The 62,145-nt window shown below is 44.3% G+C and overlaps 3 protein-coding genes across 3 annotated transcripts; all 3 read left to right on the forward strand.

The window, feature by feature from the left end:
* Positions 1-2,356: 2,356 nt before the first annotated feature.
* On the forward strand, positions 2,357-12,681 carry rbm19 (RNA binding motif protein 19). The gene is made up of 22 exons (XM_039013586.1): positions 2,357-2,484; positions 3,361-3,543; positions 3,925-4,020; positions 4,260-4,298; positions 4,453-4,648; positions 4,734-4,984; positions 5,207-5,266; positions 5,397-5,547; positions 5,631-5,837; positions 5,918-6,048; positions 6,144-6,268; positions 6,413-6,509; positions 6,624-6,734; positions 6,860-7,060; positions 7,191-7,397; positions 7,507-7,567; positions 7,985-8,064; positions 8,173-8,228; positions 11,574-11,687; positions 11,801-11,912; positions 12,027-12,147; positions 12,234-12,681. The coding sequence occupies exons 1-22, from the start codon at positions 2,449-2,451 to the stop codon at positions 12,314-12,316; spliced, it is 2,718 nt and encodes a 905-aa protein (XP_038869514.1). The 5' UTR covers positions 2,357-2,448; the 3' UTR covers positions 12,317-12,681.
* A 113-nt stretch (positions 12,682-12,794) lies between these two features.
* LOC120063298 (putative phospholipase B-like 2) lies at positions 12,795-28,787 on the forward strand. Its single transcript, XM_039013587.1, has 12 exons — positions 12,795-13,011; positions 14,371-14,464; positions 14,557-14,715; positions 14,895-14,995; positions 15,189-15,403; positions 15,608-15,702; positions 15,780-15,940; positions 19,140-19,235; positions 19,347-19,418; positions 19,587-19,739; positions 27,722-27,884; positions 28,016-28,787. The coding sequence occupies exons 1-12, from the start codon at positions 12,806-12,808 to the stop codon at positions 28,184-28,186; spliced, it is 1,686 nt and encodes a 561-aa protein (XP_038869515.1). The 5' UTR covers positions 12,795-12,805; the 3' UTR covers positions 28,187-28,787.
* A 5,902-nt stretch (positions 28,788-34,689) lies between these two features.
* Positions 34,690-59,607, forward strand: LOC120063299 (ATPase MORC2-like). The gene is made up of 27 exons (XM_039013588.1): positions 34,690-34,833; positions 35,548-35,720; positions 37,496-37,549; positions 37,846-37,880; positions 39,049-39,117; positions 39,267-39,357; positions 39,551-39,659; positions 39,898-40,057; positions 40,141-40,252; positions 41,353-41,478; positions 44,965-45,044; positions 45,239-45,321; positions 45,436-45,521; positions 45,620-45,760; positions 45,860-46,014; positions 50,016-50,144; positions 51,098-51,203; positions 51,286-51,505; positions 54,723-54,989; positions 55,121-55,372; positions 55,767-55,892; positions 57,085-57,142; positions 57,346-57,484; positions 57,711-57,884; positions 58,001-58,094; positions 58,263-58,451; positions 58,544-59,607. The coding sequence occupies exons 2-27, from the start codon at positions 35,653-35,655 to the stop codon at positions 58,610-58,612; spliced, it is 3,192 nt and encodes a 1,063-aa protein (XP_038869516.1). The 5' UTR covers positions 34,690-34,833; positions 35,548-35,652; the 3' UTR covers positions 58,613-59,607.
* The last annotated feature ends 2,538 nt before the right edge of the window (positions 59,608-62,145 follow it).

Genomic DNA, 62,145 nt, shown 5'->3' on the forward strand with positions numbered 1-62,145 from the left:
TTAATTATCCTTACTTTTCAATACAGGTTGCGCCAAGCGAAGCTACATCTAACAAAATGGCGGCATAAGCGATTAACATTTTTCGACAGAAACACGATTTATCATAATAAATTGTTCTTACTTTGAGCTGTTCTTCCATCAGAATCTTGGGCAAAGAATCCTTTCTTGGGTCTAATCGTCTTTTGGTCGAAAGCTGTCCTCTTGCCATGTGGAAATGCCCACTGCGTTCGGCATGAACTGGAAACGTGCCCAGAGGTTCAAAGTGTCTCAGAAAGCAATGCCTCAAAATCGCACTAAACGGATATAAATTGCTATAAAACGGTTTAAATTAACTACCTTATGATGTTTTTAACACCTATAACGAGCAAAAACATGACCGGAGAAATATTACTGGCTAAACTAAAGCTTGGAAAAAGAGCAGGTCCGTGTCCACCTTGCATCAGGCGCAGCTGGAAAAGGGACACTACCTACACGTTGTGTTGTTTTATAGAGGCTCTGATTGCGCAATCGACTCCATTCAAAGCGTCACCACGTAATGACATCCAGGGGAAGACGTAAGCAGTGTTTGTATCCTCATAGCATTCACAGGGACCTTTAAACTGACTCCAGATCAGGGGCCAAGATGTCTGAAATCTGACTCCATGTCAGGGAAAGTGCTGTAGAATGAGTTCTGTTCCACTCAGAGACAAAATTTCAACGGCTATAGAAACTAGAGAGTGTTTTCTATCCAATAATAACAATAATATGCATATTGTACGAGCAAGAATTGAGTACGAGGCCGTTTGAAATGGGCACCTATTATCTGGCTACTCAATACTGCCCCTGCAGCCATAAAAAGTTAATTGCTATATTGTAATTACTTCGCCACCATGGCCTATTTATTGCCTTACCTCTCTTATCTTACCTCATTTGCAAACACTGTATATAGACTTTTTCTACTGTATTATTGACTGTATGTTTGTTTATTCCATGTGTAACTCTGTTGTTGTATGTGTCAAACTGCTTTGCTTTATCTTGGCCAGGTCGCAGTTGTAAATGAGAACTTGTTCTCAACTAGCCTACATGGTTAAATAAAGGTGAAATAAAAAAAATTAAAAAATGAAAGTTGGACAGATGATCTCAGTCTCTGCGCAAGAAACACTTGGACAAACTTAAAAAAACAAATGTTAGGCTAAACTTTGCCATGGTTTGCTTAGCTAGATACAAGTAGCCTATAGCCCCTGATAGGTCTACGTCTAATTTCAGGTAGGCTAGGCAAGATGTAGGTAAGATGTAGACTGAACGATTTCGCAACTTGCTTATTTCAAATTTACGGACTAATTTATTCAACATTAATAGCAAAGCTATTTCGAGGTAAGATGCGCTTGTGTTGCCAAATAGCCTGCTCGAATAGGCTACTGAGGATGGGTCATAATTTAAATCAATCAAATATTAATCATATGGATATGAACTGAATGTGATTGTCAACAACACAGTGTTTATTTTTTTTACCTGTAGCCAAATATAACTGATTGTTACATCAATCTAATGCATTCTAACAGCTGATCGGCAATTAGGATAGAGCTCCAGCTGTGACCATGATCTCAAATGATAACTTTAAATTTAATTAGCCATGGCCTTTAATAATTGCATAATAACACAAGGCTATAACAACAAACTGGTTATAACAAAATATAGGTTATTCATTAAATCCGTTTGCAAGCTCCTCTGGGTAGGCTACAAAAGTGGCACAAATGGATTTGCAAGGACTAGTCATATCTTCATTTCAACATTTATTGTATCAAATGTTAGGCTAGAGTAGCCTACAATTGCATAGAATAGGCTACTTGATGGCCAACAGATGCAAATGTATAATTTTCCACATTTACTGTCAGTTTCATTGTGGACCTTTCCACATAACAGAAGTATGTGAGGGAGTTCCATAACTTCCATTTCAAATTTCCACTCGCGCAGCGCCCGAGACCCAAAAACTGACACATCCCGCGACCAATACTTTTTCAAAGTAGCCTAAAACTACTGACATGACAACCCGGTCATGGTTGTTCTCGGTCAAACAGGAAATATCCTTTCAACACGCGCCCAGATGGCGCTGGCGCCACCTGTCGGTAGAGCTAAAGACTTTGAATCTGAGGGTCCAGGGTTCAAATAAATTATGTATTTTGTTGTGGTATATTGACTGGAAAATAGGTAATGTAGCCCATTGTTGCCCACGGACAGCCAGTGATGTGAATTCAAACTATTAATGCCAATGTACAGCACACATCTTTCGGTAAGGACTTTTATTTTGAAGACTGAAGATTCTTTGTAATTGACACGGATGTGATTCCACATGATTCTGCAAAATGTTTCCAGGTTACCAATGACCACCAAGACAGATGTCCACGCGTGTTTGTTGACATATATATTTCGCGTTATTTCAGTGTTTAGACGGGATTTAGGTTTCCAAAAATGTCGAGATTAATCGTCAAAAATCTTCCAAACGGGGCAAGTTATGTTAGAATGTGTTGTTGAATGGAGGATGGAGTTTGAACCAGTATCTGGGCTTGAGAAGACGAATATGACGAGATCTTTTCTGACGCCCAGGATCCTTTAATTCAAAGTCCCAATAATAAGCTCTGCAAACTTGATAATGTTCAAATACGTTCGGTCATCGTCATTACTGCCGTTATGTACTTCTAAAAAATGTATTATTTAAATATCAATGATTTTTCGGGTTACTGTGCTGCTGCTGGATCAGCCGACCTGCGTGGCAGTAATGAGTAATTTGCCCACTTGGTCAAAAACAATACTTTTTATACATACATTTTGTTGATGTACATATACCGTGCGTAATAGCGAAAGTCAATGTTTTGATTACCGAACGTATTTTGTCATTGTTACGTTTGCAGATCAGGTTAATGGGATATTGAATTTATGGTACTGGTTCAGATGGAGTGGAGCTACAAATCTAAGCTAAACGTAAAGGGCTAAAACTACACAGCAAATAATTGTATCTACAATTTCGTTCTTGAATTACAGGGGCTAATGTGTGGTTAACTGGAGATGAGTTTGGCTTACGTTTGTGACTGAATTTACTAAACCTAAGTTTAGTTAATGATCGAGTTTATGTTTACCCTTAGTTCAAAATGAACTTCTAGTCCCTACCCTCTTAGGCACTTGGGTATCTGAAAGGATATAATAATGTATGTAACTATGAAGTGGTAGCTCCATCTTGCCTGCTGATAGGCCAAGTGGAGTTACCAATCCTCTTAGATGTTTTCTCCACAAGTGCCGATGGAGTAGTGGCTAGGTCTGGGTTGATTTGTTATTCAGGGTTTTTTAAACTGAGTTTAGGTTACTAATGACGAGCTTTGCCTGCAGATGAAGGAGGAGCGGTTCAAGGAGATGTTTGCCGCCTTCGGAACATTGACAGACTGCGGCCTGAAGTTCACCAAGGAGGGCAAGTTCCGCAAGTTTGGATTTGTGGGCTTCAAGACTGAGGAGGATGCGGACAAGGCGCTGAAGCATTTCAATAAAAGCTTTGTGGACACGTCCAGAGTAACGGTGAGACAGTTAGCCACCCATACTCCTGAGTAGTGGTGAGATGGACAGTTAGCCACCCATACTCCTGAGTAGTGGTGAGATGGACAGCTAGCCACCCATACTCCTGAGTAGTGGTGAGATGGACAGCTAGCCACCCATACTCCTGAGTAGTGGTGAGATGGACAGCTAGCCACCCATACTCCTGAGTAGTGGTGAGATGGACAGTTAGCCACCCATACTCCTGAGTAGTGGTGAGATGGACAGCTAGCCACCCATACTCCTGAGTAGTGGTGAGATGGACAGCTAGCCAATCACAGATTGTATGCCAAATTGGATTCGCTAGCCTGGTTGACAGATAATGCCATCGTCTTCTCTGATAGTGTGTGTTGTGCTTTTGCCCAGGTGGAGATGTGCAAGTCGTTTGGGGACCCCACTAAGGCCAGAGCCTGGAGTAAACACTCCCGTGGTCCAGCCACAGCCCCCAGGGAGAATAACAAGGTACAGTATAAGGATAGGGCTGCAGTCAAGTGGTTAATGTTTTTGAATGCTTCACACCATGAGATGTTCCCTTCATCTTCTGGTCATATCTACACACAGGGTCCTGGGTAACATTGGGGAGTTATTATATTGGGTGTTGATGTACCATAATAACAGGGTATATACTATGATGTATTTTGTGCTGAATTGTTGTGAGATATCTATTCTTAAATTTTTCTCTTGTGTGTTTTTTCCACCAGGAGAAGAAGAAAAAGGAATCCCCCAGTATTCTAGGCAAAGTAAGTCCATGTCTGCCTGGCAGAGGAAATACACTATGGATGGCATGTAAGATATCGCAAATGCCTGAAGTGTTGACAATTATTGTCTTCCTTGACATTCTGGTGATCTGTTTAATATTGTTTCTGTTTAAACTCGTGTGTCTGTGTGTGTCAGCTGGAGGATGACGAGGGTTTCCAGGAGTTTGTGTCAGTGCATCAGAACCGCAACCAGGCGTCTACCTGGGCCAACGACACTCTGCCCCAATCAGCAGCCCCCGAGACCGGACAGGGGAGGAGTCAGGAGAACAAGCCTGCCTCCGATGATTACCTTAACTTTGACGAGTCAGATGAGGAGGAGGAGGAAGACCAGGGTAGGTACACATGCCTACATAGACCCTTTGTCTGACAGATGCCGGTAAGGATCTGTGTGTGTAAACGGTGTGTTTTCACTGTCAGGTGCTGATAAGGAGGCTCTGAAGTCTGGCCTGTCTGATATGGAGTACCTGCGCTCCAAAGTGGCACATACAGAGGGTGCTGCTGTGGAGGAGAACAATGACGATGAGGATGAAGATGCGGAAGACGAGCCTGCCGCTGTGCAGCAGACAGATGGTGCCTATGAGAGTAGGGACAGAGACTGTATCCAAAGGGCCACAGCACCAGCCTCTTCACTGGATCAAAGCCAGGGCAAGCCTGGCAAACAGCAGGAGGTAGGGCAGACTCCTAACCTTTAACCCCTAGCACCACTGACCCTCAAATCTTGGGATTGTATATTTGACCTCAAATCCAACCTTAATCGAACTGATGGAGGTTAGCAGTTAAAACAGCATAATGGTGTAACATTCTGACAGTGCAATTAAGGTTGAGGGTTTTCATTGCCTTATTCCCTTTGGTAAAATATGTGTGTGTGTCTATCTCTCTGTGTTCCACAGACTGAGCCCACCACTGAGTTCACAGTGAAGCTGAGAGGATGTCCCTTCAATGTCAAAGAGGTAAGTGTGTGGGTGTTTGGGCATGGGGTGTGATGAGTTCAGATGAGTGGGAAAAGGGAGATGTGTCCTTCTATTATGATGCAGTTGTTTATGTATGACTTCTTGGGTTGTTAATGTGTGAAATCAACAGCAACAAGTACGAGAGTTCATGACTCCTCTGAAGCCTGCAGCCATTCGAATTATCAAGAACGCCACTGGCAACAAAACCGGGTATATATATGTGGACATGCGGTCAGAAGAAGAGGTTGAAAAGGCTCTGAAGAAGAACAAAGATTACATGGGTGAGAATCAGACTGTTGTGGGTGTGCATGTTGGTTTCCTCACTGAGAATATAGAGACATGTATTGTGTTTGTTTGTCCTAAGGGGGGCGCTATATTGAGGTTTTTCGGACAAGTGTGAGGGGTGAGGGGCGCGCGGCGAGGCGGGAGAAAGGGAGCGAGAGGAGCTTCACCAGGGAGCTTAAGGATGATGAGGAAGAGGAAGATGTTGCAGAGTCAGGAAGACTCTTCATAAGGAACCTGCCCTACACTTGTACAGAAGAGGAGCTCCAAGACCTATTCTCCAAGCACGGTGCGCACACACACACATACTGTGTACCTGCACTGAACAGGAGTTCACACACACCCCTGACCCCTCAGCCTGTGTTACAGGTCCTCTGGCTGAAGTGGTTTTCCCCATCGACAATCTGACCAAGAAGCCTAAAGGATATGCCTTCGTCTCTTACATGATCCCTGAGAATGCAGTGACGGCACTGGCTCAGCTAGATGGACACATATTCCAGGTACTAATCTCACACCCTTACCCATCGTGTGTTTCTGACCTTTAACCTGTAACATCTAACCTCTCATCTTCTATACCCCCATCTCTTTCTCTCAGGGCAGGATACTGCACCTGCTTCCATCCACTCTGAAGAAGGAAAAGGCTGATTCCGCCCACTCTGGCCCAGGCTCCTCCTCCTACAAACGTCAGAAAGACGCCAAGAACAAAGCCAGTAGTACCAGGTCAGTTACAGTCTAAAGACATCTCTCCTTAGTTTAAAATATCTCTAAATTGTCCAAGTTTGTTTACAAACCAGTACTGGAATTGTCCAGTAATCTTATTGCCTTTTTGTGTTTGTTCACATTGTGATGTTTGTCCCTCTACAGCTCCCATAACTGGAACACCCTGTTTCTGGGCACCAGTGCTGTTGCAGATGCTATCGCTGAAAAATACAACACCACCAAGAGCCAAGTCCTGGACCATGTGAGTTCTACTCTCCTGTCTCCTCGGCCCCTTTTACCCGTCTCCCCTTACCACCGAATACACCTTTCCCCCACCCTCTACCCAATCATCTTTAATGATGTGATTCTCTCTCAGGAGTCTAAGGGAAGTGTAGCAGTGAGGATGGCTTTAGGAGAGACTCAAATTGTCCAGGAGACTCGACAGTTCCTGTTGGACAACCACGTTTGTCTGGACTCCTTCAGTCAGGTATGTTGTAAAACACTCTCGAGGATGTGCTAACCGTGCATAAAGAACATAACATTATATAAAGTTTAGAACATTATTTAAAGTTATAATTTTGGATTCCGGGTTATTTGTGTCTGTGTGTTTAGGCGGCGGGGCCTCGTAGCATGTCTGTGTTCCTGGTGAAGAATCTTCCAGCGGGAGTGACGGTGGAGAACCTGGAGGAACTGTTCTCGCCGCATGGCACCCTGGGTAGAGTGCTGCTGCCGCCTGCAGGCTTGACTGCCGTCATAGAATACCTGGAACCCACTGAGGCCAAACAAGCCTTCACTAGACTGGCATACAGCAAGGTGTGTGTGTGCGTGTGTGTTCGTTCCATACAAATGTGGCCTATATAATGTAAAAATAGAACGCTGTCTGAGGAAGACCATGGTCCCGTTCAGGGGAGTATACTGTAACATATACTGCCTCACTCTCTAGTTCCAGCATGTCCCCCTATATTTGGAGTGGGCGCCTACAGGAGTATTCTCAGCAGCCATGCCTAGCAAGATACTTACACCAGATCCGGAGCCCACCACCAAAACCTCAGCACAGGAGGAAGAGGAGGAGGAGGAGGAGGAAGCACTGGGATCCACCCTCTTCATCAAGAACCTCAACTTCACCACAACAGAGGAGACATTGCGTGAGGTAGGGTTAGCGTTAGTGATGAGGAATAGAGGATGAGTGAGTCAGAGGATGCAGTTAGGTCGGAAGTTTTGTTGAATGATTCATGTTTTTGGTTTGTGTCTTTCTATAGACCTTCTCCAAATGTGGCACATTGAAAACCTGCACCATCTCCAAGAAAAAAGACAAGACCGGTACTGAACATGACATTTTAAAGGCGCTGCGTGGTCAATCCCACGTCTGCATTGGCCGTGCAGCATTTATGGTTATACGGCCTCTGCAGAAGTCAGGGCGTTGATACTTCTTGCAATTTGCAGAGCAGCGCAGAGCTGTTGTGAGGGAAGTTGTCACGGGCGTGAGTTTGTGTTTATACAGGACCTCTCGCCCCCACCTACTGTCAATCAAATCATTTCAATGCGGAGCTATACAAAGCCCTCTGCATTGTTACATACATTTGGGAGGTGCACAGCAATGTGGAACGGCGCTCAATTTGGCCTCTGTGTGCCTCCGGAGGCTCAGCAATTGCGTCAGTCTCCGACCACATTTTCGGATCAAGCATAAATTGAACATTTGTGAGGTTCAGTGATGTCTGTGCTGTTTTGTCCCTGTAGGTCAGCTGTTGTCCATGGGGTATGGCTTTGTCACCTATCGGACACAGAAGGCAGCAGAGAAGGCCATAAGGCAGCTTCAGGTATTGACCCTAGCGCTGATCCTTAACCTTAAACCTCTACACCTATAGATACTGACCTCACACCTCTTTCTGTCTCTCTCATCCCCCCATCTCTCTTCTTTCTCTAAGCATTGCAGTGTGGATGACCACCAGTTGGAGTTGAAAGTGTCTGAGAGAGCCACCAAGTGAGTCACTCCATCATACTAATATCATACATGGTTACATTAATTAACAACAAACTGATAGGAGTAATTACAGTGCATTCGAAAAGTATTCAAACCCCATGACTTTTTCCACATTTGGTTACGGTATAGCCTTTTTCTGAATTGAATGGGAGAAAAAAATTCCCTCTACAGGGAATAGAGTGTTGGACTAGTAACCAAAAGGTTGCAAGATCGAATTCCTGAGCTGACAAGGTAAAAATGTGGCATTCTGCCCCGTCATTGAAAATAAGAATTTGTTCTTAACCACTTCTTAGGGATCAAATCTCGTTAACGGGATCGATTTGACAACATCTTGTGAAATGGCAGAGCGCCAAATTCAAATTAAATTATTAGAAATATTTAACTTTCATACAATCACAAGTGCAATACACCAAATTAAAGCTTTACTTCTTGTTAATCCAGCCACCGTGTCAGATTTCAAAAAGGCTTTACGGCGAAAGCAAACCATGCTATTATCTGAGGACAGCATCCCAAACAAACACAGACAATCATATTTCATCCCGCCAAGCGTGACACAAAACTCAGAAATAATGATATAATTCATGCCTTACCTTTGAAGAGCTTCTTCTGTTGGCACTCCAATATGTCCCATAAACATCACAAATGGTCCTTTTGTTCGATTTATTCCGTCGTTATATCTCCAAAATGTCCATTTATTTGGCGCGTTTGATCCAGAAAAACACTGGTTCCAACTCGCGCAACATGACTACAAAATATCTAAGTTACCTGTAATCTTTGTCCAAACATTTCAAACAACTTTCCTAATACAACTTTAGGTATGTTTTAACGTAAATAATCAATACAATTTAAGACGGGATAAACTGCGTTCAATAGCAGATAATAACAAAGTGGAGTGAGCTTTCAGGTCGTGCGCCCCAACCACAACAGTACACTAGACTCGACCCTCGGTCTGAACAGCCCTACTTCTTCATTACACAAAAAAAACATCAACCAATTTCTAAAGACTGACATCCAGTGGAAGCGATAGGAACTGCAAGCAAGTGCCTTAGAAATCTAGATCCACATAGAAAACCCATTGAAAACACTGTCACCTCAAAATAAATGTTTCCTGGATGGTTTGTCCTCGGGGTTTCGCCTGCCAAATAAGTTCTGTTATACTCACAGACATCATTCAAACAGTTTTAGAAACTTCAGAGTTTTCTATCCAAATCTACTAATAATATGCATATCCTAGCTTCTGGGCCTGAGTAGCAGGCAGTTTACTTTGGGCACGCTTTTCATCCGGACGTGAAAATACCGCCCCCTAGCCTAGAGAGGTTATTAACGTACTTGCCTAGTTAAATAAAAGAAATAAAAAAATACCCCATAATGACAAAGCAAAAACAGGTTTAGACATTTTGGCAAATGTATTAAAAATGTAATACTGGAAATGTAACATTTACATAAGTATTCAGACCCTTTACTCAGTACTGTGTTTTAGCACCTTTGGCAGCGATTACAGCCTCGAGTCCTCTTGGGTATGATGCTACAAGCTTGGCACACCTGTATTTTCAGAGTTCCTCCCATTCTTCTCTGCAGATCCTCAAGTTCTGTCCGGTTGAATGGGGATTGTTGCTGCACAGCTATTTTCAGGTCTTTCCAGAGATGTTTGAGCGGGTTCAAGTCCGGACTCTGGCTGGGCCACTTAAGGACATTCAGAGACTTGTCCAGAAGCCACTCCTGCGTTGCCTTGGCTGTGTGCTTAGGGTCTTTGTCCAGTCGGAAGGTGAACCTTTGCCCAAGTCTGAGGTCCTGAGTGCTCTGGAGCAGGTTTTCATCAAGAATCTCTCTGTACTTTGCTCCGTTCATCATTCCCTGGATCCTGACTAGACTCCCAGTCTCTGCTGCTGAAAAACATCCCCACAGCATGATGCTGCCACCACCATGCTTCACCGTAGGTATGGTGCCAGGTTTCCTTCAGATGTGATGCTTGGCATTCAGGCCAAAGAGTACAATCTTGGTTTCATCAGACCAGAGAATCTTGTTTCTCATGGTCTGAGAGTACTTCCGTCTGGCCACTCTACCATAAAGACCTGATAGGTGGAGTGCTGCAGAGATGATTGTCCTTCTGGAATGTTCTCCCATCTCCACAGAGGAACTCTGGAGTTTTATCAGAGTGACCATCGGGTTCTTGGTCACCTCCCTGACCAAGGCCCTTCTACCCCGATTGTTCAGTTTGACCTGGCGGCCAGCTCTAGAAAAATTGTGGTTCCAAACGTATTCCATTTAAGAATGATGGAGGCCACTGTGTTCTTGGGGACATTCAATGCTGCAAAAATGTTTTGATACCCTTCCCCAGATGTGTGCGTCAACACAATCCTGTCTCTGAGCTCTACGGACAATTCCTTCGACCTCATGGCTTGGTTTTTGCTCTGACATGCACTGTTAACTGTGGTGCCTTTCCAAATCATGTCCAATCAATTGAATTTACCACAGGTGGACTCCAATCAAGTTGTAGAAACATCTCAAGGATGGTCCATGTTAACAGGATGCACCTGAGCTCAATGTCGAGTCTCATCGCAAAGGGTCTAAATACTTATGTAATTAAGGTATCTGTCTTTTATTTTTAATAAATTAGCAAAAATGTCTAAACCGGTTTTTGCTTTGACATTATGGGGTATTGTGTGTAGATTGATGAGGGATAATGTTCTACTTTATACATTTTAGAATAAGGCTGTAACGTAACAAATTGTGGAAAAGGGGAAGGGGTCTGAATACTTTCCGAATGGTCTGTATAAGCACTTATGATGACACAATGCAGCATTTATCCTTTGTGGCAGACCAGGGGGTTTGGTCAAGACGTTTACACAGATCGGACAGAGTATGATTAGCTCAGTTTCAAGGGTGTTTATTTAAATAATAAATCAAAAAGAAAAGGATAGGTCTCCCCCATGAGACCCTCTCCGGGATACCGTCTTCTGGGCTCCGGGTCTTGCTGTATCCTGTCGGGCACAAAAACTGATCTCCCTGCACATACCTCTGCAACCGTCCTCAACTATACGGGAGTCCTTTCTTCCCCCACTCTCCTTTGTGTGCTGCCCTTCTGGCAGCTTTATGGGCCTTGCACAGCTGGTGAGCAATCAGCCCTTGATTACTCACCAGCTCCCAATCAGTTCCAATTAGTCCTGGCCGGAGAGCCCGTCGAGACCTGGCACGTCCAGCAGATGGAGCCATCGCCTCGTGATGTATACTCCGTCTGTCACCAGGCCTCGACGAGTCTCCCCCTGGTGGCTGACCTGCTGTATGCCACACCTTATAGATATGTTAGTATTTTGTATTTTTTTTGTATTTGTTTATTTTGTATAGGTCTGCAGTAGTGTCTCGTAAGAAGCAGGCAGAGAGGAAACAGACCAGCTCTAAGATCCTTGTACGCAATGTCCCCTTCCAGGCCACAGTCAGGGAGATACGAGAGCTTTTCTGGTAATATATATATATATATACGCACACACATACACACATCCTCAGAGCTTTCTCACTGAGACATTGCATTTTTCATCACTCACTTATGATGATAATATGTATATCCCCTCCAGCACGTTTGGGGAGCTGAAGACTGTTCGTCTGCCAAAGAAAGCGTCCGGTACTGGCACGGGGGCTCACCGCGGGTTTGGCTTTGTAGACTTCCTCACCAAACAGGATGCAAAGGTGAGTGAGGATGAATGAGCACGGTGTGTGTTATTTCTTGTTTCCCCTTTAAAATGTGTATCGTTGCTGTACAGTAGTGTTGACCGGTGTTGTTATTTCTTGTGTCCCCTGTAGAAAGCATTCTCAGCACTGTGCCACAGCACCCATCTGTATGGGCGGCGGCTGGTTCTAGAGTGGGCCGACGCTGAAGACACTGTGGAGATGCTACGCAGGAAAACAGCAGAGCATTTCCATGGTAACACCCAGCGTACAGATACAGTAATACATTTCAGATTGATGTTTTGAGAAACCTGTTCTCTGATGTCTCTCTCTTTCTCTTAGACATTCCTAAGAAGAAGCGGAAGGCTGAGGTGATGGAGGGTATTATGGAGACGATGGAGGTCGGGGGGACAGAGGATGACTGACCTCTCAACCACACACCCTAACCCCAACCCAGCCCCAATTGTTGCTCTGTCGACCCATGTGGGTAGGAGTGACTGCGTAATCTGGACCTGAGTGACAGGAGAAGAAAGAATCAGATAGACCAGAACTCAACAGAATCCAATTATTTTGTCAGTGATTCTGCGCAAAGCCTTGACAAGCAAATCCTCTCAAACACACTGAGGGACTTTGACAGAGCGTTGTTGTTACGAGGAACGGGTGTGGGTGTGAGGAGAAAGCGGGACAGAGAATGTCTGTGAGAGAGCTCTGATGATGCATGGGACTCTGATGACATGATTGATAGGATTATTTGTACACAACAATTAAATGTTACCCATCTGCTACTGTGGCTTTAAGTTTTTATTGAATTGTATTTTATCAGAAAATTTAACATATAATCTATCTACGTTAGAGGGTTGGACTTTTATTTTGAAATTCCTTCATCTTTGGTCACATGAACTACATTGATATAGATGGCTGACAGGGGCACACAGATGTCAGTAACAACAGAGAAGATGTTTATGTTTTTATGTGTTTTTTATTTATCATGGACGTCTGTTCGGGCCGAGATTTATTCTGCAGTTCTCGATAAACAAACTGGCCAGCTGTCCTTGGAGGAGGGGTTCCGAGACGACTATGTAGCCTGGGCGAACTTTACCGACGACATCAAGAACTCGGGGTAAATTCAGTCATCTGATGTAGCTGTATCTCTGGGCTAGGGCATTACCGAGTTCCTCGGCTAACGCGCACCAACTCCCTGGACCAGAGCTAATCTAGGTTCATAGACGATGTAGGAATAAAAATATGCGTTTGGGTAAACAGCGAGTTACCACAACCATTTTAGCAGAATATGACTTCTGAATAAGTCTAGACAATAACGTTGGATTGATAATTGGGCTATGGCGGGCTATGTTGTCCCCATGTTGCGGAATAAAGAGATTTGAAAGTGTAGGTTTGAAATAAAATTTAACCAATTACTGTTCCAAATTCCAATATGAACACAACAATTTTAAAACCACAAGGGCCTCATTTATAAACGGTGCCTAAATTTCACACGAGATTTAAGTGCACCATTTCTGAAAAGACTGCGCATGTGCAGAAATACTGAGATGTATTAATTTGGCGCACGCCATACATACGCATCAGACCTGTCATAAAAATATATGCATACGTGAACGAGGATTAACGCTGTCTGAAAAACGCCCTACATTCACTTGTAATGCTTATAATAACACCCTTTATTTGCGGTATAGTTTGGTACGATTCATGCCAAAGACGAGTTGTTCGATATTTACTTATCAATATATTATTGGGTTTCTATGTCCTGCCTTGGAGCCTGGACTCATAGACTAGACGTAACATAGTAAATGTAAATCCGGTACACTGAAATTAACTATATGTTACATTTGGTGTGGTTCCATAAATCAGATGGTTACTTAAGGCAAAAACGAAAGTAGGGTGGATGAGTGGGCGTATAACGTGAACGTCTAGCTACCAAAAGGTTGCGAGTTACTACTTTTTACCTACTTTGCAACTACTTAGCATGTTAGCTAACTCTTCCCCTAACCTTAACACTTTTCGCTAACCCTTCTGGGAAGAAGGCCTATGCTCCAGTTTTTGGGAAATTCGCTCAGCAATCCAGTCAAATTGGCCACGCTCCACTCCGCTCACATACTCTGGTTGGCAGGATGTTTAATCTTTAGCAGTAATTTATGCTGTATCTGGAAAAGGACTGTCAATTTCTGAAATAAAAAACATGGCAAGTTGTTGTGGACCTGTCAGCATAACGTTTTTTGCATCGACTTTTCCCCCAACCTAAATGTGATGGACTGCAAGGGAATTCTGAAACGTAGAGCAGGCTACAAAAAAATATGCAGTAAAAGTAGCTTACTAAGGCCTACTTCAATGTAAAAATGTGACTGTATACCGGTATTATAAACCACACTGCCTATGACAGTCCAAAACAACCATTCGGAGTTGAACTCCTCACCCAAACAAATTTGATCATGATGTATTTACTAAGTGTTTTCTCCCTCAGCTGGACATATCTGGAAGTGACCACTAGCGGACACTATAATGATAGCATCCAGGCGTATGCTGCCGGGGCCGTTGAGGCTGCAGTTACCTCCCAGGTAAGGTAGAGACCGTCTGCCCTAACCTAAAACCATATCCGGCTGGGGCAGTGGATTCAATCTATAGCTGATTGTGTGTGTGTTTGTCTCAGCTGATCTATAAGCACTGGATGAACACTCTTATGGGGTACTGCGGTCCGTTTACCTTCGAGTCGGGATTCTGCCAGAGACTGAAGGATTACATCACTTCCAACCTGCAGTGGGTCAGACAGCAGATAGAGGAGCATCCACACTGTCCCTACTGGCACCAGGTACTGGCTGGGTCTGGGTCTGGGTCAGCCAGCGTGCTAAATTATGAAGTGTCTGCTCCTTTTCTCTATGTGTCAAAACAGTAAATAATTCTTGCTAGAGTGTCTCATTCAGTACACATTTGGGATCTAAGAAGAACATCTTAGTAGAGAATATTTTTCATTTAGACTTTCTCTCTCAGGTGCGGTTGGCGTTGCTGCAGCTGAAAGGTCTGGAGGACGGCTACAATGATATGCTGTCATTTCCCAGAGGCCCTTTCACTCTCAACCCCTTCGGCTTCCTGTAAGTGTGGTCTGTGATCTCTGTGATTGGTGGGTTTGAGTTCACCCCATTAGTGACAGTCTCTGTAAGCGCCCTTGATTTAACGTGGAGTACCCATCTCCGGAGCAATGTAAATGGTGAGCTAAATGAAGTGTGGCCAACCATGCCTTGCATCACAGCTCTGACAACCCTCAATTTTTATGTGGCTATTCAGACTTTTCCAGATGGGAGGAGACCTAGAGGATCTTGAGGGGGCCCTAAACAAATCCAGCCATTCACGGACTCTGGGCTCTGGCTCCTGCTCCGCCCTCATCAAGCTGTTGCCTGGCAACAAGGATCTACTGGTGTCTCATGATACCTGGAACATCTACCAGGCCATGCTGCGCATCCTAAAGAAGTACCAGTTTGCCTACCGTGTCTCTCCTACAGGTAACCCTAACCCCTAAACCTCTCATAAGGATAACTTAACTCTGCCTACAGCGTCTCAACGTCCCCCCTTTCCCCCTAACATATACACTCTTCATGAAACACTCATTGAAACTCTGCATGTGAACACTGGGAAAGTCCAAACATGAGTTATGTGGTTCAGAGTTCTATATTTTGAGTTTGATTTCTGTGTTCTGTTGTTCTCAGACAGTGATATGATCCCTGGTGGAACCCAGGCGTTCTCTTCCTACCCAGGCTCCATCTTCTCTGGAGATGACTTCTACATCCTTAGCACTGGGCTGGTGAGAGCTGTGTGTAATATGTGTGGACATAGCATATACAGTGTGTGTAGTCTTTTTATTTTAAAGATGTCCCTCAGGTTACTCTGGAGACCACCATCGGCAACAGTAACCCCGCCCTCTGGAAGTTTGTTCAACCAACCGGAGCAGTGATGGAGTGGCTGAGGAACATCGTAGCCAATCGGCTGGCTACAACTGGCAAGGCGTGGGCAGAGATTTTCAGCAAACACAACAGCGGAACGTAAGTCTCTGTGGTCCCTCTGGTTGACATTTTCCCATTCTTCCTGTAGATGTCCACCATGTTGGTTATCTCTCCGGTTCGGTCAGGCTGGAGCTCTGTAAACCAACTCTTGTACAGGCTTTTGAACTATCCATTTAAAGGAAGCTAGGAGAGGAAGAGTGAAGGGAACTATAATTTTAAGGAATGAAGGGAAGTGAAACTATAATAGAGTTGATAAAACATCACATTAAATATCATAAGTGGGGGGAGGACAGAGTTAAGTCAGCTGATAAAATAGTGTCTCTAAAGTGCTGAGTCGTCTTTTATGACACACACACACACACTTCAGGCAGGCCTGGGAAAGCAGGGCTGGGACTTATCAGTAATGCCCACTCAGGCCAAAGTCCCCTGAGATGTGACGCACTCATGTTGTTTTGTATGGTTACATTTATCTGTCATCTGTCTTCTGCGGCTTATTTGTTTATTTCTCTAGCCTATCTCTATCAGTGGAAGCTAGTGGGAGGAGCTATAGACTTTGTAATGGCTGGAATAAAATGGAGTCCAACATGTGGTTTCCATATGTTTGATACTGTTCCATTTATTCCATTCCCGGCATTACAATGAACCCGTCCTCCTATAGCTCCTCGCACCAGCCTTCTCTGATCTCTAGAATATCTACACAGTGTCGTATCAGCCTCAGTTACTAAGCACAGTGGAACCTGAGACTGACTAGTGTATCATCGTCATTAATTACTCAGCCTCTAAACAGACCCACATACCACGTAGAGTGTCTACCTTTAAAGTTAATGTATTCCCTCGCTTGTATGTATAATATGTACAGTATATCACAAAAGTGAGTACACCCCTCACATTTTTGTAAATATTTGAGTATATCTTTTCATGTGACAACACTGAAGAAATGACACTTTGCTACAATGTAAAGTAGTGAGTGTACAGCTTGTATAACAGTGTAAATTTGCTGTCCCCTCAAAATAACTCAACACACAGCCATTAATGTCTAAACCGCTGGCAACAAAAGTGAGTACACCCCTAAGTGCAAGTAGGTACACTATGCTAGGTAAAGCGCCGCCTTATCTCAGTTCACTGGTCACGATGGCAACACCCACCCGTAGCACGCGCTCCAGCAGGTGTATCTCACTGATCATCCCTAAAGCCAAAACCTCATTTGGCCGCCTTTCCTTCCAGTTCTCTGCTGCCTGCCACTGGAACGATTTGCAAAAATCTCTGAAGTTGGAGACTTTTATCTCCCTCAACAACTTTAAACATCTGCTATCTGAGCAGCTAACCGATCGCTGCAGCTGTACATAGTCCATCGGTATATAGCCCACCCAATTTACTTACCTCATCCCCATACTGTTTTTATTTATTTACTTTTCTGCTCTTTTGCACACCAGTATCTCTATTTGCACATGATCATCTGATGATTTATCACCCCAGTGTTAATCTGCTAAATTGTAATTATTCGCTCCTATGGCCTATTTATTGCCTACCTCCTCATGCCTTTTGCACACATTGTATATAGATTCTCTTCTTTTTTTCCCCCCCTACTATGTTATTGACTTGTTTATTGTTTACTCCATGTGTAACTCTGTGTTGTTGTCTGTTCACACTGCTATGCTTTATCTTGGCCAGGTCGCAGTTGCAAATGAGAACTTGTTCTCAACTAGCCTACGTGGTGAAATTATTATTTATTTTTTTTTAAAGTGAAAATGTCCAAATTGGGCCCAAAGTGTCAATATTTTGTGTGGCCACCATCATTTTCCAGCACTGCCTTAACCCTCTTGGGCATGGAGTTCACCAGAGCTTCACAGGTTGCCACTGGAGTCCTCTTCCACTCCTCCATGACGACATCACGGAGCTGGTGGATGTTAGAGACCTTGCACTCCTCCACCTTCCGTTTGAGGATGCCCCACAGATGCTCAATAGGGTTTAGGTCTGGAGACATGCTTGGCCAGTCCATCACCTTTACCCTCAGCTTCTTTAGCAAGGCAGTGGTCGTCTTGGAGGTGTGTTTGGGGTCGTTATCATGTTGGAATACTGCCCTGCGGCCCAGTCTCCGAAGGGAGGGGATCATGCTCTGCTTCAGTATGTCACAGTACATGTTGGCATTCATGGTTCCCTCAATGAACTGTAGCTCCCCAGTGCCGGCAGCACTCATGCAGCCCCAGACCATGACACTCCCACCACCATGCTTGACTGTAGGCAAGACACACTTGTCTTTGTACTCCTCACCTGGTTGCCGCCACACACGCTTGACACCATCTGAACCAAATAAGTTTATCTTGGTCTCATCAGACCACAGGACATGGTTCCAGTAATCCATGTCCTTAGTCTGCTTGTCTTCAGCAAACTGTTTGCGGCCTTTCTTGTGCATCATCTTTAGAAGAGGCTTCCTTCTGGGACGACAGCCATGCAGACCAATTTGATGCAGTGTACGGCGTATGGTCTGAGCACTGACAGGCTGACCCCCCACCCCTTCAACCTCTGCAGCAATGCTGGCAGCACTCATACGTCTATTTCCCAAAGACAACCTCTGGATATGACGCTGAGCACGTGCACTCAACTTCTTTGGTCGACCATGGCGAGGCCTGTTCTGAGTGGAACCTGTCCAGTTAAACCGCTGTATGGTCTTGGCCACCGTGCTGCAGCTCAGTTTCAGGGTCTTGGCAATCTTCTTATAGCCCAGGCCATCTTTATGTAGAGCAACAATTCTTTTTTTCAGATCCTCAGAGTTCTTTGCCATGAGGTGCCATGTTGAACTTCCAGTGACCAGTCAGTATGAGGGAGTGTGAGAGCGATGACACCAAATTTAACACACCTGCTCCCCATTCACACCTGAGACCTTGTAACACTAACGAGTCACATGACACCGGGGAGGGAAAATGGCTAATTGGGCCCAATTTGGACATTTTCACTTAGGGGTGTACTTACTTTTGTTGCCAGCGGTTTAGACATTAATGGCTGTCTGTTGAGTTATTTTGAGGGGACAGCAAATTTACACTGTTATACAAGCTGTACACTCACTACTTTACATTGTAGCAAAGTGTCATTTCTTCAGTGTTGTCACATGAAAAGATATACTCAAATATTTACAAAAATGTGAGGGGTGTACTCACTTTTGAGATATACTGTGTGTGTGTGTGTGTGTGTGTGTGTGTGTGTGTGTGTCTGTGTGTGTGTGTGTGTGTGTGTGTGTTAGGTATAATAACCAGTGGATGATAGTGGACTACAGGCATTTCACTCCAGGGATGACAGAGACTAAGGAGCAGCTGTTTACTGTACTGGAGCAGATCCCGTAAGACAGGCAACACACACACACAACAACCTCTCAACACATATACATTTTGAGAAATGGGCTGGTTATTTATCAGTAACAATAATAGGTGTGTGTGGTTCTGTTCTGTAGTGGGCTAGTTGTTCACTCTGATAAAACCCAGGAATTGCTGCAGAAAGGCTACTGGTCTAGTTACAACATCCCGTAAGTACCAATAACATTTATAACTACCACACACTAGTAATAACTATATTATTAATAAAAAGAGCAGTTGACTGTGTCGGTCTTGCAGGTGTTGGAGATGGTGGTTATAATTTGTTCAGCTTTAACGTGTAAATGTGTGACGCACACTCTCGCTTTGTGTTTGTGTAGGTACTATGAGGAGGTGTTTAATGCCAGCGGCTGTAGAGAACTGGTAGAGCAGTTTGGTCCATGGTTTTCTCTGGACATGAATCCTCGAGCCCAGATCTTCAGAAGGAACCAATCACACGTCACAGACATGGACTCCATGGTCCACCTCATGAGGTACACGCCTCCATTCAGAGGCCTCAATCCAAATGTGTCACAGGAGGGAGATGGACAGACCTGCTTTTATACACGGTCATTTCCATGTAACAGGACCCATGAGCACCAATGTGAAGTTTATAGGAGCATGTCAAAAGTGATTTTTTAAATGTTTACTTAAGGCATACATTTGGAATAAGCAAAGGCTTTGATAAGTGGTCAAACAGATGGACAATGGGTCCAAATCAAAGTTTATTTGTCACATGCGCTGAATACAACAGGTGTAGGTAGACCTTACAGTGAAATGCTTACTTACAGGCTCTAACCAATAGTGCAAAAAGGTATTAGGTGAACAATAGGTAGGTAAAGAAATAAAACAACAGTAAAAAGACAGTAGCGAGGCTACATACAGACACCGGTTAGTCAGGCTGATTGAGGTAGTATGTACATGTAGATACGGTTAAAGTGACTATGCATATATGATGAACAGAGAGTAGCAGTAGCGTAAAAGAGGGGGTGGTGGGTGGGACACAATGCAGATAGCCCGGTTAGCCAATGTGCGGGAACACTGGTTGGTCGGCCCAATTGAGGTAGAATGTTCATGAATGTATAGTTAAAGTGACTATGCATATGTGATAAACAGAGAGTAGCAGCAGCTTAAAAAAAGGGGTTGGGAGGGGCATACAATGCAAATAGTTCGGGTAGCCATTTGGTTACCTGTTCAGGAGTCTTATGGCTTGGGGGTAAAAACTGTTGAGAAGCCTTTTTGTCCTAGACTTGGCACTCTGGTACCACTTGCCATGCGGTAGTAGAGAGAACAGTCTATGACTGGGGTGGCTGGGGTCTTTGACAATTTTTAGGGCCTTCCTCTGACACCGCCTGGTGTAGAGGTCCTGAATGTCAGGCAGCTTAGCCCCAGTGATGTACTGGGCCGTACGCACTACCCTCTGTAGTGCCTTGCGATCAGAGGCCGAGCAATTGCAGTACTAGGCAGTGATGCAACCAGTCAGGATGCTCACGATGTTGCAGCTGTAGAACCTTTTGAGGATCTCAGGACCCATACCAAATCTTTTTAGTCTCCTGAGGGGGAATAGGTTTTGTCGTGCCCTCTTCACGACTGTGTTGGTGTGTTTGGACAATGACAGTTTGTTGTCCAGTGGCGGAACTAGAGTTTTATACATGGGGTGGCCAAGGCTACTTCAGGGGGTCCATAGACCATGACAGAAAATTTGTGTGTAACCCTAACCTGGCATCTAAGGAGCATGAATGAATCCTATGATTGCTGATTAGAGGTAAAGTGATAATTCACTTAACCCAGAGTTCTTCAATGTGGCAGATAGTCTGGTCCAAAAGGGTTACTTACTGGAATTCTTTAACATACTATGAGTGTCACTACCTCGGAACTGCAGCTCAATTTCTTTCTCTCTCTCTCACACACACACTGTACTCGCATACTGGAGAGACTTGGGTCACTCCGTTTTCGTGTGTATATGTATATGTACACACACACACACACACACAAACACAGTTGAAGTCGGAAGTTTACATACACTTAGGTTGGAGTCATTAAAACATTAACTTGTTTTTCAACCACTCCACAAATTTCTTGTTAACAAACTATAGTTTTGGCAAGTCGGTTAGGACATCTACTTTGTGCATGACACAAGTAATTTTTCCAACAATTGTTTACAGACAGATTATTTCACTTACAGTTCACTGAATCACAATTCCAGTGGGTCAGAAGTTTACATACACTAAGTTGACTGTGCCTTTTAAACAGCTTGGAAAATTCCAGAAAATGATGTCATGGCTTCAGAAGCTTCTGATAGGCTAATTGACATAATTTTAGTCAATTGGAGGTGTACCTGTGTGTGGATGTATTTCAAGGCCTACCTTCAAACTCAGTGCCTCTTTGCTTGATATCATGGGAAAATCAAAAGAAATCAGCCAAGACCTCAGAAAAAAATTGTAGACCTCCACAAGTCTGGTTCATCCTTGTGAGCAATTTCCAAACGCCTCAAGGTACCACTTTCATCTGTACAAACAATAGTATGAAAGTATAAACACCATGGGACCACGCAGCCGTCATACCGCTCAGGAAGAAGATGCCTTCTGTCTCCTAGATATGGATGTACTTTGGTGCGAAAAGTGCAAATCAATCCCAGAACAACAGCAAAGGACCTTGTGAAGATGCTGGAGGAAACAGGTACAAAAGTATCTATATCCACAGTAAAACGAGTCCTATATCGACATAACCTGAAAGGCCGCTCAGCAAGGAAGAAGCCACTGCTCCACAACCGCCATAAAAAAGCCAGACTACGGTTTGCAACTGCACACGGGGACAAAGATCGTACTTTTTGGAGAAATGTCCTCTGGTCTGATGAAACAAAAATAGAACTGTTTGGCCATATGACCATTATGTTAGGATGAAAAAGGGGGGGGCTTGCAAGCCGAAGAACACCATCCCAACCGTGAAGCACGGGGGTGGCAGCATCATGTTGTGGGGGTGCTTTGCTGCAGGAGGGACTGGTGCACTTCACAAAATAGATGGCATCATGAAGAATTGAAAATTATGTGGATATCTCCTATCAAGAAGCCACTTGGTTTGATGAACCTCATGTTTGAGGTCCTCTAAATCTGACTCAAAGGTCTGAGCAAAAGCAAACAGGCTCCTCATTCAAGAATGTTGTGCTCTTTGGGTTGAGAGACTGGACCCCTTGCATTCTCGCAAATCATCTTTGAAAAACGATTCTGCAGCTCAGCTGTGAGACTGTCAAGCACCTGATAAAAGATAGGTCTTTGGAAGCTCTCACCATCACTTTGGTCACTATTTTTCTCCTACAGTGCTCATCATCAATGAGTTGTGAAATCTTAAGCTTGTTTTAGGCTGTTTGTACACTTATTTTGCAGTGCTCTGCAATCTCTTCAACTTCTTTCCATAGTTCTCCAAAGTAACCCTCACTTCTGTAGTCCTGTAATGTGTCTGTAAGGGAGCCTACTAGATCCACAGCCCTTGCTAGGTCAAGAGAGCTTGATTGGAGCATGTCAGAAAGACATTTGGCATCACCAACCACATTACAAAAGGTAACCAAAAGCTCTATGAAATGTAAATCTATCTGAGAAAGAAGGCCCCCTGCCTCTACTGAACTATCACCACTATTATCAAGTGTGATACCCTGTAGCACTCTCAGAACTGCTGGAATCCTGTCCCTCAGATTACGGCATGCCATGTAACTGCAAGTCCACCTTACATCCCTAAGTCTCTGTAGTTCCCTGGGCTGCTGCGGATACAGTTCTTTCTGAACTGCAAGCCACTTGAGATGAACGTACGAGCCATAGACCCCTCCTGCTTCTGCAGGAGAGCAAGAAAATTAACTGCCTCAGGCACGGATTTTACAGCATTGACAAGAACCAAATTCAAACAATGTGCATTACAGTGCACATAAAATGCAAATCTTGCACTGTTTTTAATCCGTGCAGACACACCAGAATGCTTTCCGCTCATGATGGATGCACCGTCATAGCCTTTCCCCACAAGATCATTTCTGTAGTCCAGACCATGTTTTTCAAGGCAATCAATTATAATTTTTGTGAGACCTGCTGCATCTAAGCTTTCAGCTGACTGAAAGTGTAAAAAGCTTTCGTGGATGGCCCTGTTGTAATAGTACATCACAACGAAATACATTTGTTATTTTTTCTTTAAAACTTTGGTTTCATCTGCAATTACACTAAAAACGTCACTTTCTTTTACTTCTCTTATTATTTCACTTTATACCATCTCAGGTCAGCCCTCAAGAACTTCCTTCTGGATTTAGTGGTTTGTGTACTTAGCATTGCCACATGCATTCATCCTTTTCTCTACGAGAGGGTCATGCTTTGCTATTTCTTCTAAGATTGTCAAGAAATTACCCTTGTTGTGAGAGTCATCAGACTCTCTGTCATCTGCGCTATATTTTGAGTGGCAGTTAATAGGAGCATATCTGCAATTGTTTTAATGTAAGTACTGATGTTGAAAGCCCTTTTCCTAGTACCATGTTGAGTTCTGTGAAATGTTTTCAAACACGGCTATACAGGACCCTCTTCTCTGGATCTTGAAATATTCTGAAATACATATTCTGAAATATAAATTAAATAATGTGTCATATCTCTATGGAAATGTATAATTAAGGGATCCACAAGATTAGATACTAACAGCTGCTAACTAAAATGTGTAGTTTAAAGTATAGGCCTGGCCTACCATTGGGTCCTTTTGGAACAGCATATCTGGTGCTTGATGCAGTAGGGAGGGTCTCGATGACATCTCCTGGCAGCTCTGGCCCACTGTCTTGCTCAGAGCCAGAGGTCTCTGTGTCATCCCTTGATACATATATTACATTAAAATAACACAAGAACCATTAGCGTATAACCACAATAAAAATGCCACAGCCATAAAAATAAGAACACCCATGAATCAACAACCAACATTTTAAAGTGAGGCTTCATCTGACAAAATCATATATTACAAGCTGAAGCTAAACTTAAATTCTGAACTGACCTGGTGGTAGACTGGGTCCTTGGGAAATCTGACCACTCTGAGTAGCCTCGGTTAGGGAGCTGCTCTGGGGTCCGGTGGTGATGCAAAGGGCTGGGGTCTGTTTGCACCTGATCTGCCTGTTGGTGCTTCTTTATCTCCCTTTCTTTTCATGTTTAATTGACCCTATGCAAAAATTAGACCGTCTGGTTACATCTAAGCATCCAATTACCCACATATTAGTCCAATCTTAATTACAAATCCCCATTATCATAACTGTACCTTAAAATCAACTACCAGCCTAAAGTTATTAGTTAGATCATGGCTAGCCCTACGCTGCAGTAAGTAACTTAGCTAGCTATAATTTCTGACACCTTTACGATAGCAAACAGGCTATCTGCAAATTGTGGTAATCTTTTGAGTAACGTTAACAGATTGATAATGACAATTGTTCGTTTTGAGTTCAAGTACAAAAATCTGAGTTAATGGATTTCAAATTGCTGAATGTTAACTTGCTGAACACTGACAGCTGTAGCCTACTAGTTACCCCACATTAGCTAAACATTCGTATACTGTAACTTATGACACTACACTGTATATGCGTGTATTACCAGCACAGATGTAAACATAATGTTGGGAACCAATCTCTCTTATCTGATTAACTGTCTGTTCAATCAATCAAATTGATGTATAACGCTCTTTTTACGTCAGACGATGTCACAAAGTGCTATACAGAAACCCAGCCTAAAACCCCAAACAGCAAGCAATGCAGATGTAGAAGCACGGTGGCTAGGAAGAACTCCCTAGAAAGACTAGAACTTAGGGATGAATCAGGCTATGATGGGTGGCCAGTCCTCTTCTGGCTGTGCCAGGTGGAGATTATAACCGTACATGGCCAAGATGTTCAAATGTTCATAGATGACCAGCAGGGTCAAATAATAATAATCACAGTGGTTGTAGAGGGTGCATCAGGAGTAAATGTCAGTTGGCTTTTCATAGCCGATCATTCAGAGTATTTACCTCTCCTGCTGTCTCTAGAGAGTTGAAAACAGCAGGTCTGGGACAGGTAGCACATCTGGTGAACAGGTCAGGGTTCCATAGCTGCAGGCAGAACAGTTGAAACTGGAGCAGCAGCACGGCCAGGTGTACTGGGAACAGAAATGAGTCATCAGGCCAGGTAGTCCTGAGGCATTGTCCTAGGGCTCAGGTCCTCCGAGAGAGAATTAGAGAGAGCATACTTAAATTCACACAGGACACCGGATAAGACAGGAGAAATACTCCAGATATAACAGATTAACCCTAGCCCCCCGACACATAAACTACTGCAGCATAAATACTGGAGGCTGAGACAGGAGGGGTCGGGAGACACTGTGGCCCTGCCCGACGATACCCCCGGACAGGACCAAACAGGCAGAATATGTCCATTGCTCGTGTTTCCAAGCAAGTCTGGAGCTAGGGGAGTTAGAGCCCTGTCTAGTGTCGTGGTAATTTCCTGTATTACTAAATGAGGAGAGTTTACAAACCACACACAAGTCAGTTATACTTAAATTTAATCTTTAATTCATATGAGCTTCAACATAGCCCTTTGACTCTCAGATCAATTCAGTGTCTATAAATGAATTCTGAGAGTCCTTACAAAAGAATTCTAGTATCTTTTATAGCCAAGATACACCCCTCTCAACTCGCATGACGAACCACAGATCTCAGAAACTTCACAAAGGGCCTTTTACTTGAGAGAGGAGTATCCCATAGCCAGATAGCATTAGCTATAAATTATCGTTCAGTTTGGTCTCTAAGACGAGGTTCTACGTCTCGTTCTTGGTACTTCATAGTACCAAAACATTACCTCATCCAATGGCATATATCAATTGTCAATTCTAGATACTCCCATCTCAAATACACCCCCTCTTCTCCCCCTCCTGGACAAGCTCACTGGGGGGAGTGACTTCTAGGTCATATACTATCTCAAGATTAGTGCAACATCAGAGGGGTAATACAATGGTTCCAGACACTGCCATACTCCTCCTCCCAATGGGAAAAGGAGGGTGACTGGCGTACAGACATTGTGGAGCCCTTCACATGGTTTAACAGATACATTCACATATGAAGACAATGTTCAATTCTGACTTCTCCCTTTCTGATATTCTGCATATTACCAGACATGTAAAAGACAAGCCTGACCTCTCCCCTCTCTGGGCCCCAAGTGACTTTTCCCTAGAGAAGAAAGGCAAATTAAACTGCCAACAGTATAGTCCAAAAGAAGACATTCTAATGACAAGTATCTCACATAAGCATATTATGATGTAACAATAAAACATCTTATTTATCTATGTTACCCAACTAATTCTGATTCAGCTACGACACTAGGCAGGATATAACCCCAGCCACTTTGCCAAAGCACAGCCCCCACACCACTAGAGGGATATCTTCAACCACAAACTCACAACCCTGAGACAAGGGTAAGTATACATGGAGCCAAAGGTGTAACGTTAACTTACACAGCGACTCAACTTTCGTAAAAATTGTTCAGGAAACCTAAACTCAATTCTGAACCTTAAAACTTACTTCAAATATGATGCTTTCGCCAATCGCAAAAAGAGCTTGTGGAGCTGTGGTAATATTCTCTCTTCTTCTGTCTGTTATTCTTATTCTTCTGTATCTCACAACCAACGTTAATATTCTCTCTTCCCTGTCCTCGATTTGAAACCGTCAAAATAAATGCTTCTTTCAATGAGGTGAAATGAGATGTCAATCAGCATCAAACTGCCACTAGCAAATTCAATTTTGGTAGATGTGTGTTGTTCTGTACATTGATGTCCAAACTTGTGAAATGTAGACGTCTATGATTGGTTCAGATTTGGTCTGGACCAACTGAATTTTGTCTTGTTTGGGGCAGAGCTCATTAAAATAATAGCCACTGTGTAGAATAATACCCAAATATGCAAACAAGGATATTGCATATTTATACCTTTTTGTACCTATTTAGAAAGCATCACCATGAAGAGAAATACATTCATAGTTATGCATTTCTTTGTAGTACACATCAGGAACCCATGATTCCGTTACTGCAATTCCGTTACCGGGTGTAAATCCACTTCACTTACTGTAGTTCAATATCCAAGAGATTTTTTCAATGTGTCATGTCATAGCTGACACCCCATTCGTTCTGCAGACATTGTTGAATCTTAATTCAGAGCAGGTATTTAAGAGTTTTTGGAAAATGTGGACACACAAACTGAGGAAGATGTTACCAAACTTTGCATCTGTACAGTTCTTGCAGTAAATGTTTTTTAAAATGTTCAGTGTAAATTGTTAAAAGTAGTCCTTGTGCAGAGTTGTATGTTTTGTTTGGCATACCTTTTTTAAGTGAAAAATCGGAGTCTCAGCGCAATTCCGTTACTGTGGAATTGTCCACACCTGACCTGTATACGAGTACCCCTACTGACATTTTAGCCTATGTATAAAAATATCCCTTCCCGTTCTCTCTGTGTAGGTATAATAACTTTAAGGAGGACCCATTGTCACGGTGCGAGGGCTGCGACCCGCCTGCTAACGGGGAGAACACCATCTCGGCCCGCTCCGACCTGAACCAGGCTAACGGGACATATCCCTTTGGAGCGCTGAAGCAGAGACCACATGGTGGAACGGATATGAAGGTAAGGCTGTCCTCCCTCTACTTTTGTCTTGCTCATCCTCTCTCTCCTCCATCTATCTAAGTATGAGTTAGGTGAGCTGTAATGTCATGCCTCCTGTAATTGGCTCTGTGCGTACCTTTGCGTGTGTGTAGGTGACGTCTTATGGGCTGTGGCGTGAGTTTGGATTCTTGGCAGCGAGTGGACCCACGTGGGACCAGGTACCTGCTTTCCAGTGGAGTTCCTCTCCCTACTCAGACCTGATGCACATGGGACACCCCGACACCTGGGCTTTCACACCTATACATGTCACCTGGTCTACCTAACCCGTAACCTTTAAATTAACCCTACACGCACACATCCATCAGTGTAAGAAAATAAACTGAGGGGTGCTGGATTTCATTTGAAAAGGGGAAATGATTACAAATGTAATGCAAATGGATATACACTACAACAGTAAGCTCAGGGTTAGCATGTGTATACTGTTTACTGCACTGCTGTTTGAGATAAGGGAATGTGTTTTAACAGTTTAAAAAACAAAATCATGTTTTGCTCATACTGGCTGTCTCATATTGAATGTAATGTGAGATGGTATAACTGTTTGAAATGAGACTTCCACTATTGACAATATTGAGGTAGGAAATTGTACCTCTTAGACGCACAAAAAATACTTTGTTTGGGCAATAGAGAATGATTTTGTTTTCCATTTTTTAAATCTATTTTCAATTTGAATCCTAAAGTATTCTACCATTTGATTCATGCTGCTAAGGCTACTGGTCAATTCATTTAATTCATATCAACGCTATTAAGACCGTAATCAGATCAAAATATGTATTACATTTCTCATTTGACAGATAAAGGCTTGAATGTGTCCAGTTTTTTTTATTCAATGGTCAATGGTTGTCATTAAATGAGTTTTGAACTTCAGTTGTGTACTGTAGCTTATTCATAAATACAAAGCTGGCATACTGTCTTTTGTTGTCTGACACTTCTATCAGATGGCACAGATTTTCTGAAGCCTACTTGAAAGCAAAAGAGAAACATTATTTTCTCACCACTTCGATACGGGAGTGACTTTTTCGTAGCAGGTTAGAAGACTGAGGTTGTTAGGAAAAGGGTTCTAGTTAGAGTTAGCGAAAATGCTCTCCTAACCTGCTACGAAAATCACTTTGTATCAAAGTGCCGTGAAAAGTGTGTCCTGAAAGCAAAACAATTCTGACTGAAAAAAGGGATATACGGTCATCACACCTTTTTAGATCCAATGACAATGCAGGTGGCTATGCTTTCCATCAATCAACCGTTTATCTGAGTTCGATCTTTCCGATTCCTCTGCCTTTCAAATCAATGGTCATAAATATTCCTGCATAAACTGAGTTTGAAATGTAACTACCAGTAACTGTTACTAGTACTAGCTAGTTTTCTCATGTGAACTGCTTACTTCAGATGTAGCTAGTTTAGAGATGGATGGTCATGATTTAGTTTGCAGTTGTATCAAAGCCTGCTTGCTAGCTGGTTGACTTCGGATCCGAGTTAGCTAGAGAGCTAGATAGTATGGGGCTGTATGGCTAGCTAGGTGCTGCACTTTTGATATCAAGAAAAGCAGATACGGAAGTTGTACTTGACTGGTAAATTCTGTTGTCTGTCTTAACCTTGACAACATGGCAAGCAATGTACGGTAGTATTGGAGAGAACAGCTCGAGGCTTGATGTTGGACTAAGGCTACGTCATCCCTGTGGACCTGTCTAAATCAGGTGGTGAATGCAATGCTCTTGTGGTTTATTTGTCTGAATCCTGTATAGCTGTCAGTTTTTATAGCAGCAATCTGTTGTGATACAGGTGTGTGATGGGTTCCTGGCAGTCTGTCTGCTCAATGCATCTTGGGCATGCAGGTCAAAACATTCCCTCTTGGTAGCAGACTGCAGACTACTGTAGATTAACAGGAAAATGGAAATGCATATTTTCTTTCAAAGGACTGGAACCACTTCCTGGCCTCATTGGCCCACCTCAAGTTCTGTGCGAGAGCCAATGTCACAGTAATGGAGATGGTTTCCTCTCCTCCATTCAGGCTGGAGGAAGTAGGTAGAACAGCATTTCCTAACTTCACCCAGAGCCCTCAAGCCATCACCCATTTTGTTCCTGTGGGTGTCGCTGGCTGTAAAGGAGAGCTCAGACATCCAATCCCTGAGCGACCTCCACCTCCATGCAATGGTATTGGCAAGTCTAACAGCTAATGTTGCACATTTCATGTTATTGTTAATTGGTTTTATATGAAACCATTCTTTATAATACATAAATGAGATGTCCAGTTTTGTCAAGCTGAAATAACTAGCAGCAATAAAAGTTGACAATTTCCTTAGGTAAAGAGGCTGAAATGTGACGCAGGTGTTCTCTCCATCTGTGTGGGGCAACTTGCACACTTGGCTTACTGTCAGCGCACCTACACAAATTCTACTTCCGATACTGTGAGTCATACACACATACTTAGTCTTACATACACTGACTCATTCACCTGTTGCATACAACTCTGTAGAATGCCTGGATAGCACTTCTGCCTTCTCTCCTCTGGTGTGTCTGTGCGTAGTCTACCTTCTCTAAAACGTGTATGTCTATGTATGTCCAGACTGCCACCTGTGTGCCCTGCCAATGAAGGGGACATCCTCCCGTCAGAGCGGTTGCATAGGAGAGAAGCAGCCAAAATCCCTGTGTTACAGTCTACAGTACACACCTGATCTGATCCTACACTCACCATCATGCTAACGCAGGTACACATACACACGACGGTCATGACCCCTCGCTCTCAGCCTTGCTCTCAAAGCTCCATTGACACACCCACAAGTCACAACCTACTCACCGCCGTGCATAGCGAGAGGGATAACTGGGCCCAAAATCTGTCTTCTCCAGCAAGTGGTGTTTTTTTTCCGCTCACCAAGCAAGGAGTTTTTGGAGGTCAATGAGTGTCGAAATTGGTCAACAAAAATGTTATGGCTTATTTGATTGAATAGAAGTTTTGTAATGCTTAGGTTGTTACGAGTGAACAGATTTAAGTAGGACGTGACATCCTGGCAACTTTGAGAAAAACACTTTATATCGGAGATGTGCCTGTTGTTCACGCATATCTACCCTCTCATTGGCTAGAATGGTCCCACCTGATCTTGCCTCCTGACTGCCTTCCATTTTTGAAGACATTTATTTTCATTGTTAGAGCAGCCATTTGAGCATCTGGTCAATATAATGGATACTCTGTTAGTACCCAGCAGAGAAGGAAGGAAGAAAATAGAGAGGATGGTTGGGCTGAAGGACTCTTTCCGAGTCTGCTGCTTCTGTTGTTGATCAGTTTAATGGAGTGTCTCATATTAAACTGCTTGCCTGCTATTATTAATCTTAACCCTTGCCCTGTCCACAAACAGTGCCCTCTGATAGACTTTCTACACTTCTCTGACAGGTGATCTGATGGGTGATATAAATATTTCCATTTTACAACTTGGTACATCTAAGGTCTATTATGCCTCTAGGCACTTCCATCGATCTGAGCCGCCTGCAGCTGTTCATCCCAGTCCAGCTCCTCTCAGCAGCCACCACAGTGGTGGATCATCTTTCCCACCACCGTCAAGAAAAGTGGAGTCGCTGCCCATCTTCTGCCACAGGCTGAAAATCCATCTCGTCATGCTGCACCTTGGCTCCCGTACTGCCTTCCCTAGCTTATCACTTCTCCTACAAAGATCACTTGTGGTGGGCACTAAACCCACACAATGACAGATAAAACTTGTGTTGAATCTTGCACAGTTTATTCAGCGTGCCGCTGCTAAATGCATGTAGGTGTAACAGTATAACTTTAGTCTGTCCCCTCGCCCCGACCCGGGCGCAAACCAGGGACCCTCTGCACACATCAACAACTGACACCCACGAAGCATCGTTACCCATCGCTCCACAAAAGCTGCGGCCCTTGCAGAGCAAGGGGAACCACTACTTCATGTCTCAGAGCAAGTGACGTCACCGACTGAAAGTCTGCTAGCGCGCACCACCGCTATCTAGCTAGCCATTTCACATCGGTTACATAGGGAAAACATTGCCTGGGGCAAGTGAACTGAGCAGTCACACAAGTTGAGCCTGCTCCGAGGTTGGCGACTTGTTATTTATTTTTTAAGTGAAAACAACCAAACTGCAATGAATTCCAGTAGACTAAAACTGATATTTATGGTTCCTCTCCATTGTTTAAGTGAAAGACAGACAATTTATGGCATTTATTGCAGTCGTGGAAGTTGAGCCTGCTCTGAGAATTGTTTAACTGATAAAAAAACACATTACTGATCTTTTACATTCCTCCCCTATGTGTAGGTGAAAGGCAGACAAAGTATGGCCCTACTGATGGTTATGTTAATCCCTGGAGGTGAACCATTCTTTTCACCGTAGCTCTTCAAATGGTAGTCACATAACAAAGGACCGTTGGAATTAAATGTTGGGAGTTGACATTTTAACAAAGAACCGTTGGAATTAAATGTTGGGAGTTGAGAATTAACATTTTCCAGTAGCCTACTTAAAATAGACAGTTGTGCAAAGATACAGGTGTAATGCTCACCTCAAAAAAGTAAAAATTACAAGCACACATGGTTAAACTAATTATTGTATCAAGCAAGGACACAGGCAGCCATTTCAGAATTTGCCTGAGTGACAATCAACATGGCTGTCTAGTAATGAACAACACACACACTGACAAAACACACAGCTAAAAACACTTCATTTCACCTAGGTCCTAAATGAACAAGCAAAAGGATTCAAACAAAGTAATATTATTGAAACAAGTTAAAGCCTGTTCCATTATTAGCAAAATTTCAGGGAATTCTTTACTGGTGTATAAACCGTTAGCTAACAGTTGCTAGTGCAACAAACTTACCATGGGAAAAATAGAGAAAAGGCCAAACTTCCAAACGAAAGATAAACGTTTAGTTTTGGCTAAAAACAGAGTTGAAATTGAGAGCTAGCCTAGGACTATGGGCTCCCTGAATTCCTCAGCTACGTAGCATGCTTCATTATGCATATTAAAATAGTAATATTCAACAATACAACTATTATTTACCCCCTTTTTCTCCCCAATTTCGATATTGTCTTATCGCTTCAACTCCCCAACGGGCTCGGGAGGCAAAGGTTGAGTCATGCGTCCTCCGAAACATGACCCGCCAAACCGCGCTTCTTAACACCCGCCCGCTTAACCTGGAAGCCAGCCTCACTAATGTGTCGGAGGAAACACCGTTCACCTGATAACCAAGGTCAGCCTGCAGGCGCCCGGACCGCCACAAGGAGTCGCTAAGGCGCGATGAGCCAAGTAAAGCCCCCCCGGCCAAACTCTCCCTAACCCAGACGACGCTGGGCCAATTGTGCGCCGCCCGATGGGACTCCCGATCACGGCCGGTTGTGATATAGCCCGGGATCGAATCCGGGTCTGTAGAGACTATAGCTACTAGCACACAGCTTGGACACCCATGAATACCCCACAAGACATGCCACCAAAGGTCTCTTCACAGTCCCCGAGTCCAGAAGAGACTATGGGAGACGCACAGTACTACATAGAGCAATGACTACATGGAACTCTATTCCACATCAGGTAACAGATGCAGTAGAATCAGAATTAAAAAACAGCTAAAAATACACCTTATGGAACAGCGGGGACTGTGAAGAGACACACACAAAAGGTACAGACATAAGCTAGCACATGCACTCTACACACATGTACAATCTAATATTCTAATATACATTTTGTATTGTAGATATCTAGTGGTGTAATAATGTTATATGATGTACTTTTTTATATTTAGTTTTATATGTAATGTAAGTGCCTTAAATGTGTTTGGACCCTAGGAAGAGTAGCTGCTGCCAATGAGGATCCCTAATAAATACAAATATTGACGTCGGTCCTAGTTCGCTCATTAATGTCTTCATCGAAATATTGCCTCTTATCCGCTCGTCGTCCCCTTATGCCATAGTTTGTACATCTCAATTGTCAGTAGAAACCATATTTGTTTAAGCTAGTATTAGCCATATCAGCTGTTTTTTTTAAGGCAGTAAATGAGGCTGAATTAACTGTTTTGCTGCTAGGCAAGGCTCTGCTAATAGCCAGGTGCAGCAGTGGTAAGGATTCACTGAAAAGAAAGCTCCGGTTTTGGGACAACTTTATATAGGCCCTAACAGTTTGTGGGCATCGTTTGTCACCGTTATGGGACAATTAATGTTTTGTTTAGTGTTGTGTAGTGGCTTTGCTGGCATGAATGTACATTTTTTTTGAGTTTGCCCCACCAAGAAATGCATGCTAAAATCGCCACTGCACGCTGCTTGGTTGTCACACCAGATACTGACTGGTTTTCTGATCCACGGGGGCTACCTTTTCTTCTAAGGTATCTGTGACCAGTCAGTATCAATTTATGTATTTCCTTATATGAACTGTGACTCGGCAAAATCTTTGAAATTGTTGCATGTTGCGTTTATATTTTTGTTTACTATAGTTATGATTTGTACAAAAACGTTTACCTGACCGGTAGTTTAGAGGGTAGAGTAGGAAACTATGGAACATTCAGGTAATTGACGAGTAATGAACAGTTTTTCGGCACAATTTGTTGAAAGCGCCAATGCCTTCTGAAAGCCTCGTTTTCCAACCCGTTTTCCCATCAATACTAAAAACCGGAAACAATAATCCCCGCAATTTGACCCCTGTGCAAGGAGCACGAAGATTGACAAATCGGAGTAATGTAAATAAATCAGATATGTTCCTATTGGTGTTCTGATGCATGGGTAGAGGCGGGCGTACTCGTCGGACCCTCCTTTCCGCTGTGCGCAGGACCGCGAGGGAGGGGAGAAAGGCGAGGAGGTTTTCGCGGCCTGCGGTGTGGTTCTATTCGGAAATCAGTAGTTATCGCTTCATTCTGAACCGACGGATGTTTTACACGGACCTAAATTCAATTTGAAGCGGCGGGTGCTCTAAACGGTTTGCATATTGGATAAATATAAATGCTATTATGTTCTTTACATGTGTTTACCCAACTAGCTAGCTACATGGGGATGGGTAACGTTACCAGAGATTGTGGATGTGAGACAGCCAGGATAGGTTACTAGCTACTGTAGTAACTAGCTTGGTCAGTAGACTAACCATTTGTTAAAGCATTACTGGACATTGCAACTCACCATCACTGACAATGACCTTGTCTCTTTAATCATCAATACTCGATAATAAAATGACGTCAAGATTTAGCCTATATGAGTCTTCTGGAATTATCCAAATAAGACTCACGTGGGAGGCCTGTTTGTGCTGTTATCTTGGCGGCTGGTTTGAATGGAGGGTTACCTGGCTCATGGTTTATTGTAGAGTGGGAGCAGACAGAGGGGGGCATGTGTGTAGATAGATTGTGTGATGATCGTAATAAGTGATAACATGTCTTACCCTCCTAGAAAACCCCCTCCTAACCAATCATGTATTCCCAGAGGTTGTCAATCACCACAAGACTTATTCTCAAGTTTGAATACTCATACTGTTCAACAGGACTTATTCCCTATATTCAGATATCTAGATACTTTTCCTTCAGTGGTATTTGTGCTTCTTTGCTCTTTATGTAAGCTCATTATATTCCAGGCACCATCATAATGTCTTTGACACCATTCATATTGTTGACCAGTGGCACTGACTGCTGCTGTGATTCTGTAGGTGCATGAAGCTCTTGAATAAAGCTCTTGAAAAGCCTCACCGGACTGAAGGGAAGTCAGAAAGAAGACCAGGAAGAGAACAGGAAATAGCTTTTAGCAAGTGGAGATGGCCTACTCTAACTACAGCACACTGAACAGGGCTCAGCTCACCTTCGAGTATCTGCACACCAACTCGTAAGTACCGCCTGGGGTAAATGCATAACATAGCTACACACTCCACAAAATCACACTCATGCTACACATCACATGGAGGTCAAAAATTGCCATTGGGCAGCGCTCAACTCACAGTGGGAATTCTGTTTTGGGGTGAAAAAATTCATCACATGAAAGTGTTTATCCAATGTGCACATTGTAAAGAGGAGAGAAATGCTGTTGTGCCTGGCAAGTGATAATGATCTACAGATTGGCCACACTATGGAGCAGGACATTTCATGCCTTGGACACTGACTGTCAAAAACATGAGTGACTAAAATTGTGCATTCAGATGTTTCACAAAAGATGGTTGAATAGACTACATAAAAATAAACTATGCTAAAAAGCCTTTTTAGAGCAAAATATTGCTGCATCATATGGTTGAAAGACCTTCGTGATCAAAACACAGAGGAGTAGAAAGTCAAATGGTTGCTAATGGTACCTACATAACCAAGTCATTGATGAATCCAGCTGATGCAGAACAGCTGTCCAGTGTGTCTGAACTTTTGTTACTTCCCTGAAAACACTGCATGAACAACTACTGTTGGGACAGTTAAGGGCTTAGAAGGCCAGTGGTATGAGTGATATCTGGACAGGAGAGATGTGCTTTGGACTAGGGCCAAGATGAGCTGAGAAAGCGAGACTAACACCATCAAATAGCACAACATAATTAGCTGCTGCAACTTGTAGATCAACACACTCCCCCCTCAAGTCGTGAAGTTATGTCACTGGAGGCTTGAACATATAAAGCCCTGTTGGCATAAAATGGCTATCAATCATACTGCCTGACTATGTAGGACTTATGACATCACCAGAGAATAAGTGTTCATGTTTGATGATGATGCAGGCAATGAGAGAATTTAATTTGAGGAAGCGTAACAACCCTGCCCCTCAACACACATACTGTACTTCTTCATGTGCTGTCGAACTCTGGCAACACATAATCAACACCACATTCATGGGTTGTCAGAGCAAGCAATAATATCCCCACGTGTATTTTATTTATGTTCTCACGTTTGCAGAGGATAGAGATTATAACCGGTATAGCAGGTATAACGAGGTTAGCCTCCTAAAGCCTCTTATACATTATGCCCATGGTTATACATCCTTGACTCTACCCTCGCCTATGGCAATTCCTCTCAAACAACAAAATGAAAGGATGTGATACCTTCACTGGAATATATTAATGGAACAGGCGAAAGATAAAGGATACAAACTGCATTCAAACCTGAATTGTCCATCCCTGTTGGCCGACTGAGTCAAAGCCTTGGCATTATTTCTGGGAGCTAGCATGTGTCTTCAGGTCTCAAGCAAGGTTACTCAGTTTATCAGAACACCATTGCTACACAAGCACATTAACATGAGACTCCAGTAGAGAATCTCAAACAAAAACCCAAATCCACGGAAAAGTATAAACGGTATCCGTGGGACGTCCCAACTCTGTCACCCCATTGAAGTTAAAATTTTAAAAGGTTTAGGGTAGGGATGTTCCAAGGATCCCGGATAGCACTAACCATTATGCCACCCGTCAACTTTGACCAATGATTCGGCCACACCCCATAACTCACACGATGTTACCCAACCCCCGGCCTGATGATCTCACAGGGACCAAACCCCATGTTAAACACACTGATGTTTACACTGACTTGCAATTGTGCTTGCTCACATGCACTCTCCTTACCTCAGCAAAGCATTTTGGAAATTTAACTTTTTAAGGACCAGAACTGTAGGTTGATTGGTTGGTTATTTGTTTCCAGGACAACCCATGAGTTCCTGTTTGGAGCTCTGGCTGAGCTGGTGGACAACTCCAGGTACCAACGATGCATTTCTCTCTGTTGTTATCCACAATTCTCTGCTTTTCTTTCTCTACCCATCCAAAATGTTTGTATGTCTGTTGGACATCATCCGTAGGTGTTAGTAAATCACAAGGGGTCAATTGCAGCGAAACAATAGTGAATTGATCCAGGATTAAACCTGTGGGATTTGTATAAGTGTTATTATTCACTGTATTCTGAAATAAAAGGTAAAAGCCTAGGAACCACATCTAACCACACTGGGTTTTATCTGTCTTCCGATTGGTCTGTCACCTGCCAATCATCTCCTACAGGGATGCCAATGCCACCCGGATTGACATCTACACAGGTACACACATGCATACACACAAATATATTGGTTCTCATACACAGGTACATAGACACAAATCTACATACACTGAACAAAAATAAAAGCGCAACATGTAAAGTGTTGGTCCCATGTTTCATGAGCTGAAATAAAAGATCCCAGAAATGTTCCATATGCACAAAAAGCTTGTTTCTCTCAAATTTTGTGCACACATTTGTTTACATTCCTGTTAGTGAGTATTTCTCCTTTGCCAAGATAATCTAGCCACCTGACAGGTGTGGCATATCAAGAAGCTGATTAAACAGCATGATCATTACATAGGTATTGGGGACAATAAAATGCCACTCTAAAATGTACAGTTTTGGCACACAACACAATGCCACAGATGTCTACAGTTTGGAGGGAGTGTGCGATTAACATGCTGACTGCAGGAATCTTCACCAGAGCTGTTGCCAGAGAATTGAATGTTAATTTCTCTACCATAAGCCGCCTCCAACTTCATTTTAGAAAATTTGGCAGTATGTCCAACCGGCCTTTAAACCGCAGAGCCCATGTATGGCGTTGTGTGGGCGAGTGGTTTGCTGATGTCAATGTTTTGAACAGACTGCCCCATAGTGGCGTTATGGTATGAGCAGACATAAGCTACGGACAACAAACACAACTGCATTTTATCGATGGCAATTTGAATGTACAGAAGTACCGTGACGAGATCCTGAGGCCCATTTCTTTTAAGGTACAGTATCTGTTACTAACAGATGCATATCTGTAATTCCCAGTCATGGGAAATCCATAGATTAGGGCCTAATGAATTTATTTAAATTGACTTGTTTCATCATATGAAATGTAACTCAGATAATCTTGGAAATTGTTGCATGTTGCCTTTATAATTTTTGTTCAGTGTTTATATACGGAAACATTACATTCCTCACCTATACATACCACACTCTGCCTATCAACAATCTAGAATACCTGGAGTGCCAATGATTACCTGCGGATTTTAAATATAAGCTACACCCAGACTTTGACTAGTTCTGATAGTTTCCTCTGGAAAAAGCCATTATGTCAGGACTAGTTCTGTGTGTTAGGCTCTCCCCCTCCCCCTATTGTATCTAACCTGTGCGTGGCTTTCGATGTCATCCACCTCCTATTCTAACCTGTGTCTCAACTCGCTTCCCCTCGTGGCCAACAGAGAAGAAACAAGACTTGCGTGGAGGCTACATGCTATGTTTCTTAGACGACGGCACAGGAATGGACCCCAGTGAGTTCCACTCAAAATATAATGACTAGAGTAGACATGTACAGTAATCGAGTTGATCCATATATCTATATATAAGCTATAGTAAATAGCATAGTAAGCAACAGTCAACCATATATGATGGTTATATTTCCCTCTTATCTCTCTCTCAGACGAGGCGACCCATGTGATCCAATTTGGGAAGTCCAGTAAGCGTACACCAGATTCCACTCACATTGGCCAGTACGGGAACGGACTCAAATCGTAGGAAACTCTTTAATCTTCCCTCACAATCAAAAAATGCCATTTTGCAGACACTTTCATTCAAAGAAACCTACTGTACATACATTTATAGTGTTTTTATGTGGTGCCCGCTGTAATTGAACCTGCAACCTTGGGGTTGCTAGCACCAAGCTCTCACCAAGTGAGCCAAATCATTTGTGTGTGTTTTCTCTAGGGGTTCCATGCGTATTGGGAAAGATTTTATTCTGTTTACCAAGAAGGACAACACACTGTCCTGCCTGTTCCTGTCTAGAACATTCCATGAGGAGGAGGGGCTTGACGAGGTGAGGGGTCAGCTGCAGCAGGCACTCTCCCATCCAGCAGACCCAGTGATGTAACACGTCAAGTGTCTTAAAAAATAGTGTATTTATTTTGTGAAACTTGTTAGCCTTCGACTTTCTGAAAGAGGATTTACTGACTATGTCCAGCTATTTGAAACGGCACTCTGCATCATCATAACATCACCTCTTGGGAAGTGTGACTGTGTGTATCTTAAGGTTGTCTATCTGTCTCCCCCGTCAGGTGATCGTACCCCTGCCCACCTGGGAACTGCTGACCAGACAGCCAATCACAGGCGACCCTGAGAAGTTCGCCATAGAGACGGAGCTCATCTACAAATACTCTCCTTTTAAAAACGAACAGCAGCTGATGGAACAGTTCAACAAGATAGAGGGCAGCAGCGGTGAGACGTGTGGCTGTATGTGGGTGTCTGAGTTGGCGTGTGTGTGTAGTTGATAATCTATAATCCTAACTGTGTGTCTGTAGGTACTCTGGTGATCATCTATAACCTGAAGTTGATGGACACCAGAGAGCCAGAGCTGGATGTGGAGACCGACCACCAGGATATCCTGATGGCTGGAACCCCCTCAGAGGGAGTGTAAGTATGGTGTGTGCTAGAGGTCTTCACAGGTCCAAAAAGTTGGACTTGTTCCGAAATGGACGTGGGGCTTTCCCACCCAGACACGATATGCATAAATACATTTTTAAAATAGAGACCTGTTATGAACGAACCCGAGGATAACTAGACCCGTTCAGTATAGACCTGGTTAGATCCAGTCCGATCCGAGTGAGGGAATCGGCAGAAAAGTCATTTTTTAAGCTACTTTATTAACCGGAACTGATAAAGCGCGAGAGAAGGGAGAGAGCGGTCAAGATGCCGCTCTAGCAGGCGGGGGAGGGGCCGTACTGTGAAACGGGGAGGAGGGAGGGAGAGATGAGAGACGGCAACCAACCAAGCCGACTCGTGCTATAGTAGACTATTTGCTGCCATAGCTAGGTTATTTATCATCAAATATCATTACGTAGCACCTGTCTTGATTGCATCAAACCGGTAGAAGCTAGTCAAGCTAGCTAACATTAGTTCGATAAGTTAATTGAGGCTGCAGTGCATGCACTTTCTCATCCTACAGTTACAAATAACAACAACTCCATTCAGAATATTAAGGAGCAGCCTACCTGTTGGCTCTTGGTCGTTGTAGCCTATTCTTCTCCTTTAACTTTTAATTCCGTCATTTTGATTAAATTTTCCATTGATTAGATATCTCCTATCTTTTGCCACACACTGAGGTTCTATGACTGTAGCCTATTGCCGCTTTGATGATTTATGATTGGCCAACAACAACAGCAAGCTACACGTGCCACACATGAAAAACAAGAGCAGCAGCATAAATTATAAAATGTCTCTTTCTCCTGCAGTAGTTTCTTTTGGATTTGTATAGGCCCTTCTGGACAAGTCAGTTAAATACCCGAGACCCGTAACAATCAGATCCTACTCAGACCCGTGACATTTAGGATTCTGGATCCAGACCACTTGGATCCTGGATTGGGTATTGGGATACAGATGGATCCCTGAAGACCTCTAGTGTGTGCGTGGAAGTATGTTTCAAAGAAAATATTTAAGGCTTTTTCTGTGTCACATCACCGGAAGACTACCTAGGACTTTGTGTTTATGTTGATTGCATCACTTCCCTCGTACAGGAAGCCAGAGCGTCGGTCGTTCCGAGCGTATGCTGCTGTCCTCTACATCGACCCCAGGATGAGGATCTTCATACAGGGACACAAAGTCAGGACCAAGAGACTGTCCTGCTGCCTCTACAAACCCAGGTTAATATATATATATACATATACACAGTTGAAGTCGGAAGTTTACATACACCTTAGCCAAATAGATTTAAACTCAGTTTTTCACAATTCCTGACATTTAATCCTAGTAAAAATTCCCTGTTTTAGGTCAGTTAGGATCACCACTTAATTTTTAGAATTTGAAATGTCAGAATAATAGTAGAGAGAATTATTTATTTCAGCTTTTATTTCTTTCATCACATTCCCAGTGGGTCAGAAGTTTACATACACTCAATTAGTATTTGGTAGCATTGCCTTTAAATTGTTTAACTTGGGTCAAACGTTTCGGATAGCCTTCCACAAGCTTCCCACAATAAGTTGGGTGAATTTTGGCCCATTCCTACTGACAGAGCTGGTGTAACTGAGTCAGGTTTGTAGGCCTCCTTGCTCGCACATGCTTTTTCAGTTCTGCCCACAAATGTTCTATAGGATTGAGGTCAGGGCTTTGTGATGGCCACTCCAATACCTTGACTCTGTTGTCCTTAAGCCATTTTGTCACAACTTTGGAAGTATGTTTGTGGTCATTGTCCATTTGGAAGACCCATTTGCGACCAAGCTTTAACTTCCTGACTGATGTCTTGAGATGTTGCTTCAATATATCCACATAATTTTCAATTCCTCATGATGCCATCTATTTTGTGAAGTGCACCAGTCCCTCCTGCAGCAAAGCACCCCCACAGCATGATGCTGCCACCCCCGTGCTTCACGGTTGGGATGGTGTTCTTCGGCTTGCAAGCCTCCTCCTTTTTCCTCCTAACATAACGATGGTCATTATGGCCAAACAGTTCTATTTTTGTTTCATCAGACCAGAGGACATTTCTCCAAAAAGTACGATCTTTGTCCCCATGTGCAGTTGCAAACCGTAGTCTGGCTTTTTATGGCGGTTGTGGAGCAGTGGCTTCTTCCTTGCTGAGCGGCCTTTCAGGTTATGTCGATATAGGACTCGTTTTACTGTGGATATAGATACTTTTGTACCTGTTTCCTCCAGCATCTTCACAAGGTCCTTTGCTGTTGTTCTGGGATTGATTTGCATTTTTTGCACCAAAGTACGTTCATCTCTAGGAGACAGAACGCAAAAAGGCACTGAGTTTGAAGGTAGGCCTTGAAATACATCCACAGGTACACCTCCAATTGACTCAAATGATGTCAATTAGCCTATCAGAAGCTTCTGAAGCCATGACATAATTTTCTGGAATTTTCCAGCTGTTTAAAGGCACAGTCAACTTAGTGTATGTAAACTTCTGACCCACTGGAATTGTGATACAGTGAATTATAAGTGAAATAATCTGTGTGTAACCAATTGTTGGAAAAATTACTTGTCATGCACAAAGTAGATGTCCTAACCGACTTGCCAAAACTATAGTTTGTTAACAAGAAATTTGTGGAGTGGTTGAAAAACGAGTTTTAATCACTCCAACCTAAGTTTATGTAAACTTCCGACTTCAATTGTATAGATGTGTACACACACACACACACACACACACACACACACACACACACACACACACACATACACATTCAAGGGTTTTTCTTTATTTTTACGATTTTCTACAATGTATAATAATAGTGAAGACATCAAAACTATGAAATAACACATATGGAATCATGTCGTAACCAAAAAAGTGTTTAACAAATCAAAAAATATTTTTTAGATTTTAGATTCTTCAAAGTAGCCACCCTTTGCCTTGATGACAGCTTTGCACACTTTTGGCATTCTCTCAACCAGATTTATGAGGTAGTCACCTGGAATGCATTTCAATTAACAGGTGTGCCTTGTTAAAAGTTAATTTGTGGAATTATTTTTCTTCTTAATTCATTTGAGCTAATCAGTTGTGTTGTGACAAGGTAGGGGTGGAATACGGAAGATAGCCCTATTTGGTAAAAGACCAAGTCCATATTATCACAAGAACAGCGCAAATAAGCAAAGAGAAACGACAGTCCGTTGTTACTTGAAGACATGAAGGTCAGTCAATACGGAAAATTTCAAGAACTTTGAAAGTTTCTTCAAGTGCAGTCTCAAAAACCATCAAGCGCCAAAATGAAACTGGCTCTCATGAGGACCGCCACAGGAATGGAAAACCCAAAGTTACCTCTGCTGCAGAGGATAAGTTCATTAGAGTTACCAGTCTCAGAAATTGCAGCCCAAATAAATGCTTCACAGAGATCTCAAAATCAACTGTTCAGAGGAGACTGTGAATCAGGCCTTCATGGTCGAATTGCTGCAAAGAAACCACAACTAAAGGACACCAATAATAATAAGAGACTTGCTTGGGCCAAGAAACACGAGCAATGGACAATAGACCGGTGGAAATTTGTCATTTGGTCTGGAGTCCAAATTGGAGATTTTTTGGTTCCAACCGCCGTGTCTTTGTGAAATGCGGTGTTGGTGAACGGATGATCTCCGCATGTGTATTTCCCACCTTAAAGCATGGAGGAGGAGGTGTTAAGGTGTGGGGGTGCTTTGCTGATGACACTGTCTGTGATTTATTTAGAATTCAAGGCACACTTAACCAGCATGGCTACCACAGCATTCTGCAGCGATACACCATCTGGTTTGGGCTTAGTGGGACTATCATTTGTTTTTCAACAGGACAATGACCCAACACACCTCCAGGCTGTGTAAGGGCTATTTGACCAAGAAGGAGAGTGATGGAGTGCTGCATCAGATAACCTGGCCTTCACAAACCCCTGACCTCAACCAATCGAGGACAACCGTCTTCCTCGGTTGCAACACTCTACCGAGTTCCAAACTTCTTCTGGAAGGAACGTCAGCACAAGAACTGTTAGTTGAGAACTTAATAAAATGTGTTTCCATTCCCGAGCAGCCACACACAAGCCTAAGATGACCATGCGCAATGCCAAGCGTCAGCTGGAGTCAGCTGGAGTGGTGTAAAGCTCGCCACCATTGGACTCTGGAGCAGTGGAAACATGTTCTCTGGAGTGATGAATCACGCTTCACCATCTGGCAGTCTGACGGACTAATCTGGGTTTGGGGATGCCAGGAGAACGCTACTTACCCGAAATGCATAGTGCCAACTGTAAAGTTTGGTGGAGGAGGAATAATGATTTGGGGATGTTTTTCATGGTTCAGGCTAGGCCCCTTAGTTCTAGTGAAGGGAAATCTTAACGCTACAGCATACAATTACATTCTAGACGGTTCTGTACTTCCAACTTTGTGGCAACAGTTTGGGGAAGGCCCTTCGATCGGTGTGGCAGAACTTGACTGGCCTGCACAGAGCCCTAAATCAACCCCATCGAACACCTTTGAGATTCATTTTGGACACTGACTGCGAGCCAGGCCTAATCATCTAACATTAGTGCCCGACCTCACTAATGCTCTTGTGGCTGAATGGAAGCAATTCCCCGCAACAATGTTCCACCATCTAGTGTTCATGCCCTTGATTTTGGAATGAGATGTTCGACGAGAGATGTTGTCTATTCAGCTAAGTGTGGGTCTTTCTGTCTCAGGGTGTATAAATACACATCGACTCGATTCAAAACCCGCGCTGAGCAGGAAGTTAAAAAGGCTGATCACCTCGCTAAGTTAGGTGAGTTTCCCATATCCACGCATGTGCGCACACACATACACACACAGATCACCTGGCCAAGATAAGCAAGGTGTACACACACACACACACACACACACACACACACACACACACACACACACACACACACACACAGAGAACCAGGTCTGCCTTTAGAACCTACTACCCCCACTGACTGTGTGTGTGTTTTCCAGCTGAAGAGAAGGCTCGGGAGGCGGAGAGCAAAGGTCTGTCTCTGGAGACCAAACTGGGAGACGACATGTCTAGAGAATCACGGGTAAGAACCAACATACGCACACCACTCTGCAAGATAAACAATATCTTGACCCAATAGTCTGACTCCTCTCCTCCCTTATTCAAATCACCCTCTTTCTGTCTCTGTCTCCTCCAGGTCATATTGCGTAAAGCCCAGGAGGGTGCCATGATGCTTCGCCGGGAGGCAGAAGTGAAGAAGAAGATTCAGGAGTCCAAACAGAAGTCAGTCAAAATATTAAACTTTACAAACAAACTTTATAAACAAACTAAAGTTAAGGCAAACTATAGAACTATAACACTTCTCTCTCTCCCTCCCCCAGAGCGTTGAAGGACCCAAAGGAGCTGAGTTTTATCTTTGGGGTGAACATTGAGCAGAGAGACCTGGACGGGATGTTTGTGTATAACTGCTCTCGCCTCATCAAGATGTATGAGAAGACTGGACCTCAGCTGGAGGGAGGAATGTGAGTAACACACACTCCTTTCTTATTGACTATCGTCTGTGACCAGTGTGATGACCAGAAATGCTTTCTAATGGTGTGTGGGTGTGTGTGTGTGTGCAGGGCGTGTGGGGGTGTTGTGGGGGTAGTAGATGTCCCATACCTGGTTCTGGAGCCCACTCACAACAAGCAGGACTTTGCGGACGCTAAAGAATACAGACACCTTCTGAGAGCCATGGGAGAACACCTAGCCCAGTACTGGAAGGACAGCAACATAGGTAACACACTGAACGTACACGGTGCCTTCAGAAAGTATTCATACTTCTTATTCCCCTTTTTGTTGTGTTACAGCCTGAATTCAAAACTGATTTTTTGAAAAAATTCTCTCACCCGTCTACACACAATACCCCATAATGACAAAGTGAAAACGTGTTTTTAGACATTTTTGCAAATGTATTGAAAATGAAATACAGAAATCTAATTTACATAAGTATTCACACACCTGAGTCAATGCATGTTAGAATCACCTTTGGCAGCGATTACAACTGTATCTTTCTGGGTAAGTCTCTTAAGAGTTTTGCACACCTGGATTGTTCAATATTTGCACATTATTATTTTAAAATGTTCAAGTCTTGCCATAGATTTTCAAGCCAACTGTAATGAGGACACTCAGGAAGATTCTATGTCGTCTTGTATTCAGAACAAAAAGTGAATTGCTTTGCCACATTTTTTGCAATATTACTTTAGTACCTTGTTACAAACAGGATGCATGTTTTAGAATATTTTATTCTGTACAGGCTTCCTTTTCACTGTCAATTTATGTTAGTATTGTGGAGTAACTTCAATGTTGTTGATCCATCCTCAGTTTTCTCCTATCACAGCCTTTTGTCTCTGTAACTGTTTTAAGTCAACTTTGAATTGGCATCATCTCCAGCAACAGAGTTAGGAAGGACGCTTATATCTTTGTAGTAACTGGGTGTATTGATACACCATTCAAAGTGTAATTAATAACTTCACTATGCTCAAAGGGATATTCAATGTCTATTTTCTTTGGGGATTTTTACCCATCTACCAAATAGGTGCCCTACTTTGCAAGGCATTGGAAAACCTCCTTGGTCTTTGTGGTTAAATCTGTGTTTGAAATTCACTGCTCGACTGAGGGCCCTTACAATTATCTGTATGTGTGGGGTACAGAGATGAGGTAGTCATTCAAAAATAATGTTGAACACAGTGAGTCCCTGCAACTTCTGTGACTTGTTAAGCACATTTTTACTCCTGAACTTATTTGGGCTTGCCTTAACAAAGGGGTTGAAGTAATTTCCGCTTTTCATTTTTTATTAATTTGTAAAAAATAATTCCACTTTGACATTATGGGGTACTGTGTGTAGGCCAGTGGGGGAAAAATCTAAATGTAATACATTTTAAATTCAGGCTGTAACAACAAAATGTGGGAAAAGTTGAGGACTGTGAATACTTTCTGAAGGCACTGTACATAACCATAATAGTGGTTAATCAGATGAATTAGGCTTTAGGGTAACAATACATTACAGTAATTCTAGCATTAGAACGTTGACATTCGCAGCTTTTCAATAGTATACAACTGACATTGTAAGTTAACTGCTTGATATTGTTTTCAAAGCGTTCATAAATGAGTGCAGTCAAAACAGTTCACCCCTACTTAAGTGTAGCCTACCATGCCCCTCTCCCTATGTCTAGGATGCAACATTAGAGGGACAGTGGAGAATGCAGGAAGATTGTTTGGTAGGCTAAATAAACAGATTGTAGAAATACAATGTAACTATTTAATCAGGTGAATAGCTCTAGTTAGAGACACAATACTGTTCATGGGCATAGTTGGGTCATTCTATAAATTAAGGGGCCCATGTGTGACATCCGGGTCAAAATTTCAAAATGGTTAAATAAAAATGTAATATAGTAATATAATACAATGGGTTCTGACTAATAATAATAACCAATAATGAAATCATTATTCTTAAACTCTTCAGGCAAGTGTGTGTGAACTAGACATCACATTCTTGCTTCATCTGTCCTTGTTTCCTCCACTCCTTGCCTCTCCTTGAAAGGGGGGGAGAGGAGGGAAGAACCTTCCCTCCTCTCTCCCAATGTGCTTTGAGAGGGAGGTGAGGAATGGAGGGAACAAGGGAAGAATCTTAATTGCATTTCCTTCATTCCTCACTTCCTTTCTTCTTGCCTCCTTCTCAAAACCCATTGGATAAGAAGGTGAAAGTGTAGGGACCTCTGACCTTATCATTCAATGGGTTTTGATAAGGAGACGATGAGAGAGGATGCAATGAATCAAGGAAATGCAATTGAGATTCTCCTAAGGACAGAGGAAGCAAGTATTTGACTGCTATTAAGTATTTTTGACAGTACCAGACTGACTGACTGAGCTACAATAATACCAATAGCCTGTCCAGAAACAACCCCTAGCCGCTACTGCCCAGAGTCTAGACACTTGTGGAGATCTGAGAGGGATTGATGGGTGGTGACATGTGAGAGCACAACCTTACCCTCTGATAGGCTTGGTTGAATTTTGGCGGTATTGCTTGCACCTGTCCAATTCTCTCAGATCTCCACAGTGTCTAGGGGTAGGGGCTAGGGGTTGTGTCTGGACAGGACCCTACAACCCTCCAGGTGTGGGGTGGACCTACAGCACTACACTTGAGGCATTGGTTGGATGTTTCATTCCATTGCTATATACACACAGATTTGCACAGGTGTAAGCTGGACACACCTATGACACCCAACCAGGCTGATCAGACAGGTCTGGGTAGCTGGAGACCTGCTGGAAACACTGAAAGGATATATTTACATATCTACTATTCACAACCTTGCTTCATTCCAGCTAGTTAGATGTGCAACCACTGACTAACTATAGCTAGGGCATATCTCTAGCAATAGATACTGTTGTTTTGGCAGTATAGCACCATTTAATAAGATTACCCATGGTAGCTAGGTTATATCAGTCAGCTAACCATTTACAGTAACAGCAGTTTATTAATAAGTCAATACACACAGTCTTATGCAGAAATGGAGAAGTCTTACCTTATATTGGCACTGTGGAACGGTATGGGAAGCTATTAATGAATAGATAATAGATGTGTAGAAGGGTGACCTGATTTGAAAGGACAGGAAGTGTTGGCTGTGCACTTGACCAGGCATTCTACATTTAACCCCTACCCACATTTGAACATCGAAATAAAACATAGTGTTTTTTTGGTTTTATATGCAAAAACAAATAAACAGGCTGTTTACACATTCCCGTTTGCTCTGTTTTAACTTGGAAAGCAAACGATCAAAACGTACACGGACCATAATCTTAACTCAGAAATCTTGATTTAATATTTAGGCTTATTATCTTGATTGCTGTAACAGACACCAAAATGTTCTGTCAATTCTCCAGTTCCTCCTCACTTCGGCTGTTGTTAAATGGCGTGCAGTATCACACAAGCTCTTCATCACTTAACAGTCATTCAGAAAATCCTTTCCTGAATCAGCTGATGTTGCTCAATAATGTCCCCACGTGACTAAACAGCTAGACATCAAGGGTGCATCAAACAACTATTATGCGTAATTATTTTAGAACCCTGTTAATGACGTATCGATTTTTGTTTTATTAATCATTAAAGTTAGTCTTTCTGTTTTAAAGTATTGGATTTTGCAATCACATACATTATTTTGGATATGTGTTCCCATGAAAACTGTTTTCACACTGTAACATAGGGAGATACGGAATGTTAGGTTACAGTACACTTCCGAGATCTCCATACAAAAAAATGAGTCCGACAACAATATCCAGGAATTTCACAGGATCAAGGTCAATGTGTAATTCAATTGTTAAATGCTTAGTATATGTTATAACAACAAACCGTATCATAAATGTAAAGAAAGAAAGATAGTGTTTTATGCCACAATTTTTGTATGACAAAGGGTTTAAACATAAGTTTTGATTCAACTAATTAAATATATTGAATGTATCGGTGTTTCTCCGCTATTTCTTAACGGGGGGACAAATTGCAAATGATTATTCATGTAACAGCTCCAAACAGTTGTCCACTACAAGAAATGCTCACTGGTGCCCTAGTTTATAGAAAGACCCACTGGTGCCCTAGTTTATAGAAAGACCCATTGGTACCCTAGTTTATAGAAAGACCCACTGGTACCCTAGTTTATAGAAAGACCCAGTTATGCAGTTGTATCGTTTCTGCGACATCCCTAGTCCAAATGACTGGAATGTTTCTGCTTTTCCCTCTTTTAGCTCAGAAGGGCATAGTGAAGTTCTGGGATGAGTTTGGGTACCTGTCTGCCAGCTGGTCCTCGCTCCCCTCGCCAGAGCAGAGGTACAAGAGACGCCGCGCCATGGAGATACCCCTCACCATACAATGTGGTGAGTTGTACACTCACAGAGACACTGCTCACTCTTAACATGTTGAGTCACACACACACACACATGAACAAACGCAAACAAACGAGCTCTGATGTTATTCTCTCTCCCTCTCTATCTGTAGATAAATGTCTGAAGTGGAGGACTTTGATGTTATTCTCTCTCCCTCTATCTGTAGATAAATGTCTGAAGTGGAGGACTTTGATGTTATTCTCTCTCCCTCTCTACCTGTAGATAAATGTCTGAAGTGGAGGACTTTGATGTTATTCTCTCTCCCTCTCTATCTGTAGATAAATGTCTGAAGTGGAGGACTTTGATGTTATTCTCTCTCCCTCTCTATCTGTAGATAAATGCCTGAAGTGGAGGACTTTGATGTTATTCTCTCTCCCTCTTTATCTGTAGATAAATGCCTGAAGTGGAGGACTTTGATGTTATTCTCTCTCCCTCTCTATCTGTAGATAAATGTCTGAAGTGGAGGACTTTAATGTTATTCTCTCTCCCTCTCTATCTGTAGATAAATGTCTGAAGTGGAGGAGTCTGATGTTATTCTCTCTCCCTCTATCTGTAGATAAGTGTCTGAAGTGGAGGACTTTGATGTTATTCTCTCTCCCTCTCTATCTGTAGATAAATGTCTGAAGTGGAGGAGTTTAATGTTATTCTCTCTCCCTCTCTATCTGTAGATAAATGTCTGAAGTGGAGGAGTCTGATGTTATTCTCTCTCCCTCTATCTGTAGATAAGTGTCTGAAGTGGAGGACTTTGATGTTATTCTCTCTCCCTCTCTATCTGTAGATAAATGTCTGAAGTGGAGGAGTCTGATGTTATTCTCTCTCCCTCTATCTGTAGATAAGTGTCTGAAGTGGAGGACTTTGATGTTATTCTCTCTCCCTCTCTATCTGTAGATAAGTGTCTGAAGTGGAGGACTTTGATGTTATTCTCTCTCCCTCTCTATCTGTAGATAAGTGTCTGAAGTGGAGGACTCTGCCATTCCAGATGGATGCGGTGGATAAACGTTACCCGGACAGCTGGGTGTGTCTGATGAACCCTGACAGCACTCAGGACAGGTACACACACACACCGACACACACACACCTGCAGGGACACCAAATATATCACCAATATCTTGTTTGTGTGTGTGTGTTGTAGGTGTGACGCGGCGGAGCAAAAACAGAACCTTCCGTGTGGGGTTCTGAAGAAGGACAGGCAGACGGCCGAGGACAAACAGAAAGAACTGACAGAGAAGATTAAACAGCAGCAGGAGAAACTAGAGGCTCTGCAGAAAACCAGCACCATCAGATCAGCAGCAGATGTGAAGAAGTTACCTCTGGATGTCAGCATGAGACCCATAATTGAGAGTTCCTCCCAGGTACCCATACACACAGTCACACATATACTCACCCTTTACTGGTAAACACACACACACACACACTACAGGTCTGTCACACACACACACACACACACACACACACTACAGTCATTTTTTATTTTATTTTTTTATTCCACCTTTATTTAGCCAGGTAGGCAAGTTGAGAACAAGTTCTCATTTACAACTGCGACCTGGCCAAGAATAAAGCAAAGCAGTTCGACACATACAACAACACAGAGTTACACATGGAATAAACAAAACATACAGTCAATAATACAGTTGAAGAAAATCTATATACAGTGTGTGAAAATGAGGTAAGAAAAGGGAGGTAAGGCAATAAATAGGCCATGGTGGCGAAGTAATTACAATATACCAATTCGACACTAAATTGATTGATGTGCAGAAGATGAATGTGCAAGTAGAGGTACAGGGGTGCAAAGGAGCAAGATAAATAAATACAGTATGGGGATGAGGTAGTTGGATGGGCTATTTACAGATGGGCTATGTACAGGTACAGTGATCTGTGAGCTGCTCTGACAGCTGGTGCTTAAAGCTAGTGAGGGAGGTAAGAGTCTCCAGCTTCAGTGATTTTTGCAATTCATTCCAGTCATTGGCAGCAGAGAACTGGAAGGAAAGGCGGCCAAAGTAGGAATTGGCTTTGGGGGTGGCTAGAGAGATATACCTGCTGGAGCGCGTGCTACGGGTGGGTGCTGCTATGGTGACCAGTGAGCTGATAAGGCGGGGCCTTACCTATCAGAGACTTGTAGATGACCTGAAGCCAGTGGGTTTGGCGACGAGTATGAAGCGAGGGCCAGCCAACGAGAGCGTACAGGCCGCAGTGGTGGGTAGTATATGGGGCTTTGGTGACAAAACGGATGGCACTGTGATAGACTGCATCCAATTTGTTGAGTAGACTGTTGGGGGCTATTTTGTAAATGACATCGCCGAAGTCGAGAATCGGTAGGGTTGGTCAGTTTTACGAGGGTATGTTTGGCAGCATGAGTGAAGGATGCTTTGTTGCGAAATAGGAAGCCCGATTCTAGATTTAATTTTGGATTGGAGATGCTTAATGTGAGTCTGGAAGGAGAGTTTACAGTCTAACCAGACACCTAGGTATTTGTAGTTGTCCACATATTCTAAGTCAGAACCGTCCAGAGTAGTGATGCTGGGCGGGCGGGCAGGTGTGGGCAGCGATCGGTTGAAGAGCATGCATTTAGTTTTACTTGCATTTAAGAGCAGTTGGAGGCCACGGAAGGAGAGTTGTATGGTATTGCAGCTCGTCTGGAGGTTAGTTAACACAGTGTCCAAAGAAGGGCCAGAAGTATACAGAATGGTGTCGTCTGCGTAGAGGTGGATCAGAGAATCACCAGCAGCAAGAGCGACGTCATTGATGTATACAGAGAAGAGAGTTGGCCCGAGAATTGAACCCTGTGGCACCCCCATAGAGACTGCCAGAGGTCCGGACAACAGGCCCTCCGATTTGACACGCTGAACTCTGTCAGAGAAGTAGTTGGAGAACCAGGCGAGGCAGTCATTTGAGGAACCAAGGCTGTTTAGTCTGCCGATAGAATGTGGTGATTGACAGAGTCGAAAGCCTTGGCCAGGTCGATGAATACGGCTGCACAGTAATGTCTCTTATCGATGGCGGTTATGATGTCGTTTAGGACCTTGAGGGTGGCTGAGGTGCACCCATGACCAGCTCTGAAACCAGATTGCATAGCGGAGAAGGTACGGTGGGATTCAAAATGGTCGGTAATCTGTTTGTTAACTTGGCTTTCGAAGACCTTAGAAAGGCAGGGTAGGATAGATATAGGTCTGTAGCAGTTTGGGTCTAGAGTGTCCCCCCCCCCCTTTGAAGAGGGGGATGACCGCGACAGCTTTCCAATCTTTGGGAATCTCAGACAATACGAAAGAGAGGTTGAACAGGCTAGTGATAGAGGTTGCAACAATTTCAGCAGATCATTTTAGAAAGGGAGGGTCCAGATTCATACAGACATACTTACCCTCTACCCCAGGAATCATCAACTAGATTCAGCCGCAGGCTGATTTTCTTTTATTGAGCTGATGGTCAAGGGGCCGGAACATAATTAGAAATAATTTGTAGTCTGCTAATTGACCGCTGGAAGCCCAAACTAAAATAATATTTCACAAAACATAATAATTTCAAACCTTACTTACATTTTGTATATGATCACATATATACTACATGGCAGTCGGTGTTCCAATTCATCCCAAAGGTGTTCAATGGGGTTGAGGTCAGGGCTCTGTGCATGCCAGCCAAGTTCTTTCACACCGATCTCGACAAACCTTTTCTATATGGACCTTGCTTTGTGCACGGGGGCAGATCTCATGCTGAAACAGGAAAGGGTCTTCCCCAAACTGAATAGAATCATCTAGAATGTCATTGTATGCTATGGCATTAAGATTTCCCTTCACTGGAACAAAAGGGCCTAGCCAAACCATAGAATCATCTAGAATGTCATTGTATGCTATGGCATTAAGATTTCCCTTCACTGGAACTAAAGGGCCTAGCCAAACCATGAAAAACAGCCCCAGGCCATTCCTCCTTCACCGAACTTTACAGTTGGCACTATGCATTGGGGCAGGTAGCGTTCTCCTGGGATCTACCAAACCCATATTAGTCCGTCTGGCTGCCAGATGGTGAAGCGTGATTCATCACTCTAGAGAACATGTTTCCACTGCTCCAGAGTCCAATGGAGGTGAGCTTTACACCATTCCAGTCGACGCTTGGCATTGTGCATGATGATCTTAGGCTTGTGTGCAGCTGCTTGTTGAAAGGTGGTATCCTATGACAGTGCTACGTTGAAAGTCACTGAGTTCTTCAGTAAGGCCATTCTACTGCCAATGTTTCTCTATGGCGATTGCATGGCTGTGTGCTCGATTTTATACACCTGTCAGCAATGGGTGTGGCTGAAATAGCTGAATCCACTAATTTGAAGTGGTGTCCACATAATTTTGGCAATTTAGTGTATCTCTATTATGCATGGAAATACTTACAATTAAAATAACTTGGAGCTGATTTATCTGGTGCTTTTATAGTGTTCTGTCCACAATATTCTTAACTCAGAAAACTTGGGGGACCAAATTCGGCCTTCGGGCTGCCAGTTGGGGAACCCTGCTCTACCGGTTTCACACACACACACTGTCTCCCTGATTATCTGAATATAATGTGTCTCCTGTTTTCTCTGTCTCTTAGGGAACCAGGTCGTCAGAGCGTGTGTCACGCCCTCGCTCCCCCCCTCTCCCAGCCCTCCTCAAGAACGCCCCCAGCCAGCCCCCAACCCTCAACCGCAAACCCACATATTCCCCTCGACCGACCACCCGGCCTGCTGCCCCTCCCCTGGCACCCAGAGTTGACCAATCCAGAGCTGCAGCGAAGCAGTCACCTGCTCCAACAAAGCCCGCCCCCAAAACTCCAGCCAAAGTCCCCGCCAAACCCACCCCTTCAAGCCGTACCTCACGGGTTAGTGTGTTGTCTTTTAAGCTGTCCTTTATCAAATCTTATGGTATATGTTAATGGTTGAAGCAGATATTTACATGATAGCTGTTCATATCTATGGTCCCGTAGCAGTAATATCTATGGTGTTTCTACAGACTCCAGCCAAATTGTCTCCTGGCAAAGCAACCACACCTGCTAACAGCCAGCGCAAGAAAGTGATGGAGCAGGAGGAGAGTGAAGAGGAGAGTGAAGAGGAAGAGGAGGAGGAGGAGGAAAAAGAGGAGGAAGACGAGGATGACAGTGAGGAGGAGGAGCCTCAGCCCAAGAAATCCAAGATTGCAACTGCAGTGGGGAATCGTGGGAAAGCTGTTGAGAAAGCTCCACTCAAACGGGGAAAAATGACAGAGGTACAGTCTCTCACTCAATCGCTCTCTCTCTCTCACACACACACTTTCACTGCTCAGACTATCACACTGTCAATCTATAGCGTATTTCTATACAACATATCACACAGACAGAGGGAAGTACTGAATTTGTTAGAGGGAACGGAGAAAAGGAAAAAGGTGATGTTTGGAGGAAGAGGACAGGCAGAAAGATGTCCCCTTAAAACGAGTCAGGACGGAGAGATGATGTTAGGTACGGAGAAGGGGAGAGCTCTTTTGGAGGAAGAAAGAGACAATGGTTCTTTTGAAAGAGGAGAGGTAATGTATCAAGAACAAGAGACTAACACATGGAACGGTCCAGAAGTCAGGCCACTGTACTGTTGACACAGTTGTCATGCGATGTCATCGAACCCCGCAGGTCCATACCCCCCCACCCAGCACCAAACCCCCGCCGCCTGAGAAGAGGAGCGCTATCATAGCAACACGGCTGCCCCCCGCAACACCACCCCTGGCTAAACCCATCCCCACCCCCCCTAGAGCCAAGGTACCCATCTGCTACGGAGAAAGAGGCTACACTTGCCTTCTCTACTCATAATGGAATCGGCCCTATTTTTCTCTCAACTCTAATCATAATAGAATGGATCATACCCTTCTCTCGCAATTGTACACTAAATGGAATGGGTCCTATCTGTCTTCTAATTCTACTCTTAATAGAATGTGTCCTATCCTTGTCTCCTAACTACTCTAAATGGAATGGGCCCTGTCTGTCTCCTAACTCTACTCTAAATGGAATGGGTCCTGTCTGTCTCCTAACTCTACTCTAAATGGAATGGGTCCTATCCTTGTCTCCTAACTCTACTCTGAATGGAATGGGTCCTATCCTTGTCTCCTAACTCTACTCTAAATGGAATGGGTCCTGTCTGTCTCCTAACTCTACTCTAAATGGAATGGGTCCTGTCTGTCTCCTAACTCTACTCTAAATGGAATGGGTCCTGTCTGTCTCCTAACTACTCTAAATGGAATGGGTCCTGTCTGTCTCCTAACTCTACTCTAAATGGAATGGGTCCTATCCTTGTCTCCTAACTACTCTAAATGGAATGGGTCCTGTCTGTCTCCTAACTCTACTCTAAATGGAATGGGTCCTATCCTTGTCTCCTAACTACTCTAAATGGAATGGGTCCTGTCTGTCTCCTAACTACTCTAAATAGAATGGGTCCTGTCTGTCTCCTAACTCTACTCTAAATGGAATGGGTCCTGTCTGTCTTCTAACTCTACTCTGAATGGAATGGCTCCTGTCTGTCTCCTAACTCTACTCTAAATGGAATGGGTCCTATCTGTCTCCTAACTCTACTCTAAATGGAATGGGTCCTGTCTGTCTCCTAACTCTACTCTAAATGGAATGGGTCCTGTCTGTCTCCTAACTCTACTCTAAATGGAATGGGTCCTGTCTGTTTCCTAACTCTACTCTGAATGGAATGGGTCATGTCTGTCTCCTAACTCTACTCTAAATGGAATGGGTCCTGTCTGTCTCCTAACTCTACTCTAAATGGAATGGGTCCTGTCTGCCTCCTAACTCTACTCTGAATGGAATTGGTTGTATTCTGCTCCCCTGCTGCTTTTTTTCTCTCCTGCTCTTTCTTTTCTCACAGTACAATAACACACCACTCTTCCTGGTATTTCCTTACACACACTTACTGTTAGTTTGAACATTGTGTTTTCTGTGTGTGTGTTTTCAGGTGAGAGACAGCACAGAGAACGAGGACCCAGAAAATGAACTGAAGAATGCTCAGAAAGGTGATTTATTCAATTCTTGATGATAGTTCCAGCCATACATTTTGATTGGCCAAAAATATTTCCGATTAGAAATAGGTCCACACGGGAAAGTGACCGTTTCACAGAATATTACGGACGCAATCTTTCCCCGTTGAAAGCAGTTCAGCCATGCCTGAATTCAGTTTCAGGACAATGCTTCATAAAATTTCTGTTGTCTCCTGTAGATAAGGGTCTGTTGGTGGAGGTGCGTGTGAATAAGGAATGGTTCACAGGCAAAGTTGTTGCTGTGGAAACCAGTAAGCAGAGCGTTCGCTGGAAGGTGAAGTTTGACTACGTCCCCAGATCCACCCCCAAGGACCGATGGTAGGCGCACCAACTCACCGTGTCGCTGCTCTGTTCTCTTACGTTTATGTATGTGATATACCAGTAGCCTATGGTGTGCCAGTTTCTGTGTCATTTCCAAATGTTTATTTGTGTATTGATTTGATGACTTAGTGTTCTCAGGAGTTTTGGGGTGTTATTATGATGGTTAAAGGCAGTGAGGAGGTGAGGTTGTTGTTGGTATATCATTTATTGTTGTTGTTATTAGGGTTTTCAAAGGCAGTGAGGAGGTGAGGTTGATGCGACCGCCCTCTCCCCTCTCCCAGACCCCTGACACACAGCAAGGGGAGGGGACTGAGAAAGGCCCCCCCCCCATGGAACCTGACACCACCCAACCAGGAACCAGTCGAGAGGTGACTGACAACCTGGTCACCATGATGAGGTAACCATGATCACCCGATGCTCTGTCATTGAGTCATAACTGTTGGATTTTGGCCTCAAATTCCCTTTTTCAAAGGGGATGTCATAGCTATAATTGTTGGTGTGTGATCTCTTCAGGACAGTGCTGCGTTATTTCTTCCCTCCTGATTTCCGGATCCCGAAGGAAGATGTCAACAGCATGACTGCAGAGGAGCTAGTGGCCTTCCCAATGGTGAGACTGACCCTGAACTCCTGACCTCTAACCCATGTCTTCTAGAGACCTACCCTGGAGTCTAGCCTGCTGCAGTCATTGTAGACAGTCATATCATTGTAATTCATACCAGAGCAATGTCTGTGTATGTATCTGACCTGTGTGACCTGTGTGCATGTGTTTCTGCAGAAAGAGTATTTCCAGCAGTATGAGCTGGGTCTCCAGTCTTTGTGTAACTCGTACCAGAGCAGAGCTGATGCCAGAGCCAAAGCTGTGGAGGAGAAGAGTAGCAGCGCTGAGACCAAACTCAGGGAGGCAGACGAAAAGCTACAGAAACTACGAACCAACATTGTACAACTGTTGCAGAAAGTACAGGAGGTAAGACACACACCAACATCAACGCTTTGCTACAGAAAAGATACGAGGTAACACACACACTGAATATTAATGTCTCTCCTTCACTTCTGCAGGACATTGACATAAACACAGACGATGAACTGGATGCCTACATAGAAGACCTGCTGACCAAGGGGGACTAGAGAGGAGACACAGAGAGTATGTCTCTCCACCCGGTGCCTGACTCAGACAGCACTGCCCCATCTGATTCTCAGAACTCTGGTCAGTCCGGCCTTCCCAACGTGTACTGTAGCTCTGTAGCTCCTCTACAGACGCCCTTTACCCATAACCCCCTCCATGGGGCCTGCTCGCCCCGCTCTACACAGTCTACTCCGTCTTCTGTTAGATCTGCAGATGGAGGAGAGGCAGCTGTTGCCTGAACTGGTGCTGTTGCTGTTTTGGTCCCTGAGTTTGTTTTTATAAAACTGCAGTATATGTTTTTCTGTTTCTCTTTCTGTTCCTATTTAGTAAGCATTAGCATGTTCTCATAATGGACGTGTATTTTTATTTAGTCCTTTTATATATCAACAATGTATGTTATATACAAGATATGTTAAGCTACTGTAGGTTAAGCCAACCAGTCCTGATTGACTGTGGAACTGAACTGTCATCAATCTGTAGGTGGTAATCAGATTGTGTGCACACACACACACGCCAGTCTGAGTAGGGCACCAAGCATCCCCGATCAAAGTTCCTGTGATGTAGATGACAGGCGTTTCTGTGATTTCAGAAGAGGGTCTGATGGTGAACTAAACCATGGAGCAGTGAAGATTCATATGTATTCTCCATATTGATCTGTGATCAGGTGGAGAGAAATTAAATGAATCATAAACCAATAATTGGATAACGTCCTGACCTCTAATCCTGACCCACAACCCCTTTATTACCACCAGTCAGTCAGATGCAAATCCAGTTCCATTGAATCCCATATTTGATGTTAGCTGCCATCACTCTGGTCTAGCCTTTTAAAGCATGTTAAAGCATTAAGTTTCATCCATTATCCCAGTGTTGATAAATCAAATCAGTGTTGCCTAGTGGCTTTCAACCTCCTCTCTCCCCATCCTACCCTCCTCTCTCCCCATCCTACCCTCCTCTCTCCCCATCCTACCCTCCTCTCTCCCCATCCTACCCTCCTCTCTCCCCATCCTACCCTCCTCTCTCCCCATCCTACCCTCCTCTCTCCCCATCCTTCCCTCCTCTCTCCCCATCCTACCCTCCTCATCCTACCCTCCTCTCTCCCCACCCTACCCTCCTCTCTCCCCACCCTACCCTCCTCTCTCCCCACCCTACCCTCCTCTCTCCCCATCCTACCCTCCTCTCTCCCCATCCTACCCTCCTCTCTCCCCATCCTACCCTCCTCTCTCCCCATCCTACCCTCCTCTATCCCACCCTTCCCTCCTCTATCCCACCCTTCCCTCCGCTATCCCACCCTTCCCTCCGCTATCCCACCCTTCCCTCCGCTATCCCACCCTTCCCTCCGCTATCCCACCCTTCCCTCCTCTCCCACCCTTCCCTCCTCTCCCACCCTTCCCTCCTCTCCCACCCACCCTTCCCTCCTCTCCCACCCACCCTTCCCTCCTCTCCCACCCACCCTTCCCTCCTCTCCCACCCACCCTTCCCTCCTCTCCCACCCACCCTTCCCTCCTCTCCCACCCACCCTTCCCTCCTCTATCCCACCCACCCTTCCCTCCTCTATCCCACCCACCCTTCCCTCCTCTATCCCACCCACCCTTCCCTCCTCTATCCCACCCACCCTTCCCTCCTCTATCCCACCCACCCTTCCCTCTCCCACCCTTCCCTCCTCACTCCCACCCTACCCTCCTCACTCCCACCCTACCCTCCTCTCTCCCACCCTACCCTCCTCTCTCCCACCCTACCCTCCTCTCTCCCACCCTACCCTCCTCTCTCCCACCCTACCCTCCTCTCTCCCACCCTACCCTCCTCTCTCACCCTACCCTACCCTCCGCTCTCCCACCCTACCCTCCGCTCTCCCACCCTACCCTCCGCTCTCCCACCCTACCCTCCGCTCTCCCACCCTACCCTCCTCTCTCTCCCCCCCACCCTCCTCTCTCTCCCCCCCACCCTCCTCTCTCTCCCCCCCACCCTCCTCTCTCTCCCCCCCACCCTCCTCTCTCTCCCCCCCACCCTCCTCTCTCTCCCCCCCACCCTCCTCTCTCTCCCCCCTACCCTCCTCTCTCTCCCACCCCTTCCCTCCTCTATCCCACCCACCCTTCCCTCCTCTATCCCACCCACCCTTCCCTCCTCTATCCCACCCACCCTTCCCTCCTCTATCCCACCCACCCTTCCCTCCTCTATCCCACCCACCCTTCCCTCCTCTATCCCACCCACCCTTCCCTCCTCTATCCCACCCACCCTTCCCTCCTCTATCCCACCCACCCTTCCCTCCTCTATCCCACCCACCCTTCCCTCCTCTATCCCACCCACCCTTCCCTCCTCTATCCCACCCACCCTTCCCTCCTCTATCCCACCCACCCTTCCCTCTCCCACCCTTCCCTCCTCACTCCCACCCTACCCTCCTCACTCCCACCCTACCCTCCTCTCTCCCACCCTACCTTCCTCTCTCCCACCCTACCTTCCTCTCTCCCACCCTACCCTCCTCTCTCCCACCCTACCCTCCTCTCTCCCACCCTACCCTCCTCTCTCCCACCCTACCCTCCTCTCTCCCACCCTACCCTCCTCTCTCCCACCCTACCCTCCTCTCTCCCACCCTACCCTCCTCTCTCCCACCCTACCCTCCTCTCTCCCACCCTACCCTCCTCTCTCCCACCCTACCCTCCTCTCTCACCCTACCCTCCGCTCTCCCACCCTACCCTCCGCTCTCCCACCCTACCCTCCGCTCTCCCACCCTACCCTCCGCTCTCCCACCCTACCCTCCGCTCTCCCACCCTACCCTCCTCTCTCTCCCCCCCACCCTCCTCTCTCTCCCCCCCACCCTCCTCTCTCTCCCCCCCACCCTCCTCTCTCTCCCCCCTACCCTCCTCTCTCTCCCCCCCACCCTCCTCTCTCTCCCCCTACCCTCCTCTCTCTCCCCCCTACCCTCCTCTCTCTCCCCCCTACCCTCCTCTCTCTCCCACCACTCCCTTCTCTCTCCCACCACTCCCTTCTCTCTCCCACCCCTCCCTTCTCTCTCCCACCCCTCCCTTCTCTCTCCCACCCACCCTTCTCTCTCCCACCCACCCTTCCATCCTCTCTCCCACCCACCCTTCCATCCTCTCTCCCACCCACCCTTCCATCCTCTCTCCCACCCACCCTTCCATCCTCTCTCCCACCCACCCTTCCATCCTCTCTCCCACCCACCCTTCCATCCTCTCTCCCACCCACCCTTCCATCCTCTCTCCCACCCACCCTTCTCCCACCCTGTCCTCTCTCTCCCCACCCTTTCCTCTTCTCTCTCCCCACCCTGTCTTCCTCTCTCTCCCCACCCTGTCTTCCTCTATCCCCCCACCCTGTCTTCCTCTATCCCCCCACCCTGTCTTCCTCTATCCCCCCACCCTCCTCTCTCCCCCCACCCTCCTCTCTCCCCCCACCCTCCTCTCTCCCACCCTCCTCTCTCCCACCCTCCTCTCTCCCCACCCTCCTCTCTCTCCCCACCCTCCTCTCTCTCCCCACCCTGTCCTCTCTCTCTCCCCACCCTGTCCTCTCTCTCTCCCCACCC

The sequence above is a fragment of the Salvelinus namaycush genome, chromosome 18 (genome assembly GCF_016432855.1).
Source record: "Salvelinus namaycush isolate Seneca chromosome 18, SaNama_1.0, whole genome shotgun sequence".
NCBI lineage: Eukaryota > Metazoa > Chordata > Actinopteri > Salmoniformes > Salmonidae > Salvelinus > Salvelinus namaycush.

Excerpts from the sequence above, each read along its gene's own strand:
- LOC120063298 (XM_039013587.1), top strand. The coding sequence starts at position 12,806 with ATGGCTGACAGGGGCACACAGATGTCAGTAACAACAGAGAAGATGTTT. Across the intron at positions 13,012-14,370 it reads GACGACATCAAGAACTCGGG|CTGGACATATCTGGAAGTGA; the intron begins GTAAATTCAGTC and ends TTTCTCCCTCAG. Across the intron at positions 19,740-27,721 it reads TCCATGGTCCACCTCATGAG|GTATAATAACTTTAAGGAGG; the intron begins GTACACGCCTCC and ends CTCTCTGTGTAG.
- LOC120063299 (XM_039013588.1), top strand. The coding sequence starts at position 35,653 with ATGGCCTACTCTAACTACAGCACACTGAACAGGGCTCAGCTCACCTTC. Across the intron at positions 39,358-39,550 it reads TACGGGAACGGACTCAAATC|GGGTTCCATGCGTATTGGGA; the intron begins GTAGGAAACTCT and ends TGTTTTCTCTAG. Across the intron at positions 58,095-58,262 it reads AGCTAGTGGCCTTCCCAATG|AAAGAGTATTTCCAGCAGTA; the intron begins GTGAGACTGACC and ends GTGTTTCTGCAG.
- rbm19 (XM_039013586.1), top strand. The coding sequence starts at position 2,449 with ATGTCGAGATTAATCGTCAAAAATCTTCCAAACGGG. Across the intron at positions 4,299-4,452 it reads CCCCCAGTATTCTAGGCAAA|CTGGAGGATGACGAGGGTTT; the intron begins GTAAGTCCATGT and ends TGTGTGTGTCAG. Across the intron at positions 7,061-7,190 it reads CTAGACTGGCATACAGCAAG|TTCCAGCATGTCCCCCTATA; the intron begins GTGTGTGTGTGC and ends CTCACTCTCTAG.